Here is a 55,729-nt window from a genome sequence, read left to right on the forward strand (position 1 = left end):
CATCCAGGGATGAGGAAAAGAGAAGGCCGTGTCAGTAGTAAATGAGCGTGTGGGTAAACATTTCCGGCGGCACTAACTTCTGCAGCATTACTTATGGTGCGGGTGGTGCTGTCGATAAAAGCTGGACCGTGCAAGTAGGTTTGTAACCCTGGATTTAAAACCTAAACCGTAATTCACAAGAATTCATTGGAAGGATGTGTTTGCCTCTATGAGCAAATCCTCCATTTCCACCTGCGACTTTGCACGTCTCCCTCCGCCACAGTGTTAGGCCATGTTAAACGTCCGAACCAAAACCAGCTCTGCGTGTAAAACGCTCTGTAAAGAAACCAACCGCGCCACTGCGAACATGGTGTCAAAATGACAAGACTCTTCTGTAAACGTCCCAACAGTCACGAAGCCACGTCACTGCTGGGTAATTCGCCTCGAAAGGCCTACAAAGCTGGCGCGGCAGGAGCAACATCACGACAGAATGGCCGTGACCGGCACATGGCGGTTTTTTAACACGGGGGTTTACCTGAGTGTTGCAGAAGCACGCCACCGCTGTGTGTGTATGTATAAATATATAGATTTTTTTATAAATATATATATATATATATATTTTTTTTTTCGAGGGGTAAGTGCAACACAACCAAACATCTCGACCGGCCGCGTTCCGCGGATGAATTATCATTATTTTATTTTTTTCTTCTCCATTTCTTCTCCATTTTTATCCTCGCCGCTCATCGTCCACACCTGGGCGCCGCCGCCGCCCCTCCCCCGGGGCTCCGAACTTCCGACCCCCTCGAACCCGCTGCCGCCCGCCCGCGCGCACGAGGTGACGCGAAGCTTCGTGCTCGTAACTGTACTTCATGGCTGATTCGTGTACAATGCAGAAGGCCCTGAAGAAGTATTTCGTGAATATGGACGAGTATCTGGCCAGCATCGGCCTGTATCGGAAGATGGTGGCTCGGGACGCGTCCTGTCTGTTTCGCGCCGTTTCTGAACAGGTAATTTAAAAAAAATAAAAAGATTTATTTATTTTTTTGTGACGCGCTGCGCTACTTTGTTATGCTGAGGACTCCGGTGGGTTCCGTGCGTTTGGAGATGTTTGACAGGGTTTTTTTTTTTTTTTTATTAAACGTTTTAACCACCTCGGCAGCTTTACCACTCTCAGAGCTACCACCAGAACATCAGGAGAGCCTGCGTGGACTTCATGAGGAGGAACAAGTGCAACTTTGAGCCTGTGAGTGCGGCTCGGGGCTGTGGTGCGCGGTGCTGCGCGACATTTTCCCTGACACATGTTCTATGTTCTGTGGTGACAGTTTGTGGAGAGTTCTTTTGAAAAATACCTGGAACGCCTGGAGGACCCCAAGGTATGTCTTTGAAAAAAAGAAGAGAAAAAAAACCCCTCCTACTTTCATGTTTTTGTGAGGTGCCTGGGTTTTGATTTTCTTTTTTTTTTTTTAAACGTAAAACACATGTTTCTTCTCCTTCAGGAAACGGCAGGACAAGTGGTGATAAAAGCGCTGTCTTTACTGTATAGGTATGCCTTGTAGCCCAGACCATTTAATGGGGGAATGTGTGAGCGTGTTTAATTGAATTAAATGAAATTGTTCTGCAGGTGGGTGGAGCAGCGTGTGTGCGCCATGGTATAAATCTGCCTTGTGTTTTTGGTTTTAAGGGTAATTTGGCACTGTTTAGACTTTGCTTGATCTGTCTGTTTTTGAAGGACCGTAGCCATTTTCCTGTGGTTTCCAATGCAGTGCTTGTTGCATGTTGTCCCTGTAGGCAGCATTTTGTGATCTACAGATACCCAGGGAAGCCTCCAATGGAAATAATGGAAGGTGACTACTCTGAAAAGGTGAGGTCAAAGGTGTTTCGGTCAACCGGCACTTTGGGTGAGACTGAAAAGACTTCTACTAACCCTCACTGCTAAAACAGTCATCTGTTTTAATTAGTAGAGCTTGGTTTACTGCTGTCACAGGGTGGATACATAATTATTGATCTGAGCACTCGGTTCGCTTGTAACATCTTGGTAGGTTAGTAATCATCATAACACTGATTCATTCTGAGGTCAAAGTTTGCCTATGTAATTTGACAACTTGTATGGAATTCAGTATTTGGACACATCAGTAGATATTTATAAAACTGTGGAATTTATTGATGTTTGACAATAACAACTACCCCACGGATTTCCCGTTCAGATCATGCTATGCTGTTCCAACAATGGACACTATGATATTGTGTACCCCAGATGCTACCAGGTGGATGCTGCCATATGCCAATGTGAGTATAGTGTCTGATTTTTCATTTAAAATATCTATGTTTCATTTTATTTTAAAAATTGACAGGAAAATTATACCTAAATGCTAAAAACATTTCTGTAATATTTGCTTGTCCTAATATTTAAGATAGGTACTCCCATAACATGGAACATCATTTAATGTACACAGCTCAAAAAATAAGACATTCTAGATCTGGATGACTGAAATATTTTTATTAAATACTTACATAGCTGAATGTTGACAACAATCACACAAAAAATATCAATGAAAATAAAATTAGTCAACCCATGGAGGTCTGGATTTGCAGTCACACTCAAAATTAAAGTGCAAAAACTCACTACAGGCTGATCAGCTTTGGTGTAATGTTCTTAAAACTATTCAAAATGATGCTCAGTAGTGTATGTGGCCTCCATGTGCCTGTATGTCCTCTCTATAACACCTGTCTGTGGTGCAATGTGGTGTTGGTGGATGTAAGACATGATGTCCCAGATGTGCTCAGGCCAGTCCATTGCATCAATGCCTTAATCTTGCTGACACACTCCAGCCACATGAGGTCTAGCATTGTCTTAGATTAGGAAAAATTCAGGGCCAACCGCACCAGCATATGGTCTCACAAAGGGTCTGAGGATCTCATCTCGGCAGTCAGGATATCACTGACAAGCACATGGAGGGCTGTGCGGCCCCCCAAAGAAATGGCACCCCACCCCATTACCGACCTGCTGCCAAACTGGTTGTAGGCAGCAGAATGTTCTCCACAGCATCTCCAGACTCATGTCTGTGATGTGCTGAGTGTGAACCAGCTTCCATCTGTGATGAGCACAGGGCGCCAGTGGCAAAATTGCCAATCTTTGTGTTATCTGGCAAATGCCGAACGTGCTGCACAGTGTTGGGCTGTAAGCACAACCCCCACCTGTGGACGTCGGGCCCTCATACCACCATTATGTAGTCTTGTTTCCAAACCTTTGAGCAGACACATGCACATTTGTGGTCTGCTGGAGGTAATTTTACAGGGTTCTGGCCGAGCTTCTCCTGTTCCTCCTTGCACAAAGGTGGAGGTAGGTGTCCTGCTGCTGGGCTGTTGCCCTCCTAAGGCCACCTCCATGGCCTGTCTCCTGGTAGCACGTCCATGCTCTGGAAGCTACGCTGACAGACGCAGCAAACCTTCTTGCCACAGCTAGCATTGATGTGCTGTCCTGGATGAGCTGCACTACCTAAGCCACTTGTGTGGGTTGTAGACTCAGTCTCATGCTGCCACTAAAGTAAAAGCACCGCCAGCATTCAAAAGTGACCAAAACATCAGCCAGAAAGCATAGGAACTTGAGAAGTGGTCTGGGGTCCCCACCTCCAGAACCACGCCTTTATTGGGGACGTCTTGCTAATTGCCTATAATTTCCACCTGTTGTCTGCCATTTGCACCACTGCATGTGAAATTGTCAGTGTTGCTTCCTAAGTAGACAGTTTGATTTCACAGATGTGTGATTTGACTTGGAGTTGTGTAAGTGTACCCTTTATTTTTTATGAGTGGTGTATTAAAACACTGAAGGTTTTGCAATTCATACAGGGTGGTCGTAGCCTAGTGGGTAACACACTCGCCTATGAACCAGAAGATCCAGGTTCATATCCCACTTACTACCATTGTGTCCCTGAGCAATACTCTTAACCGTAAATTGCTCCAGGGGTGGATGTCCCTGTAACTACTGATTGTAAGTCGCTCTGGATAAGGGCGTCTGATAAATGCTGTAAATGTAAATCATACAATGCACCTCATTTTAACTATTTTTAAACTTAAAAGCACTGATGTAGCTTTTAGACCAGTGACGTTGATTCATCACATCCTGTGAATTACACTATCTTGTCATTTGAATTGCATATATTGGTATTGCATAAACATTATTTTATTGAAGTGTTGCACAATTGTGACATTATCCATTGAAATATTGGGTGCAATAGTTTTGTCTGGAAGTTGATTTTAACAAGTGAGACTAGTTTTCTGTGTACCATGCATCACATGGCAAGTTTTTAAACTGCATGTGTGGTTTTTGTAAACTTTATATTGAATGACCCAGTAGTAAGGCACGACAACTACTACATACATGTCACACTTGTTCATAGTTTTGACTTTCTCTGGTGAGAAAGTAACTTGCATTATAAAAATGTTCCATGAATCACATATTGGTATTCTGATGGTACAGATTCAAATTTAACATAAGAATGTTAATTTGTTTTTTTTTGTTGTTGTTGTTGTTTTTTTGCATACTTTTTATGTTTAGTATGCAATGTCCAAATGTTCCAAATAGTTGGAAGCATAAACTAAATTTGCCCTAAATATATTTGACCATTGTTACTAGCAGTGACATTTTTAATAATTTGGTTACCATCAGACCATGTTCCTCACATTAAGTGAAACTTTTGGTACCACTTGTCTTTTCTTGTTCATGACTAAAATATGCATTTGGTATTAATGCACTTCTCCTTAGCATTGCTGTATGATGTGCTGTATGTACGGGTGTTGGCCATTGAGGAGGACAAGCTCCAGAGTGCGATGGAGGTGTTCCGATGTGGAGGCAGACGCTACAGGAACAGCATATCCGCATGCAGTGAAGATGCTGGCTATGACACACCTGAGGAGAGAAGGTCAAGTTCTCCTCATCTGTTATTAAAATACACATGCATGATGAACTGAGAAAAGGAACTAATAATCATTGACTGATTTTATAATATTTTATATTAATTGTATTAAAATATTTTTTTATTTCAATTTTTCTAAAGGGAGGACTGGGACATGACTGAACAGAAGAGTGCGGAAGACAAAGTCAAGCAGGGAACAGAGGAGTCAAAGGTGCTCTACCGTACCTTAAGCCAGAAATATTTGCACCTTAATATATTTTATTACCATGCTCTGGGTTAATTCTGCATTCTATCTGAATGCTAATTCAAAGCAGGGAGAGCCCTGTTTTAAGTGTGTCCACTAACTACAGTTAACCTGTGACATCTGAGTAGACTAGAATATCAAACAATGTGTTATAATATGTTGTCTATTGAGATTTTTTCTCGTCCCTCATGCTCTTTTTATCTCTCTAGGCTCTGGAGGGACCAGTGAAGCTTACACTCCCCTATAAGGTGTTAAAAGCTCTGGACCCTGATGTCTATCGTAACGTGGAGTTTGACGTATGGCATGAGAGTCACAAAGGTGTGAATGCATGCCTGTGCTTGTTTTACATGCAGCTTTGTGTTTTTTGTTTTATTTATTTATTCCCCCCCCCCCTCCAGAGCTGCAGAAGACCGAATACATGGTGTTTGCTGGCAGGCAGTACTACTTGGGAGACAAATGTCAGGTGGGAGCTTCTGTTGATCTCACGTGATTTTCACCGTATGTTAATTTTTTCAGGTGAAAAGATTGAAGGGGTTTTGTTGGTGTCTTGTATTTATAATATGTGATTATCGATTAATACCAAATACCATAAGCTAATGCTTATTGAAATCAATGTATATTTAGGTGCGCCTGGATCCCAAGGGGAAGTATTACAATGCATTCATTCAGGAGGTGGGCACTCATGCTAGTGCTGTTACTGTGTTCATTGAAGAACTTGGAGAGAAGTGAGTTAAACACATGTGTATATTCCCATCACACCCGTTTCGTGGCACAGAACATGGAATAAAAATACTTAGAAATACATACATACATTAATGGGTATTAGTAAACCTAGTAGGTAACACACCCACCTATGAACCAAAGCACCACAAAGTCACAGGTTCAAAACTCATTAACACCCATTGTGTCCCTTTGCAAGACACTTGACCCGGAGATGTGCCAAGAGGACTGTGCGTGTAACCAATGTTGCCCTGGATAAGGGCATCTGATAAAATGCTCTAAATGTATACATGTGTTGGGGGTTTTATTAAATAAATTGAGGTATGCTGTGTGTAATTATCACCACATATAGGCACCTGGTGTCCCCCACTAACCTCAAACCGGTGAACCCTGTACCTGCATGGAACATTACACCAAACCACAAGGGTGGGACATATGGCCGATCAGAACAGTACCCTGGAGAGCTGGGTGAGTCATGTCTACGCTACCTATCCTTCTTGCTATGCTTTACTTTCACACTGTTTACAGACAGACTCCAGGGAACATGGCAAGAGTTTAGTAGTAGCATAGTGGTCAGTATCTGAGGTTTCTTTAACTTACTAAATGATTAATTATATGTCTCCCCAGATGTTGATGTTCGCGGACGTCGGCGTTTCTTTAAGAAAACTCGAGGAAAGGAGGTATTGATGACTGTTTCTTACAGTCGTCCCCAGCCTGGATTGCCCCCTCGCCTGCAACCTGGCCCTGGGAACCTGCCTTCCGGTCGGCCACCTGGCATTCACAGTCCTGCAGCGCCTCCTGGGGGGCTGGCATATGAGCATTACCGCCCCCACCCTGTACCCAGGCCTCCCCGCGGCTATGGACCTCCGAGGTCAGTGTCTTATTAAATGAAAGTACAGTGTTTCCATTTAGGTCTCCTACTGGTTTAAGGTATGTAGGCTCATTATCATTACAATTTAAGGAAAAGGTCATGTTCTCACATAATCTAAGTTGGAACAGGCAAAAACCATGAATATTCAAATAATATTCAAATTAGTTTTTCACTTTATTTAATTTTCATGTTATTTAATTATTTTTTTAAACAATTACTTAAATGTGGCTCTTTAAAAGCATATGTAACAGAAGGGATTTTTTTTTACATTTTTGTGACCAGTGTGTCAAGTCATTCAGGATGAAAGGGGGTCCTATTACCATTTTGTCTACACAACCTTGTGGCCTACTGTCATTATATCCCTCATCAGCTTCATAAGATTTTAACTTTAAATAGCAAGTGGCAGAATTGTAGGACGCAGACAATGTTTGAAGTCTGTCAATGAAGCCAAATGCTCTTATAATTTGCATACTAACTTTTTTGTAAGTTCTTACTTTTGACAATACACAAACACAACACACTAGTTGAAATAGCTAACATTTTACTTCCTCACCTGCCGCTGCATTGCCTCTGTCTGCCATCTTGCACAAAGTCTTTGGGGCTATGCTGTTGGTTTAAGAATATATACTCTTCATGTCTTCCAAATATTAACCAAAATAAGGAATTATCATTTTTGCATCTGGGCCAGTCATGAATATATAATTGAGACAAATTCTATTTTACTCCCACAAATCTTTTTCCTTATTTTTGTATACAGATTTATATATCTAACTGAGAAGACACTCATAACTAATGATTGAGGGGAGGGCATTTTATTTTAGTACTTTCCCAGGTGAATGTGTTTGTTACTTTTTCAGGGTACAGTGATAAGTCATGCTTAAAGTTCTATTATCATTCTTTGGGCTTTTTCTATCTCCCCCCCCCCCCCCCCCCCCCCCCCTTCCTTTTCCCCTTGGGATTTGTGTGTTGTCCTTTTTTTATGCACTGCCTGATTCTGGTCAGAAGCTCTGCCCGCTTCCTGAACCGCCATCATCTCATTGGGCCAGAGGTGGCATACTACCCCGGCCCTGGTAAACGCTGCTACCAGAGTTATGACAACTACACCTTCAGATCTCGGTAAACACCTATGCTGAACTTTATATTTGATCAGTGCAGATGATGCATTGGCAGGCCAGGTGGTTGTATTGTATGTTTTTTTTGTTTTTTTCCCCCTGATGTAACTTAATGACAGTTTAATTTAAGTGTGATTTTTGTGTATTGCCAAATTGGATCCAAAACCTCTTGTTAATTATTGACTAAAAATAAAATACATATTGTATATACATAATGACAAATATTCCTATGTGTTAATCAAATCTCAAGCTGGTCAAACATAGCATTTCTGTTCATTATAGATGTGACTTTAGACTTAGTGATCTGTGGTTAAAACAGTGCTATTTTTATACGAACCGCATAGTCACTTTTTTTTTAAAATAAACATTTAAACAGTGGGGCATCAGGTAAACCAAGACTTGCACTTTATAAAGGCATTTTATTAAGAACAGCTACTAAAAAAAAAAATCCATGTAGCAGCTGACACTATGTGCCAACACATTGACTGGTTTCGCTCTGTAATAAGTATAGAGTGTAGATCGTAGCTGGGCCTAATAATGTGCCGGATGATTGTGCTTGTGTTGGCTAGGGTATTCAGAGTTGAGTCACACTGTCTTGGTTGACTGTCATTCAGAGGCATGTGCCTTTGCAGCAGAAGCCGGCGCTCATTGAATAAGGAGTGTCAGTTCAGCTTTGTGCCGGATGGAGCTGAGGAGACTCAGGATACAGAGAGCACTATCACCTTTTACGAGATCGAAGAAGGGGATGAGAATGCCTTCCCCCCTCTTCCAGTAAGTGGTCCTGTCGCCGATCTTTTCCGGTCACATTTGAATTTTTTGCATTTAACCCTTATCCAGAGTGACTTACAATTAGTAGGTACAGGGATAGTCCCCCTGGAGCAACTAAGGGTTAAGTTCTAGTAAGTGGGGTTTGAACCTGAACCTGATTTTTGCTGACTTCTGGTTCGTACGGTGAATGTGTTACTAACTAGGATATTTCCATACCACACCAGGTCACACTTACACCAACTTGTACATTCCACACAATCATCTAACTAGCATCATGGGTCTTTATATTGTGAGATACATGGTCTCAGCTAGGTCTGTGTAAGCAAATTGTATGTCTATGTGTAGGGACAAGCAGTCAGTGGCCCCATGGTACGTGGAGAGCCTACATACTGGGTACCCAGTGGACCCAGCCCCATTCCCACCTCCAGGAAACCTGGCATGGCTTCTTCAGAGGATGATGTGGATGATTGCAGCACTGCGGGGGAGCAGGGTAGGGGTTTCTCACTCACTCTCTGTCTGCTACACCATTTATAATCATCTGTTCTGGCTTTAGTAATGTACAATAATCAAATATTGTAGGGAAATGAATAGCTTTTTAGACATGGCTAATGAAGGGCCTATGGCATGCTAATTGCAGTGTTTGCCCTGAGAACCTGCAGGATGGACAAATATAGACCCAACTAAATTGTCACTCATCAAAACCACATTTACCTGTAGGTGTCTATGGAATTTGATGGGTCGGAATTTGTATTTGCTGACTGGACAAATGTTAAGGTTTAAATAAAACAATGCTGAAATCTGCCATGTTTTTGTGTTTTGAAATTAGGTGAATATTCAGAAGAGTATATTTATTCTTCTACTGGTGAGTATACATTTTTTACTATCAATAGGAAATTTTGTGGTAGCCGCTCATAGAGACTTTATTCATTTGTACATGAATTAGGGCGACTGCATTTCCAGGGGTACCAGTACCATATGGGCTATTGATTATAAGCATTAACCAAATAGTATTTAAAAGAGTAGATAACTGTAAAATAACTGTTGTATATTAAGCATTTTACTGTGTTGTCTAGATGCTGGATTCCAGAACCCATCTGTATATGCTGCAGCAGAGTCCTCTGCCAACCTGGTATGCCTTTTTTATTTATATTTAAATAAAATAACCAGCTCTGGGATTACTCTTACTCTAACCCAATGATTCAGAGAGTTACTGTATAGATCTTTCATTGTTTCCTTGTTCTTGAGTTTTAATTGTGCTCTCCACCATAGACCATTCAGGAGGGAGGCTCACGTGCAGGTTCACCACAAGAGGGTGTTGCAACTTACAGTTACTCACAGCAGGTAGGCTTACTTTAGCAAAATGGCCACACTGAGTTGTGCAGTATGGATATACCTTGTTAGTAGTATACCTTTGTTGTGTTATTTTAACACAGTATTTTATGGAGCACTCTACTAGTACTGTGCGGTATAAACAGTATAAAATATACTTTTTGATTTATACTTGCCTACTGCAGAAATATCTGCTCCTCGTGAAAATGAGTCACATCATCTGCACAAAACCACTTGCAGCACAAGGCATCAGTTTTGGGCAAGAGCACGAAGCTCACGGCAGGGTTTCTGTGGGTCCAAAGTTTCCAAAAAACAAGGCCTTAAATATCATTAAAAATTACTAGTACTCCCTAAATCTACAGTTGAAATATCTTAAAAATACTGCAGCCCAATTAAATTAAATAAAACAAGCCTTCAATGCATGATAAAATATGAAGAAGAAGTAGTGTTATTGTTATTTAAAACAGAATAAACATAGTGTTGTTTATTTTTATTGCAATTACTCAGGTTATATGATCTGAATATTCCCACGACCTGAGCTTGTGTAATTCTCCTTCAGGTGGTGGTGAAGTCAGCAGTGATCTCTCCCTCTCAGCCTGTTAACTCCGCACCTGCAACCATCTTCACCTCTAACTCCTCCTCCTCCTCTGGCAGCTTCCAGACTCCACCCACATCTGGCCCTTCTCCCAGCATGCAAACACAGGGCCCAGTACCACCACCTAATATGATCTCCCGATCAAGTACACACATCCCCTGACTACACACACATTATGTAACTATAGACATGGTCCAATTCATGGTCTCATTCATGATTTTATTCTTGATTTAGGACTAAATATGAATACATTGGGTACATACTACAGAAATAACCATCTGTTAATCTGAATCTAATTTAAATTGCACATAAATAAGATCCTTTTTCTTTCATGGTGGCCTAGCGGTTAAGGAAGCGGCCTTGTAATCAGAAGGTTGCCAGTGCGAATCCCGATTTGTCAAGGTGCCACTGAGCAAAAGCACTGTCCTCACACACTGCTCCCCAGGCGCCTGTCATGGCTGCCCACTGCTCACCAAGGGTGATGGTTTAAGGACACATAGAGGACACATTTCGTTTGTGTCACAATGACAATCACTTCACTTTCACTTGTGGTAAAACTATGTACACCCGTATATTCACAGTGCAGCTCATGTTCTCCATGCATGGCTACAAACTGCACATCTGTATTTACAGATCACTGAACAAATTTCCCCGTTGCTATTTTAGTGTAGTAGTAATCAACCTTTTCACATCTCTGTTGGGAGGCGTTTGGTTATGGTACAGTGAATTCTTGCTGTCATGTTGTCTGCTTGAAAGGACTGTCCTGATGAGGTAAAAATCCGAATGCAGCAGGCTCTGTGTGGTAAAAACCTTCCTGACGTTTTTACACAATTTTTCACAAGTAACCAGTGTCCGTTCCTCCTTTGTAGTTGTGTCCACATCCTTTCCTCCTGCTCCATGGTTTGTGAATGAGTTGGGTGAGCCGGTTGCCATGGCACCGCCGCCACCATACTCTTATGACCCGAATGGCAGTGATCTTCCTCGAGGCAAGGATAGAGTATAGAGTATATATTGAGTATACAGTGCTATAAAAGATGTTTACATTGGTTGTAAGATTTCTCTTTCTCTGTTCTCTTTAGATTGCAAAGTGCTTCAGTATTACTTCAATTTAGGTGTTCAGGTGAGTGGGACACTTCAGTGATTAAAGTGTGAGGTGTGGTGTTTAAGCTGGATGTATGTGATGGTTTCCTGGTGGAAGGAAAATAGAAAATCTGCCCTACATCTGCCTTTCATAAGTTCATAAGCAAATTTCTGCGATGTGGAAAATGCAGATGGAATCGCGGAATCCAAAAAACTAAAACAGAAACCTCTATGAAATGCTTAATTGTGCACATCAACGCAATGTGAACACACGTTAAGCTATGGCGAAGAGGCTGTCCGTGCCTAATCTGTACGGTTTGCCCGATCGGTTTCATGCATAGGCTTGGCTTGCTGGAACACTGATGTCCTCATTATGGAATTTCACTCATAGTGATAAGTTTAGAGTGAAACAATACCCTTTACTTTACTTTACTTTATTTAGCAGACGCTTTTATCCAAAGCGACTTACAAGAGGAAGACACCAGCAATTCTCGTTTGATTTCTATAGAATATTGAGTTTACAAACTAAGAGCCCTGATAAGGCTCAGACTTGTCAATGAAGAGCATGCTCAGAGATTGTTAGGTGCTAGACGAAGAAAAGTTATAATGTATTTATACATTTTTGTATTGTTTGTGCAATGTGTACGCATGTGCGTGTGTAAGTGTTAGATTTGTCTGTAATACCCAAACTTTTTTTATGAATTGGAAGAACAACTCTTTTGTAAGAACATATGCAATGACCACTTACAGTCAGTAACTCAAATCAGAAACCACGAAAAGAAGCAAAAATAAAACTGATTTCATAGGGCCCTACTTGCTGTCCAAATGGGCACATTCAACTGGTCTTTTTTTTGAATAAGATTTTGAATTCTATGTTGATACTTAAATTGTGTATTTGCTGCAATACATCAGAAAATAGCATAGATAAATACATTTTAGAAACCAGATTATACCCACTACTACATAATTCAGCCTCGTAATCAGAAGGTTGAATCCTGATCCACCAAGGTGCCACTGATCAGCCACTGAGCAAAGCACCGTCCCCACACACTGCTCCCCAGGCGCCTGTCATGGCTGCCCACTGCTCACTCAGGGTGATGGGTTAAATGCAGAGGACAAATTTCACTATGTGCAACCCTGTGCTGTGCTGCTGTGTATCACAAGTGACAATCACTTCACTTTCACTAATATTATTAATATAAGGGTGGTATTAGCCTAGTGGGTAACACACTCGCCTATGAACCAGAAGCCCCAGGTTCAAATCCCATTTACTACCATTGTGTCCCTGAGCAAGACACTTAACCCTACATTGCTCCAGGGGGACTGTCCCTTGTAACTACCAATTGTAAGTCGCTCTGGATAAGGGCGTCTGATAAATGCTGTAAATGTAATATAAGACTTTAACTTGGGTACATTTCAATGGTGAATATGGAGGGTGATAGGTTATGTCCAGATCCTTGTTTGAAATTTTGTTGAGTCAGCAGCTCATGTTGAAGATAGTGTGTTTGTGTCTAAAATTTTATACACAATGACCCTGGGTTGGCTGTCAATATATTACCTGTTGCTGGAAATATATTTGGGTAAAAATATAATGTAAGTTCTCATTACTATAATATTTATGGTTTATTTAAATGGTTTATGGTTTCTTTTGTTTATTTATTTATTTTTAAATAAAAAACAGTGCTATCATCAGAGCTACTGGCACTCCATGGCCCAGATGCAACAAGTGTACAATCCACCAGGCAGTGATAGCCAGTACCCTCCATACCCTGGCACAGCTCCTGTCCCGGACCACACTGTGCCCCAGGTGTATCCAGAGCCTGGGAGATCTGCTCCTGACAACCAAGCAGAGGTGCCAGCCAACGGTCTGTACCATCTTCTGTATTCCTGCACCTCCTCCTCCTCTCTCACACTACAGCACTGAGCATGAGATGTGCACTCCAGCACTGGCCACCTGAGGTGCGGTTCACCACTCTTGATTACTGGCCACTTAAGCTTCTCCAAATACACCATCTCTCACAAAAAGACACACTGCCTATCTTAACCTGCAAGTAGTTTGCTGCAATGCAATTTTCCAAGCTATCCAAAAAAATTGGGGGTTAGTGTATGTAATGAAATTTACACTGGACATTGATCTATGAATGCATCTCTTCCCCACGTGGGAGTGATTATGGGTAATCAATAGGTGTCTTTTGATATTCATACATATTCCATACTTAGCTGGACATTGCCCATTTGTTTTTGTGGCAATGATTGTGGGATTTTCAATAATATCTGGCTGGAATTGACTCCTATGTAGCACAAAGTATGTGGTTTTGACCACTGTGCGGGGGATCTAATTACTCTTTTGATGGAATTTCCTTCCTCCTCACTCCCCTTCTCTCCTCCTCCAGGCAACACTCTGAGTATGGAGGCCACCCTCACGGCTCCCCCAGGCACTGTGTTCTACCCTGTGGTCCAGGAACCCTGTTCACAGCCCCTCCTCCACCCCACCTATGAGCAGTATGTACCCCTGCTGCCCACCACCTACCACTACCTCACGCCCTGGACACCAGGACAGCCTCGTGTGCACACTCCTTTCTGCCCCCCAACTGCCCATCATGTTGGCTACGTCACCACCCCCACCCACTATGTGCCTCCTAGCATGTAGGATCACGGTCTCCACCTCACATCGGTGTGGTAGGTCAGGTCCTACCCCAACACAGTCACCTCATGCACCAATGCACTTAACGTTCCTTTATTTTGTCTAATCTGTTCTCCCTTGGTTTTGGGGTTTTGTTTTTGTTGTTTATTTGGTCTGTGTGTGTTGTGTCTGCCGTGCTTTGTAGAAGAGGGAGTGGCCATCTTTTACCCTCCATCTTAACCCTCAGGCCAGTTCCTGTATGTCTCTACCCTGTGCCTGTTTGTTATTATTATTCTTTATTATTATTATTGTTATTTATGGGAGTTATTTGTGTTTGTATTGAAATAATCTTGTAATGCATCGTATTTTCACATTTGGATTTAATAAAAAGTTCATTTTCCCAAATTCCTTATCTATATTGCATAATATACTTTGTTCTAAGTATTCATGTTTTAAAGTGGTTGTACACAGTAGTCAAGTTGTAAAAATAAATCTTGGGGGGATTTTGACTTTCGTTGTTTATCAGACATATTTTGTGATACTCAGATTTACTCCCAATGCAGTGAGGTTTAAAATTTTCACTCAAACACTGTTGTGTGCGCTGCACTCTGATTTTAGTCTACTATCATAAGAAAGTGAAATTGAAAGAAAGTGAAGTGATTGTCTTTGTGAAACTGCAGCACAGCACATGGTGACACAACAAAATATGTCCTCTGCTTTTAACCATCAACCTTGGTGAGCAGTGGGCAGCCATGACAGGCGCCCGGGGAGCAGTGTGTGGGGACGGTGTTTTGCTCAGTGGCACCTTGGTGGAACGGGATTCGAACCGGCAACCTTCTAATTACAGGGCCGCTTCCTTAACCACTGCCCTCATCATGGCTACAGTCAAAGTGTTTCTGCTACAGTAGACAATCTGATTCCTCCTCAATGTGATTTAATGATGTTTTTACTGCACTTGGAACAGTCGAGAACCTGTCTGCTTGCTGTAGTGGAGTGGGAAGGGGAGGTGCGCTGCGGTGTCCTTATAGGATTATTATTATTATTGCTAGTACTACTTAATAGGCTTTGAAACAAGTAAATTCAAGTGGTCTTAAAACAAACTTGTTTTAAGAAACTTTTTTTTCTTCTTTCTTCATTTGTGTCGCCCTATGGATGGATGGCTCCCTTAACATTTGACTGTAGTGCCTATGCCCCTGGCCGGCCCTGATGTCACCTGCCGTCTTACTCATAGTATTTTAATCAATTGATCTATTTATTAATTGATAAAATATCAACGAGGTAATGTTTGTTTTAGAAGGGGATGATTTTGACACTTATTTCATTCCTCCTCAACTCCAGTACTAGTTGTGGATGTAAATTATTATTTTTGCTCAAGTTGGTTTGTGAACAACCTCAGTTTTAAGACTGAAATATACTAAAGCAATGAAACATTTTAATTAGAGAATGTGGTTTACTGTACAACCAAATTGATGGCCACTTGGCACCTCCTGGAAGAAGCTGCCCATTTCAGCCCAAATTGCTGGTGAATATTACCTTATCATGATGATCCTGTACTAAGATAAAAAGTGGAAGCCCACATGCAACCTCTGACTGGAATACTGTTTTATTGTTAGTTTATTGTTTTATACAAGTTGGTCACATTGACAACAAAAAATGGGTGCTATATAAAGTCACATTTCATCTTCCTCAAATTAAGGTATAAAATTTTCAAACTCATTTAAGCAGAATATCGTGCATCTCATAGTAACAAAAAAAAGATGTTCTGGAGAAACATAGAAAAATAAAATTTTATTACAAAAACATAAAAGGTAGTATTTCTTTGATAACCCCCTCCAACCCCCCCAAAAAAAAATAAAATGAGAGAGACCAATGTTCAAAATACCAACATAATTTGATCAACCTTAAATTAATTCAGAAGGACTTGTTTCTTCAAAAAATTCATTCATCCAAGACAGACAAACACAATGCGAGACAAAATTACACCGTCTACGGCTGATTTTCTAACAGTGTCCTCTAAATGGGTAGTCTAATGGTGTCCTGCATGGGCAAGCTGAGTTAATACAGCTGTCTTCCAGCAGCCATGCGCAGTCTACTTTTCCACCAGACCTGATTCAACTTATGAACTGGGTTATAAATAGTCAGGAAGTTTAATCAGGAATGGTGAAAAAAAAAACTGTGGATGGCCAAAGGACGAGGTTCATTAGGTGTTGTCTTCTACTGGCATATCTCTTTGTCTCCCTCTCATTATCTCCCACCCATGAAAAGTTGGGTGAACTGGTGAAATCAGAATTGTGAACACACATAGTTATGTTTTATGGATGAAGATGCAGCCATGTCGGCTCGTATGAAAGCCATGGTTTTGGGAACTTTGGTACTGTGAGTGATTTGGTGTGAACAGAGAGACACCCACCTTCTAGTGTAGGGTCTTCATATGATGCAAAGCCTAGATTATGCTAATAAGTGAAATACCTTCAAATGTTAAGTGTCCTATAAAATGCCCCAGGGTAAAAGACGTATGTTTGACGTGGGGCAGGTTTTGTACTATTGCAATAAAATAAATGTATTAGTCTTATTTGCCAGTGGTATATTGAAGACTGTTTAGTTCAGTTTTCTCAGTCTTTCTGATCATTCTGCACACAGGAATCTCTCTGCATCCCAGCTTAGGACAGACCAGCATGGGAACACTTCCAGGGCCTGTAATGTGCACTGAAAAGCAAGACTGGGAAGGTCCCATCTTGCCCTCAGAGCTGTGTAGTGATCGATTCCTCTTGCTCCGGCCCCCAGTAGGAGTCCAGGCTGTCACAAGGTCCAACCCACCCCTGACAGAAATCGTCACTAGAGCTTAGCAGGTGGGAGCTGGAGGCAGAAATGCCCATGGCGCGATGCAGGGGTGAGGAGGAGGATGAGGGCAGAGATGTGCTTGGAGGTCGCAATAGCAGGCCTTCCTGATTACAGTGTTGCTGAGATGATTCAGCTGCAATGTTCTGACTGTTTGACCCCAGGACCCTGAGCTGGTGCAGGTTTACTTCACTGTGTGTGACCAGTGGGTCAGGGGTCATGCAAAAGTCCACCCCATCTGAGATGCTGTAGGCAGGGCCTGGAGAAGGGGCAGGCTCTGGTACATGGCCGTTCATACGTGAGAAAATCATGCCAAGCCGCCGGATCGAGTTCTTCTTGGAGCGCGAGAACCGCTGCAGCCGGCCGCCACTGTTCCGCACAAATGCTGACGATGCCGCAAACTTGCGCAAACCGTTGCTCTTTGGTTTGTCATTGGCATGCAGAGAACCTTCCATCCCCGACATGGAGTGGAAGAGGGCGGAGACACCAAACGGAGAGTCATGTGTCCTCTTCCTCGATGACGTCAGGCCAAAGGAAACCCCCTTAGACTTGGTTTTGGCTTCTCCTGCAGGGTAGTCGTCCTCATTAGTCTCATCCTGCAGGGTAGCTTCACTGCTGGAGGAGTAGGTACGGCGTGGAGGCTTCCGGTTACCCAACAGGTCCAACACCTCATATCGGAAGCTGGAGATATCCTGTTTCAACTCCTGTAAGCCAATTCCAGTTGAACATGTCGTTCATCGGTGTACATTTGAAAACTGAAAGACACTGTACCTATGCTTGTGAATGATTAACTAATCACAAATCTCAGCTGTAGCTCAGCTATGTCAAAGTACATTTTAACACAACAATAATACTTAATATTTGACTCAAAGGGTAGCACTTGAGTCACTACTTTAAGTACCCTGCATTTAGTGAATGGACATTGATAATAATTGGATTTTGCTACCATTCAATATAGCTGAAGTGAACCCTCCATCAAATTGAATTCCTTTCACCCAGCATAAGGTCACTTGATACCAGTGACACGTGTTTTTAATATTAATACGGTTGAAGGAGTTCACTTACTTTGAAGTTCTCTTCTGTCAGGCCTTCATTAGTCTTAGCACTGCGGATCATTGCTGCCACATAGCGCTTCACCAGGTTCCGGATCACCTCCTGGATGCACAAACAATCTCTAAGTAAGAGGCTTATTTCAGCTCTGCAGCCAAGTTGTAGGAAAGGCACGACTGTTTTGTGAACAATTCTGTTCCTTTTCATTAAAGAGAAAGTGCCATGTTTAATGGTCTTCCACATTGGAAATTTTATACAACCACCACCACCACCACCACCAGGCATGTTTCTGTACTGGTTAAAACCTGTCAAGTAGACAGAATTAACATTTTAGGTTGCTGCTCTGCTTTTAGCATTGCAGTTTAACATTCACTTAATATTCAGCCTCCTTTCATGCTGAGGCATGCTGTCAACATTTTTATTTTATTCTCCAAGGCGGCATTGTGCAGACAAAAATTTTTGACTCATCACCGCACCTAGAGCTAAATGGTTCTAAACGGTAGTAGAGTTAATAAATAAGGGAAGTGTGCCACCACACCAAAAACAATACGGTAACTAATTTCATATCATATTGCTGTCATATTTTTCACGTAGATACTTAGTTTTTGTTCAAAATCATGCAAGGTAAAGCCAGTGCAACCATCCAACCATGTCTACAGGGGGAAATAATAATTTGATCCCCTGGCCACTAACAAAAAATCAGTGTATAATTTCAATGGTAAGATTGTTTGAACAGTGAACGACGGAAAAAAAATCGAAATAATGTATTTCTAAAAACGTATGAATTAATTAACATTATCATGAATGAAATATATATTTGATCAGCTAGGCCCCGCCTGCTCGAGAAGCATCTATACACATTTTCTGTGGCAGTCATGGTGGCTGCAGCTAAGTGTGTTTTGTTGTGTCTGTGTATGTGTTTTTAATTCCTATTCATTATCAGGCACTACTGTGGTTGCCGGTTTCGCGGCGGGGGCGGGGGTTTTGCGCATCATAAAGCACAGACAGAAGGAAAGGGGTGGGAGAAGATGCCAGCGAAGGCTGGCCAAGCTGCAATTACCGTGGCGGCTAAACCCTCCATCAGGCGGCACCATTTCTACAGTGGAAATAAGATTAGCCGTGCCTGCCTCTCTGACTGTCCCTGGGATTTGAAGAATGGGGGTTGTGTTGTAAGCGTTAGCGTGTCATACCTGATAGTGCTGGTTCTGGATGAGGTTGTCTGCGTGGCGCTCCTGCAACGACAGACGGCAGGAAGGAATGTCAGAAATAATGGCTGTTTGCTCTCGGAATCAGCCAGCCGTGATGGGCGGACTGCATAAACAGCTGAGAAGCTGCGTCTGACGCAGGCCACAGTTGGCTGGGAGCAGCTAATAAATGCAAATGCTAGCTTTGGAAATTCAGTCAGTTCTGATTCCTCATTTGTAGGTTTGCAAACAGGAGGAAATTTATACCGTTCAGTACACAGGCAATGTCCATATCACCTCGCAGCATTCTAACTCCAACCATCTAAAATCCCCATAATGCACCAGTCACATAGTTCAGAGAGACACGTGGGGGTGGGCTGTGTAGCACATTTTTGCAGCTTTCGTTTGCATTTCAGAAACAGTGTGTGGGGTGCCTTATGTAATTTCACTCATCCTAAAATCAGTGCAGTTGTGTGTGTGGGAGATCGTGGGAGACTGAGTTTACAGGAGAGCATAGTGAAACAGTCTCACTCCAACAGCAAAAGAGTTCATCTGACGGAAGAGTGTCATGGGACTCGGTGTGGATGAAGCGTAGGTTGCCTAGCAACATGCAGAGGATAGGGCAGCTCAGATCTGGTCAAACCATGAACGAGTCTCATGCCCTTCCAAACGTCCATTCTGTTAAACACCGCAGCCCCTGTGAGCCCCTGTTGCATTTTAAATCAAATAAGAAAACGTTAGAATGGGAGACAGTGACTGCTCTGCTAAAGAGCTGCTGAACTAGGATATAAAGTTATGCATAAATTAATACGATATAACCTGATATAACCAGACTTTCTGATTTGTGTGCAAAACTGATTTTTTTTTTATAGTTTTGTCAGATAATATTTAAGATCCAAGTATGAAATAAATAATATAACTGACTTACATAAAAATTATTTTGCTGGATTAATTATTTTGCTCATATGTGAATCATTCTGGAAGTGATTAGTTGTCACAAATGACACTCCACAGCACCCAGTGCACACAGTGACAGCTGTGACAGGTGCCCGAGGAGCAGTGTGTGGGGACAGTACTTAGCAGTACTGGTACCTTGGCGATTCGGGATTCGAACCAGCAACCTTCTGATTATGTGTACACTTCCTTAGCAGCTAGGCCAACACTGTAAGGCTTGGGTAAATATCACATTTAAATTTCTACGTATGAAATTAAATATATTAGCACGAATGGATCCATAGGAGATGTGGTCTAGGTTTGCTGTACAGAGCATTTTACCGTCAAGTCTTTGAAGTTCTCATGCTTCCTCTGTTCTTCTGGGTGGGGCTGACTGCTCTTACAAAGGCAACTGTGAAGCCATACACACAGGTACCACACTGACTTGGGACTGGGCACAATGTTAAAGGGTGGAGGCAGCGTGCCACCCTCATCAAAGTAGCTCATCCACAGCTTTGTTCGAGCAAACTTCCATTCGATATCAGCATGATCCTGGGGTGAAGCACAACAGTGGTAACGTTATTTTGGGGGCAAAAAACTTATTTAATGGTTGGCCGGTGAATTGTATTAATTTTCATTGATGAAACTCACAGCGATAAGCTGGTAAGAGTTGTTCATCATTGCAATCAACATGTTGAGCAAAACAACCAGAGAAATAACATTGTAGGTTCCGAACATGGTGGCACCCACAAACTCGGTGAACTCGTGACGCGCTTTCACATTAGTCACATACAGGTTGAGCAGGCCAAACACCGACCAGAAGAGAGACTGCAGAGTTTCAAACAACCTGGAGGGACACATAGAATGATTAAAAAAAAAGAAGAACATTTGTTCATTTGGATAATAGTATGCCAGTTTAGGATCCATAATGTGGCATTTATTTTCAGTAATTTCATTATATTTAGGAATCATATATCCCCCAGACATAAAGCAAAGCAAAGAAAGCCTGACCTCAGTGCAACCCAACAAATGTGTGAAAACACAGACAGAACACTCCATCTTGACTTATGCTAATGTTGTCCTATAAAAGGATGAATCAGAATGGGATGAGAGAAACAGAGAAATCACTTCACAATCATAATCAAACTGGAGTTGGTTTGAAAACCCTTGTGTGACAAGGAATGCAATCAACACCGAAGCCTATAAAACCCTTTCACTCAATCAATAACATATATTATAATAATAACATATAACATCAGCTTGTCATTATCTTAACATCAATTAAGTTTCAGAAGAGCTGACACGAGTGCATAGTTCCTCTAGTAATAGAAAAACAAAAAAAAGACCAGGATGTGCTGGGCTTTAGAACCCTGTTACATATATTTTGGAGTCCCACAAGGCTCAGCCTTCTATCCACTACTAATCTGCAAGCTGAAGCCGTGACTTCTGACATTAACACCATGAAGTTGGTGACTCCACAGAGCCTCCAGATGCTGGGAAGAATGAATGCTTCTTGACCTCACCACTCCACTGATCCCTGAATTGCTCTCAACCATGTGATTGATGTATGATTTTATGGATGAAGGATTTTATGGATGAAGGATGAAGGATTTTATGGATGAAGCAGAATTTTTTCTATTGACCCGCTCAGCGAACAGCACTTACGTGGAGAATGCATTGTTCTGCTTCTCGCATCGAATTCCTTTGCAGTTGTTGGGCTCGTCAGATGCCTGTGTCTCGTAATAGAAGTACAGCTGATTGAGACCATTGGCAAAGGCCAGCAGCACCAGGCAGTAGATGAAGAGGAACTTGAGGATGTCGAGCAGCATGCGCCCCAGTGAGATCTGCAGTGGCCCCAGGTGGGAGTTGGCAGTGAAGAGAGAGATTAGGCGCAGAGAGCTGAAAATGTTGGCAATGGCGAACAGGGCTTCGGCAATCAGTGTAGGATGCCACATCTCCCATTCCTCACGAGGTCGAGAGCTGTTATACTGTTGGTTTGAAACGGTTGAGAGAATAATCAAAACCTTCAGAAAGGTACAATTGTATCATGTCACGTTAATATATTGTTTGGGGAATATTGTATGGATGTTATGTTATGAATACTTATCCATTTTAATCTATTATCATTAACTCACTGCTCTAATTTTCATTTCAAGACCCAGTTTTTTATGGTTCATAGGACCTCAGTGAAATTGAACCTCAGTGAAATTGTGTTCATTACAATTATGGCTGCTCTACTAATTTGCAGGAAAAGCCATAAAGATTGATTTTGGTGCTCAGTCTTCTTTATTATCTCGTGACTATGGCTGAAAGAAACCATCCGTTAATCAATGTGCAAAACCCTGAAAACTTCATTCAGATCTTTATATCCTGAGCAACAAGTAATTGTTGTACAGTGAAATATACACCAACTATGTAAGAACAGCCAAATGCACAGCTGACCTTAAAGTAAGCAACCATTTTGAGTGATATGGTGGCCAGGTAAAGGGAATTCATAGCAAAGTCCATCAGGTTCCACCAGTCATGGACATACTCATTGAACCCTCCATCCCACATCTCCTTGATCTCAGCCCATATGAAGCCTGGGTGACATAACATTGTTAGTATTTTTAAATTGTACACACACCTTGAAAGATATAAAACATATGTACCATTAAATGTCTAAAAAAACAAGTATTTGCATGTTATTGGTTTGCTGTACTTATAAGAACAGTCAGAAATACAATTAATTATAGAAGCTTATGCCTACATTTATGGTCCAGAACAACTTAAATACATTAGGCCAGCAATAAAGTGATTCAGTCGCTGTGTTGTATAACTATATTTAATATAATACCTTACACGGCACAGCAGTAAATCACAGACCGGAATGACACGCCGGTAGCATGATCTGATACATCTATTAAACAAGCCGTGGACTTCTGAAGTAGGAGGTTCTCTTACCCAACACCCATGGCAGTATCATCCACTCCACTATGGTGGGTGGGGGTCCCTGCACGTGCAGGTCAGTGCGGACAATATGCTGAGAAGCCAGCAGCAGGAGGAAGAGGAAGGTGAGGTAGGAGGCAGTGTGGCAGATAAACTTAATGAAGGGTTTCTTGATGAAGAGCCCCAGTGCACTCTTGGGTGCCAGCAAGTAGACGATGGAGAAAACAGGGAACAGCAGGCCAATGATGAAGCACGTCAGCAGCTTTACCACCCAGTGACGCCGGCGCCAGCCTGGAAACCCATCATACCACAAGGTGGCAAGAAGCTGCTGGCAGTTGGGTTGGGCCACAAACTGAAACAAAACATTACAGAGGAAAAGCAATTTTTCATTCACCCTTCTTAAACCACACTGCAATAATGACATGCCAAACCAAATAACTGTTGTGCCACTGATAAAGAATTTGTTCAGTTCACACACATGAACACCAGCTAGTTCATGTTCATGTTCATTTGGCATCGGTTTTTCTGTCAATGATTCATTCAGTACAGCATTCAATCAACAGGTTCCTGAACACTACATACAGCCCTTGTTCTCAAACTGGTGACACTCATGCTCTCTTCAGTGATATGCCAAGAAACTATGGTTATTTTTCACAGATTCTGTGTGTATAAATTCACACACTCACTCTCCATAACTGCTTCGTCGTACTCAAGGGTCATGGTGTCGGAGCCCATCCCAGGTATGGTGGAGCATCAGCCTACCGCTGGGCGCACATACCCACACCCAAGGAAAATTCAGGGCCGCCAATCTCCTAAGGCGTGTGCATTCCCTTAGGAGGGCGAGAGGAAAACCGGAGGAAAACTCCTCGTACACATGATCCAAGCTGGGATTCAAACTCACAACCATGGATGCATGATGCCAGGTCACTTCGTCACCGTCAACCCTGTTTATATTCCGAGTGCTCATTATTATTAGTATAACATGCTGTGCTTTTGCAGTATGGACAGTGGATTCATATTTGGACTTAAATTGCCTGTGCTGCTGTCATCGTGGCACTACCTTCAGAGCCACTTGCCGTACTTGTCGTAAAAAGTTTGAGAACAACTGGCCAACATGCCAGTTTAAAGCTTTGGGACTTTCAGTCAGGCCAGTGTGTCTTCAACTGTAATTGGATCATTTTTAAGTAACAAGATCAATCAGCCATGTGATAAAGGCTGACTGGAGATCAGCGCTGTTTGTGATTAACAATATCAGCATTTTTTTTTTACTTCCATGTGAATGGTGTCATCTGGAGTTTTGTATGATTCTTTTGACATAAACAGAAATAAACAATACAGTAGCATAAATTATTTAGAGGAGCCGATTCATTAACATTCAAATTCGCAATACATCTTAACTCCTTCAAGCTAAAATGCAGAATTTTGCTACAAAGCCTCTTATCCAGACAAGGGAAAGATAAGCTGGCAGGGATGAAGCAGTCATGATCTGATTTTGCCTTTTGTTTCGTGTGTATAGGGTGTAAAAAAAAAAAACATGATTTGCTGTGTGAAGCGAACAAGTCTGTCAAAATTGAAATGCAAGGGTCCATTCCAAGACAAAAGTGTCCCGCGTGGCCAACAAGTCTGTCCTAAAAGTGAGGTGTGAATGCAGACTGTGTCCTGCTGGGGATGTGCTGGTAAACATGATGTTTTTTTAAATCTTTCTCCCCAGATGATGAAGTGCCAGCGCCAGCAACACTGCTGTTCCTGTATAAGGATATTTCCGATAGCAACACTCCCACAATCGACCTCAAGAGGCTTTCGCACCCCTGATGCAACATTACAAAGAGCCTCGCACCGAACAAGAGGAGGAAGGGAAGCGCGCAGACACGTGAAGCTATACGGCTCGATGTGGGCAGCGCTGAGGTGCCCTTGAGTTCACTTTAGAAACAAATGCAGCATTTGAGCACTTGCGTAATTAAGGTATGTGTGAACATTTTGAACAATCTTATGTGAGGTACAGTCACAGATATTGGACATGCGTGGCATAACGCATACACGCATTTAAATGTGCCCCTGGTAGGAGAGCCGGTGTGTGATATTATTTATGGATTAGCTGTTTCAGAATCACGTAGGGCTCTGATGAAGCGGCTCGTTGCACTCGTTCAGCACTGTGGAGATGTCTCACCGGCACCAGAAATTAGGAAGAGCACATATCAGTCGACCTCTGTCCTGGCAAATGTGTCACAAAATATTAATCTGATGATGCGCATTAAACAAAGGTTGACACAGTAATCCTTCTTGGAGCCTCCTGAGTCACTAAGCAGTGTCAGGAGGAAGGCATCTGAAAAGGAGGGGAGAACAGACAGCATGCACTCATTCTCATTACTGCTCTTTTTCTCCAAAAATAAACAGAGCACGTCATGCATGTAAATGTCTGCGGGATTATGCATGCATATGGATGAGCAGCCAACAGGCTTTTAAATACTTCAGAAGCCGCGGTGATCCATTAGCCAACAATCCCCGGTTGTGCAGTTCAACCCGGGAAAGCCCAAACAGCCAGATCCCTTCGGTTTCAATATTTAACACGCTGCTGTATTGGTTTTAGCCTGCTCCCCTCTACATCTCTTTCTAAAACGTTGCAGTAACGATCATGCTTCTAACTGACTACTCCCATGTGAAGGTATTGTACGCACACTCACATTTCAGAATGGGATATGGTGAGTGCTGAGGAAGAACATTTCCTTTCCAATGCTAGCGATAGAGGATGAAATTGGCAAACTGAGAGTGGAAATTATTTAGCAATATGCAATTGAGTGTAAAAGCTCTCATAAGGACTACAAAATACAAATGTGTAAATTATTACTGACGTATTACAGAACTTGGCCATGGCTCCCATGTACCAGGCTGGGACATTGGACACAGAGAATGGGGACTCACTCAGGGTAGGACACCAGCACAGTGCTGGGTGCACACACCATTTATTCACTCAATCACTCAAACCCTGGACGGAGCTCACATTGCACTACATCTGTGACCTGACATGAACGATCCTGGGTAACCCAGTGCTGACCAGAGGTGGATGGGTTCCTCTTTCTGAGCCTTGGTTCCATTTCCCGGGACTTTTTTCCTTATCACTGTTGTCTTTGACTTGCTTACTAGGGGCCCTGACCACTGTTGTGAAGCGCTTTGTGCCTTTTTTTATTGTAAAATGCTTAGCAATGGTCTTGTAACCCATTCAAGCCTTGTGTAGGTCCCTGCCATGGTGCAGAGTTAGGAATATTGATAGATTGATTACTTCTATGTCTTTTATACAGGTAACGAGTTCAGCAGCCACCAATGTCAGGACATTACCTGTATAAAATACAACTGGAAGCCAGAATTCTGGTTGATAGAGGAGCTAATACTTGCTCATTTATCATTTTGGAATGCATTATTTTGGATTTTTTTGTAATTTATAATTTCTTTGCTACAAAATCAGTTTACTTATCATATCAACAGGGGCTCAAATAATTTTTTCCCTGACTGTATGACACTGAATACAAATCAAATATAGAGTAAGAATCTGTCTGTTTACTTACAACTACACACCCATTCAAATGCTTAGGGTTGTAAATGTCCTTCCATTGTACTTCATCTACCCCATTTGAGTGTGACACTAGATGGTCCTATTAGGCTCTTTCAAGGAAAACACACAGAGGAGTGAAGTCACACAGAGCAGACACATGGTAGCCACCATCCCTGCCTTCAACCAGGTGAGCTAAATGCTACAGCAGAGTTCCGTTCCAGCTCAGAAGAAAGATGAAAGGCAGAACAGAATATTCCTGTGAGCTTTATTGCATAACTCAGCTCAGAAGCCGTTATTGCAAAAATCAGCCCCAATAACATATTCAGAGCAACACTCCACCTGCACCTCAGCACAGATAAACCAGCACAAAAGGCAATAAAAAAAAAGGTTTGTTTGTTAAGTGCAGTGTTTAATGAACGGCAATGCCATTAACGGTGGGGTACATCAGTGAAAGTAACCAGAGAGGGGGCTAATCTGTGTGTCATTAGACAACTGACGGGCTCCCTGCCTACCCTTCGCTCACAGTTCAGAGTCATGGCACCCGCCAGACAACACTTCTCAGCTTTTTCTGAGGGAAGTTTTCACAGTGAGAGTGAGAGGAAAATTCCAGCAGGATCCTGACAACTAATGTCTTTCCACGCTTGGCCACTACTGAAGGCTTTGAGACATCAAAGTTTGCCAATGCTGGGGCCTGTAGATAAGGAATGTGTCACGGTTCCCGCACCCCTGCCACACCCCCCAGGTGGACCGCTCCCAGAAGCCGCTACCCAAAAGTAGAGGAAGCGAGGGTCAGGGAGGGTTATAAAAGCTGGCCGCCATCTTGAATCCAACACCTGCTCATCACTCATGGTTTGTTTCCCAATCTTGCTACTTGCCCTTTTGCTTCTTCGAGCCTGTTTGCTGAACCTCTTTTTGTACTGTCACTGCCGTACCCCTTCGTTAATGGCATCGTTCTTCATTAAACACTGCACTTAACAAACAAACCATTTTTATTGGGGGCAGTGCTGACCTAGAGGTTGAGAGCGACACTGGCCAACACCCAGAACCCTAACAGTATGAGCGGTCTATCATAGGGTGCAGCAGACAATAGTTCGGTCATGGATGCTATCATGTTGTGGCTCTCCACCTAGAACGAGCAGCAAAACTCTCTCCAGCAGCTTGGAACAGTGGTGACCTCTCTCACCACGCAGCTGCACCAGCTCCAGCTTCCAGCTGCGCACCAGCCTAGCATCCACTACTACACACCCCGCTTCACCTCAGCACTGATCCTGGTCCACCATGACAACAAACTACACTACACTACATCTTCACCTGCTGAACACAACTACAACATGGACAATCAGGAGCTCCTGGTCATCAAGCTGGCACTAGCGGAACATACATTTCTCACACGCTTTCAACATACATTTTCTCACACGCTCTCATTCCGGCCAGGGTCCCAAAACAAATAAAAAAAACGGCGCCCTCTCCTACCTGAACGCCCCAGAAGACGGCACAGAGCCCCTGGAATCTATCATCCTGGAGGCCTACATCCTCGCCCCCGTTCAGTGGAATCTTCTCAGAAATGTCATCGCTGACCACACCCAAGAGCCCCCGCCACCAAACGCCCCACCGGCATGCACTTATGTGCCAAACGGCACTCGATTGCGGGTCATCGGATGGCGCCATGACCGCGCCCTGGCTGGTCACTTCGGCCACAACCGAACAGTGGAGCTGATCCAACGCTAGCAACATGCCTGACCTGCGCCGCACAAAAGCCCTCTAACTAGTGACCACAGGGTCTCCTCATGCCTCTGCCCCACATCTCAATGCATTAACCACCATCCTGGTCCTGGTCAACCGCTTCACCAAAGTGTCCCACTTCATTGCACTGCTGGACCAATCCCGGAAACTGTGACCTGAAAGTAGAGGAGGTCGGGGTCCACGAGGGTTATAAAGGCCGGCCGCCATCTTGGATCCAACGGCCACTAATTTTTTGTGCTTTATTTCCCAGTCTAGCCGCTTGCCCATTTGTTTCTTGGAGCTCTTTTTGCCTGTTTTTGACCTCCTTTTCCTCCTTTTTCCCCTGCCTGTACCATCGCCCGTGTTTCCTTGTGTATGACCCATGCTTGGATTCTGACCAACCGTCCTGAATGTCCACCTTTGCTTAACCTGAACTCTGACCTGAACCCTCCCCCAAAAAGAAACAACGCTGGCCGGGTCATCACCGCGAAGCACTCACCTCTCGAAGCCCACAACGTTCCTCTCCCGGCCCGTCACGGTAAAGGCGCCGCAACTCTCGCCTCCGTGGCCACTGCACGTTCTCAAACGCGGCACGGCCGCTTCTCCACGCTCTCCCCCCTCACACGCCGGCGCCAGCACACACATTTCCTCAGCTCGCCCCATCAAACGGCACAGCCCCATCTATGTCTCCCAGCCTCCTCTGCCGCCTAAGACTGTTCTTATGTCTGCTTCTGTGCCCAATGCCCAGAACAGAATGTCTTCCAGAAGTAGAAGATTTTTTTTTTTTTTTTTCAGGTAAATTTTCTCTTCTGTTGAGGAGCATCAACAGATTCATTCTAGGGTTTAAACACGCAGACACACCCACCTCCTTTTGGTGATACTTGATGGCGAGCTTGAGCTTGGCGAGGTCCCGACACTCACGTGGGTCCAGCTCTTCGCTGTGGTCATCGCGGTGATTGAGGATGATCTCCAGCTCGCGTGAACTGCGTGCCTGGTCCAGCAGGTCCTTGGCGAAGAGTTTACATTGCTGCGACAGCTCCTCGTACTCCTGCCGAAACTCGTTCTCCACCTTGCTGAGCTCCTTCAGCTCCCAGCCCAGGCGGAAGGCTGTGAGGATGGGGTCCTCGCTGGACAGAGCAATAAGCGAAGGCGAGGCCAAGGTCTTGTAGATGTTGAGGCGGGATCTGGAATGGCGAAGGCTGTCCACTTCCGAGCTGGAGACACACTCCACGCAGTCGCAGCGGATCTGGTGTGGCCGCGGGATGGTGACCTTCCGCTGCACCAGCAGCTTGATGATCTCATAGTTGTTGGTGTGGGCTGCCAACATTATGGGCGTGATATCAGGGGTGAACTCAGAGAACTGCGTGTCCATCATCAGAGATGGAACCTGAAAGAGGGATTGAGAAGAGAAAAAAGAAAGAAAGAGAATAAATGAAATACAATGTATCCAAAAAAGGTAGAATTCCTTATTGTCAAATGTGGGATTAAATACTGTGTTAAATATCTAATGCGGTATAATTACCCAATAACAATATGTGCTGAGAAATTTTTGAGGGTGAGACATCCAATTTGTTCTTGATTATTGATATTTGTTATTTCAAAACCGTATTTCTGACTGGAGGTTATAAGACACATTCAGTAAGACTGCAGCAGAATGGCCTACCCCTCTCACTCTGCCACTTCAATGCAGAAAAAGTATGTTTTTAAACATTTGTTCTGAGTCCAGCGTCTGCAACCTCACAAAAGAAATGAATTCTCAGCTGATCTGCCAGAAAAAAAGGATGATAAGAAAAGCCAATTGATTTGTCCAGACCCTCACATTCTGAGTGCCCGGTACCACTGTCATTTATTTATGGGTCCAAAACTGCACAGGCCACGGGGACACTGGTATAAAATAAGAACTTGGAAAGTAGTACGGTAAACTTAAGACCAGATTTCTTTTTACAAATAAATGCGTGGCATCATGGTCAAATATTATCACAATAGTGAAGATCTATGAATTATTTTTGATCATGGACAGGATTTTGGCTGCACATCAGGACTGAATTGTTGCTGTGTTTCCATTGGTCATTGGGCCAACAAAATAATGTAATAATGATAATCAGGAGTCATCGGTTTGTCCCCAATTTGTTTTCCTAGAAGAACTAAACAAATCCACACACCAGGCATGCACCCATTCATCTATGGATGGACACTCTAGTAAAAGACACATGTGCGAAATGCAGGCTGGTGTTGTACCTGTTTTTCACCACTAGGGCGGCGGTATGAGAGCAGGAGCTCCACAGCCCCGACGACCTCCTTTCGTATGGCATAGAGTAGAGCATCGCCCACATGGACACCATGGCTGAGGAGCAGCTCCATCACCTCCAGGTTCTCGTTCTCGATGGCGATCAGCAGCGCACTGCGCCCCAGTGGGTCCAGGCAATTCACATTAATGTTGTAGTAGATCTCCGCCTCTTCCAGCGCCAGCTTCACTCCAGCATAATCGCCCTTCTCCACTGCTATCAGATACGCCCGCTCCTCAGCCGAGAGCTCGGCCTCCGCCCGAACGATCTGCAGGGGGATGCGGTCGCGGTACGGAGAGTAGCTGGCTTTCTTATAGTACAGCTGCGCCATGGGATTCATGAGTGTTGCAGACAGAGCTGAGGCAGCAGAGAGAGGGGCACAACTGGAGAAAATAGGGAAGGTAGATAGAGGGAGAGATGAGAGCCCTTCCACAAAACATCAACATCTTATTTAAATAATAAGCCTCCCGAATGGTCAAACAGTTCAACAGACCTCCCTTTTTATCTTGCATTAATTACAAAGACATTTTACAACACACCGTGACCCGTGACCTTCTGTTCAGAATTATCATGTCGCATACAGTGGGCTGCATAAGAATCAGTTGAATTGGGGACTGAGCGGATGAGAAATATCCTCATCTGACTTCCTGTTTTGCACTCCAGCTAATGTTTTCTGACTAAAACGACAATGTTTTCTGTAAGCTTCTGGCAACCCTCATGTCATGAACGTGACTACTCCGCTCGCCAGAAGGCTGCATTAAACACACATGAATGTTTCATTCTCTTGGTTCGTATAAGACAGTGGCAGCGTTCCCACGTTCTCTCGCTCGCCCCAGGAATGTGAAAGAGGAATGAAAGGAGGCTATGGGTGGCACATCTGGCCCTGTCCCCTTACCTCATTACCAAGCCTCCCGAGGGGACACGGTTTTGCTCTGTAGGGGCATCTCCTGTCTTCTAAGCTTACTTCAGAAAAAGCAGAGGGAGCCCATTCATATTCAAAGATCTGCACTGGCATCAAATGGGTGCCTGAGGGGCAGCGCTCCCCACCTCCACCAAGCAACTTTTCCTATCGAGGTGAAGAAAGTGAAGGATCAATAAGGTCACAGTTGGCTGCAGCTGTCAGACTCTTTTGCATGCAGAAATTTATCCAGGTTTGACCCCTGACTGGCCAATGTCTGGCTCAATCCGGAGAGCTCCAGGGTAGGACATCAGCTGGTGTTGTTGTATTACAGGACAGGTGGTACCACTGCTAACCTGGTTAACATTCTAACTATTTCTGCGGTTAAATCTTTAATCTTTTTAAGGTCACAGCCAAACTCAGAGGATAATTCTAGTCTGTTTTTGAAAGCACATTGTACCGTTAATAGCAAAAAGATGCTGGTAGCATTAGCAAACAAAGGTTTAGTACTAACATGTTAATTCCATTATAGTAGCCTATACGAAAAGGAAAATTAAGTGATTGACATTGTGAAAAAGCACGGTGCACAGCGCACGGTGACACAACGAAATGTTTCCTCTGCTTCTAACCATCACCCTTAGTGAGCAGTGGGCAGCCATGACAGGCGCCCCCCGGTGGCATTTGTGTGCCAGTGTGTGGGGACGGTGCTTTGCTTAGTGGCACCTCAGTGGCACCTTGGTGGATCGGGATTCGAACAGACAACCTTCTGATTACGGGGCCACTTGGCCAACACTTACCACCAACATACCTTCGTTTTTTATGCTTTTTAAGATGTACACAAATTATTAAGCAATACCCAGGAAACATTAGGAGATTTAGCAGAATTTCTGTAGCGTTTAGTAAGTAATACTGCTGCAGCAACATGAATATGAATTGAAAGATAACATAAACATGCTGTCAGGAATTCAACATGCAGACCTAATATATCAGAGCCAAACGCCCAATCGACTGCGTCTGGCTCTCCCATCATGAGCTGTCTGGGTGACCACACCGCAATCTTTCCACCTTGCTTTTTTTGCAACAGACAGGTAATTACAGAACGGATATTGTCATACGCAGTCACTGCCTCTTCAAACGCTGCCGTATTGTCTCAATGGGGAACAAGTGGGGAACACATACAGGAGTCAAGTGTCCATGACTGGAAGACACGTTTTGCCAGGTCGCCATCATCATCTTCTAATATTTGTGTTGACTGATACTGCACAGTCCCTCCGGTTTCAATAGGGGAACAACAGCAGGGTGATGACTACACTCATTTGCATTTAGTGCCATCACTCACTGAGTCAGTGATATACTCTTGTGTGTCATTAAACTAGATAGGCTCTAAATTATTCACTAAGAAGCCGCAAATCTGCAGGCAGTTCTGTCCCTCCCGACCAGCAGATATGGGCAAATTGTGATGAATGTGGCCATTCACACTTCCTGGCATCTCTTGCACAAGGGTGGTAGAGGGTGCCAAAAATTCAAAGGGTTGGACACTTTTATTGTTCTCACCATTATTCTTGTTATTCTTACTCAAGTCTTGTTTTATGTGTTGTATATGTCTTAGCGCTGGCAGGAAAATGCTTCTGCTGCCACACTGGCTCACTGGCTGTAGAGAAATCCGCGCAACCTTTTTTTAATGCGATTGTTGTCTTGGAGTGATGCCTGGGTTTGTCTGAGTGATTTGGGAACAAAGGAACGCACCCATACACACACTGGCACACACACACACACACACACGCACACACAAAAAAAACATTTCACACGTATGAACACACATAAATGTGGTCTCCCGTACGCACGGAACCAGATGCGACATTCAAGAGTCCACTGCTGATTTGTTCGCGTTTGTCAGGCCCGTGCCTTGTTCCAGAGGACTGACACAGCCGATTAAATGTGCAGTGTAATTGTTAGTGATGCTTTAGCCTCCGGCATCGAGGTATTTATTGATTGGCCCTGTGTTTGTGTACAGCATGCTATTATGCTCCCCCGAAAGCATCACTGCCCCTGACAGACAAAAATTGGACGGGCCGAATGAAATTCACTTGGACGGGATTGCTTTTCAGTGCTGTTCCTTTAAAATGGAGTTTTTGGAGATAAACTACAAGGCAGACTGCAGGAACATGGTGACGTTTAATAACTTGTGCCATAAGTGAAGTAATTTTATACAAAGGAGCTTTTCATTTGAAAGCGAAAGTGCCTTTTCTCACTGTTCCGGTGAGACCCAGGGAATAATACTGATTTAGAACACATCGACTGGCTAGTCCTGGAGAGCGTTGGCTGGAAGGATTAACATCAGCCAATCACTCACGCAGCTCTTCTCTGGGATGAAACGGGTGGAATGTGCACTCGGGGCACCGTGGGTGGGTACAGATAGCGTTTCAACAGGCCACGAGGAAACAATAGAAAAAGACGTGCGGATGCTGCAGAAGATCTGAGTTTGGGGAGCATCCATCACTCCGCTCGGGGGTGAAAGATGAGGGGAAAAAAAGAAAGAAGGTGAGAGAGACAAAGAGGAGGGGGTGGAGGGAGACGGTGGTTGACATCATCACTTCTGCAGCCTTCTTCTAGGGGCAAAACGGTTGCCAATTGATTACGTTGTGTAAGAGTCCCTTGGTGTTTGGTGGGAGCTCACACTCGGCCCCTTTTCAGCTTTACTATTCCCATAACTCACCCCCTCCTTGTCCGTGGATCACAGGATGCCAGCAGCAGCGTATCAGTAATGTAGAGCTGCAGTGGTTCTGCTGGCAAACATTCAGGGCCATCGTTGTAGCCGCTGCATCCCCTCCAATAAATAAAAGCCACATCACCGTGAGACGTGTGCACAGGGGACAGAAAGATGTGATTGGAAGTGCTTTAGGTTTAATTTGATGTTGTGCTGTTACGACTGGGAGGAGAGAGAGTGCCAGCAGCATTCACCTGCATTCGCCGACTTCCCGCTGTGGTGAGGCGGAGGCAAAAATGGCCTCAATTAGGAGAGGAAAGGGACACGGATGCAGCTGCTGTTTTTTTTTTTTTTGCTTACTGTGAAGCTACCGAGACGCTACAGGGGTGTGAGAAGAACCCTCCAACATGTGCAAAAATCCCTCTTAGCTTGCAAGTGAAGCTGCCTGTCAGGAACGTCAGTGGAGGGTAGTTGTACGTTGGGAAAACGCGGAACGTGTAAGTTGGAGGCTCCGAGTACGGTGAGGCGTCCTGGTCTCAGTTCAGCTCGAGTGAACAATTACGAGGCCCTTCTAGATGTATCCGCAAACGACAGATGCACCCATTCAAGTGGGTGACAACAGTGTTGTTTTTTTTGCAACTGGAAGACCTCCCTCTGGCCTGCCGCTGCCTCGGCTTGTCCTGAGCATGAGACGGAGGGTGTTTACGCTGCCTCCATCAGCGTGACTCACTGTGATGGAGAACATGCTGCTCTCTGGAGGGGAGAGGCATGTTGTCACAATCATGCCATTTAGGCTCGTAACAATTCCCATCAGGTACTGTATATCAGCCATGGCGTGCACTAACGAAACAAATGTCAACGAATGTTGGTCAAAATCTCCAGAAATTGGTTAGGAATCTATATGAGGCGGAAAAAATGGCTGCATCCCCCGCGAGCCTTTTAGCACTTCACGGTCCCACAATTTTTTCACTCATCACACACCGGTTTGCTAAATATCAGCACACACCATTACCCTCAGATGCACCCCTTTTATCAGGAGAGTTAATGTTCGACCCGAGTCCCAGGCATCGACGCAGTACCTGACGGGAAAAATAAGCCTCCCGCAAAATTAAAGTCAAGCATGCACAAAATAATATTTTTGGGTTTGCATCTTGAACTGAATTCATTGAATGAAGTGTAATTTTGTTAGTGTTGGGATCAGTATAGAAAATCTTGACCCTTGGGGGGGTGTTCATTTTAATATTTCCGGAAAGTGCACGGCTGATGAAATCTGCACATGTGCTGAGGGGGGGTTGTAGTAGCCTATGAACCAGAAGACCACAACGTCACAGTGTTCAAATACCACGTACTACCATTGGGTCCCTGAGCAAGACTCTTCACACCGAGTGTCTCCAGGGGGGACTGTCCCTGTAACTACTAATACGCTCTAGATAAGGGCGTCTCATAAATGCTGCAAATGTAAATAAAACGTGTCTCGGGTGCAAATGCCACAGGTGTCACTTCAAAGCCCACCCAAATTTGGCATGGAAGACAGCACCCTCCTCAATCACCACAGCCCATATTTTTTACACCATTTATTTAAACCATCCTTACCTCACCGGTTCCCCCTCAAGAGTCATCTCACCCATCTCCACCAACCCCTCCCCTGACGTTCATGCCCGAACGCTCCTATTTGCCTGTGTGAGGGGCAGAGGTAGCACGCTGTGTACGTTGATTGATCAGGTCTGGTGTAAACAGATGAGTGTGGCCCCACCAGCACCGCACCGCTCCATAAATCTATATAGCGAGTCTCTCCGCCGAATCCCTGTCATTTGGCAGCCCCAGCCTGGGCCAACCCATCCGGACGCGTAGAAAACAGTGAAGGTTCCGTCTCACCAGGACGATGCGCTGCTATAATCACGCTTCCCCCGCCCGCGTCACCATGGGTTAAGGACAAGTGGTGCTCCCGGGTGCACCCTGGTCCTCGTAGGTGCCTGAATGTGCCTACAGCCACAACGTCACAGAAGGAGGGGGGCCTGGACTCTTCCTTTTCCTTGTCTATTTGCAAATGAGGTTCTTGTCTTTGTCTTTTGCGTTTATTCATGCAGGTCACGCTGTGAACAATTTTGCATGCAGTTTCATCACCTTTTAAAATGAAACCTCAGGTTATTGCACTTTTCAACACATGGTCACCTTTCCGCTGTGCAGATGGAGAACTCTACTTTCCGGCGCCCAGTAAGCTCCCACATGTAGAACAATCCGACTCACCAGTGCAGGCGCTTTCACATGGTCTGATTCGGCCAGCGCGGGAGATGATGCTGCTTCCCCAGGTGAGCAGGTCCAGCGTGGCGCTCAGAGGGTCTCAGGCAGATGTGGTGGAGCCGGAGCCGCACGGCTCCGTGGTCTCATGTTCTCCACATCCCCGTGGAGCACCCTGAGAGCGGGAGAGAGGCAGCGGACCTCCTGTCTTCTCCAGCATCATTTCTACCTCACACACTCCTCTCCACTGCCAAATACGACCAGCCCAAAATAATAAAACGCACACAATCACACACACACACACACACAATTCTACAGATCAAGAACAATCCACTGGTGGTCAGGATGTATCCTGGTTCTGTGATGAAGACTAATATGTTCTCCTCCTCGTTTTTTTTTTTTGGTTTGCTCCCTCTCCTCCAAAATGCACACAGACACACACCTACACACACAGAGAGCTCACATCCCCTTGATCAGCAGAGGGTTGCCGGCTCGCAGAGCGCTTGCTTCTGTTGTCATGGAGCCGGACAGAGAACGGTTGCCGAGTGGCTGTGCCGTCTGCGCTCCTGCTTGTGCGCTTTCATTCCCTCTCTCCCTCTATCGCTCGCTTTTCTCCCCCAGCTTCTTCTCTCCGCTCTCTCCATCAACCACCACCCCCCCTCCTTTCTCTTCCTCCTCCTCCTCCTCCTCTTACGCAAGCCCCCCAATCCATGTCTCCTCCATCTACAACATCAGCTTTATTTTTTTCCTCTCTGCTGCTTTCCCTCTCTCTCTCTCTGTGTGTGTGTGTGTGTGTGTTCTCCATCTCGCTGGTACAACATGACAGCCTGGTGAATTGTTGGCTTTGGGGAGACCCTGCGCCTCTCTACCTGCTCCTCCTGTGCCTCGGGCAGCTGCGGTGCCTCACCATCTGTTTGGCTGGTGGGATGAGAGCGCTCCCTGGTCCAGCCATTTCAGGGGAAGTTCTGCTGCGGTTCTGAGCTGCAGGTGTGTGTCAGTGACGGGCGTGTGTGACTGGTGGCGACTGGGGAGCCTCGGCTCAGTCTGCTGCTCATTTCTTCTGCTGGAGAGTCCAGACGTCAGGGAGCAGAGCGAGGAAATGGACGAACAGGGAATGTGCACACAAGGCTTAGATGCAGGGAGCACTGACTTACAAACACTTTACCAACCCGTATTATGTGATGTGGAAACAGACGTTTAAAAAGCTAAACTCTGCAGGACAGAAAGTGTAGATATGAAGAGAATGGGAGTACAAAGCTGACGAGGGGCATCAACTGTAGGATGAAGATAGAAGTCTGGAACCTTCTACCAGGTACATGTGTTTGGTGAAGCAAGTAAACACACTCTGACTGACCAGTGAAGACCAGGCGACACCACACCATTTTCACACCTTGATCTTTTCTTATTATTTTCCATTATTATGCGCCGAATTCACCCACCAACTGGATTTCCCATGTATCAAACCAATGCAGAAAACCCCAGGAAGAATAGATAAGGAAACCTTAATTTGTACTAACAGTATGTAACTCATCAGAATTTAAATTATGGTGCTCCATTTTAATTCGTTTTTCTGAAACGTTCAAACTTCATTTAAATTTAATTAATTTTAATTCTGCCTCCTGTGTACAATTATTGCCAGATTTCTGGTTATTGTAGTTTACAGAACATATTTTAAAATGAGCAACTAAAAATACATTCCTGCCTCTGAAGAAAATGGAGTGTTTGTGTTTTTTTAAACCATATATTGAAAGTAAATGGGTGCATACACAGATGATTGCGTGACTGGGCACATTTAATTAGAGTTTTAATCACTTTAATTACACCATTGGATCTTAAGATGAGTTCTCCCTGGGGTCCTTCTCTGTACGTGATGATGGGCCTGCTGCAGCATGGAACATTTGGGATCGGAATCGTCTGCTGAATCACCATGTTTCAACAGGGATCAGTGCACTCAGTCCCACACACAGTATATAAAATGCATCACTCAATGAGACACTGGTATAGCAGATAATTCAGCAATACCTCTCTGAAGTGAAAGCGAAGCGATTGTCATTGTGAAACACTGCAGCACAGCACACGGTGACTCAACAAAATGCCCCACTGCCCCACTGCATCTAAAGTGAGCAAAGAGGGACATTTGTGTGGAACGAAATCAGATCAGAATCAGATCAGAAGAAGCAAGCACACTTTGTGATGCCTTCATGTCAATGTGCTGTATTTCTGATTTGATTGTTGATCTAAGTTTATTAATGTATTTTTATGACTGTACATACTGGACTCTTCAAATTGTTCTGTGTATCTGCTTCATTCAAACATGGCGTACCTGCCATCAGATTGAGTGTTAATTGATTGAAAGCCGTACTTTCTGTATCTGCCACTCCACTGGGTTGGGGTGTGGTTAATAAATCACTCAATGCCAGTCACTGCTATATTGCCTCATCCTCATCTCCCTTTTATAAAATTCAACTCTAATTTGTCAGCCAACACACTTGCTTACACAATGATTAACTTTTTGAGAAAATAAATTTCATTTTAGGTAGAACAGAGATGTTTAATGTTGATATTTGTGGCAGATAGCTCATCTAGTATCACAATTTATTAGTATCTAGTATCTCAAACAGTATAAATACCACAGATCTTTTTGTCTAGTTCAGTACATGCAACCACAATCATCAGCAAGATATGACAGTTTAAAGGATCAGAATGAACTAAAATATGACTGACAGTATGACTAAAAGTTCATTTTAAATAATTAGAAAAAAATAATATGCACTGAGGAGGATGTCAGTGATAATCTTTTGGACAACATAAACAAGAACAAAGACATTTTCATTTACAGCACAAAACACCATACAAACATGGTAGCAGCATCCATCAAAAAAACTGCCTACAGGACCTCATCTGTATTCTGCAGTGTTGCCTCTGGTCCTGGTTTGGGAAATTGGTGATAAACAAGTTGCTTCACACTGTTTTTTTCACTGCTAGTATTGTAGAATCCAGCAAAAACATGTGTAGTATGAGCAAGCTGACAAAAAACTCATATATAAGCCAATAAAAGTAGACTATTAATTATAAAAATGAAACTGTGCTTCTCAGACGTAGTTTAATTGAATTGGGGATTGATGCATTTTTAACATTTGAATATGTTATGAATTTTTTGTCATTTCAGAGTTATATCCACTGCAAGCCAGATTCATGAAAAAAGTCTGTGCCGATTTAAACAACACCAAGGCAAAACATAGCAGAACATAATCGAAAGGTTGCAGGTTTAAATCTTGAACCGTCAAGGTGCCTCTGAGGTCCCCTTGAGCAAGGTACCATCCCCAGGCACTGTTCCCCAAGGACCTTTCATGGCTGCCCACATGTCCCCCACAGGGAGACATCTCACCATGTGCACTGGGAGCTGTGCAGTGGTGTGTAACATGTGACAATTAAACACTTTCACTGCACAGTCGTACAACATTTTTTCCAACCAGTCCTTGCTTATGCATTTTAAAACCATCTCTCTGTTAGCACTGTGACTCCTCCTCAGTGACTCATTCAGTTATATTTCCAGACGGCTGTGATGCTGCACTGGAGATCAGTGGCTGTGGAGAAAAAATGCAAGAAATAATGACTATAAAACTGAGAAAAACGTCAGTTACTAAAACGACAGTGGAGATCTGGAGGTTCCTTAATTTTACCTGTCACCTATCCAGAGTTGTAATTTCATCACAGCATACGGACCAAAATGGAGGGACAATGTGGATGCGATTTGGTAATGCAATTTGTCTACATTCTCTATCAGGCCTGCTGCCAGAACAATGCAATGTGTGAAGGGCTTGTAATTGGCACGAATCGTTCATTATTTATTCTCCACAGCTATCTCCGGCTCCATTCCATTACACAGAGGAGTGACATTTCTGTTGGTCAAAAAACACACTCCAAGAAATGGAGAGTTCATTATATATTCCAAACCCAAAAACATGACTAAATGTAATTTACGCTACAAATCATTGGTGGCTCAAGACTGCATTGTCATGAAAAATTTAATACGTTGCTGTGTCACGGTCTAAACCATTGGTCACATAGACTTATGTCTGCCTTGCTTCATGCATGCATGGTTTGACCTGCATGAGCATCACTGTTCTGTTATTTTAGGGGGATTTTAATCCCACCTGTGCTGTGTGTTGTGGAAATTTAGTTTTTTATAGTAAACTATGAACTCATCTGTTAGTTCAGGCAAAAAGACAGAAAGGCATGCATATTTTATATTGCACTACCACAAGGACTGAAAAAAAGAGAACGGCATTACATAATGGAAAAAACTGGCATCGCGCAAAACATGGATAGATGATCAACCTCTGACATCTGGAATGGTTCTAAAATGTAAATTTTGAATGCAGATGGACGGCCATGACCAGTCCTGCTGGAAGCTGAGAAAATGCAAAGACCAAGAGAAATGATACCTAGACCCAAAAGATAAATTTCACATCGTCATCCACAATAATCAGTGCTTCTTTTTCATTATATTACGTGTTTTGTTTATCTATTTACACCTTTTTTAAAAATCTGTATCAGACAGGCGCAATACAGGGAAATCTATGCTTTGAGATCTGATGTGTCTCTTACTAAACATCTGAGCTTTCGTGCAACTGAGTGTTACATACATCAAAGACAAAAAGCTGACTTGAAAAAAAATCAGCACATGGGAAATGAATGAGGCATGCAGCTGCAGCATATTTTTTTTAGTGAAGTGATTGTCATTGTGAAACACAATTCACACAAAACACAGCACATGGTGACAACGAAATGTGTCCTCTGCTTTTATCCCATCATCCTTAGTGAGCAGTGGGCAGTCGTGACAGGTGCCCGGGGAGCAGGGTGTTGGGATGGTGCTTTGCTCAGTGGCACCTCAGTGGCAGCTTGGAGGATCGGGATTAGAACCGGCAACCTTCTGATTATGGGGTCACTTCCTTAACCACTAGGCCACCACTGCCCCATTTCTGCATGCATAGTTACTAAAATGCAGTGAGTGATAATAGAAGACAGAGACATGAATACAGTGCATTGCACAACTTTGGGTCTCACATTAAGGGATTACTGAAAGAGGCAGTGCTTGTAAACAGTGGGGGGTTGATGGGTCGAATATACAGAAGAGCAAAGTGGCCACAGTTCACCTCTTACGATGTGGGTTTTTTAAAATGGTGGTGTAAAATATGTCATTTTTCTTTTTATTAAATGCCATATGTGCCAGAACACTGCTGTTGTGTGAAAAAAATCCACTAGCACAATCAGGTGTGTAGGAAGCCTATGACATGATAAATAATAACCTCAGACAACCTATAAACTGTCTGGATGCCCCTCAAAGAAGATGACACTCAAAAAGGTTGGTTAATACTAAGTATTTGGCAGATGATTAAACTTGCTATTAATTGTTATTATTTTGTGGGCAAATGGAATGAATAAAGAAAAAACACACAGTATTAATTAAATATAATTCATATATTTATTAATCGGAATTATGTTTGGGGGGGTTATATTGGCTGGATCAGATTTTTTCACAAATTACACCTGTACTACATTGAATGCAAACCACACAGTGCTCTCTAAAGCCAGCTACACTAAAGAAAGGGGCGTTTTTGTGGCTCATATTTCTTTGCATTGGGCAGTGGCGATGGGCCTGTCATTTTTTGAAGTGATCTATATGAGAATGCTGAATAAAACTGAATTAGTATCTGTAGAAAGGAATCATTAAAAATAATAACAACAAGGTGAGTAAAACTTTTACTAGGCTAAAAGCCAGACTAATTCATTAGTATATCAGACCTATCTGTACTTCACATTAAACACAAAACTAGAGTGATTATCTCTTTCTCTGTGCACTAAGACTGGATTGTGACAATTGTGGGGACTCTGAATTGTGACATATATGCACATGCATACACGTTTAAGTGCACGGCACCTAATTAACATCTTACCGCATCTCTGGGGAGACTTTCAAAGCAAATGTACACAAATCTAGACAATCATTCTTTAAAGTAGAGTAGGTCTTCTGACGTAGCTGAAACTGAGCGACAGATGAACCAGGCACAGCATTCATCAGCTAAAGTTCAGTTAAGAATCGGCTGAGTTGTGACTTGTAGCTCAAAGTCAATGTCATTAAAAGACTATTGTTTGATTCCTCAAGTAATGTCAATTGTAAGAAGCATGAAAAAGATCAAATTTGTGCCCATAATGTCAGGTTAAATTTCAAATTACAAAGGATTATGTAGATGAAAGCTCATTAAAAATGCATTTGCTCTATGCAAGAGATAAATTGTCATTTAATAAAACAAACTTTGGGATTTGACTCAGCAAAGTCACTCTGTTTTTTTAACCCCATATCAACGCATTCAAGGCCTGGAGCAGCCGTGGCAAAAAAAGGTTCTGTCTTAATCTGACCTTCCAGCATCTGTACCGGTAAAGCCTGTTTAGACTCTATTTAGCAAATTAATTAGTTACACTTTTCTTCCTAATTTGCCGACAGCTTGCTGTCTCACTGTGTGTGAGGTCACAGAGATGATGAAGCTGCCAAATGAGTCTGTGGGACACATCAATTCGACATAGTTAGTTTAGGTTCAGGGTTTGCCGTTCAGTTCATCAGCACCGACATGCTCATTAGCTCTGTGGTAGTGGGCACACTGGAGGAAGGGTGTGTAACAATGCGATCAGATGAGTTGTTTAAGAGATGCATTTTCATATGCCAGTTACACCAAGCCATCAAAATCAGATGTGGACAAATTTACAAGCAGTGAACGCAAAAACACAATGATCAGACACCAACCACCTAATAATGAGTAGGTCCCCTAGCAGGCTACCAAAACTCATTTGAGGCTACCCATTTGAGGCACAACTGAAGGTTTTCTGTGGTACCAGGCACCAATGTGTGAGCAGATGATTTGAACCCTAGACACTTTTCATAGATGAAAATGACATTACTCAAAAGCATATATCTCAGACCTATGCTAGGTCTATGACTATAATTTTGGGATCATAATAAAGGCGACAAATATGTTACTGGGTCAGAGTAAATTAAAATGATTGTCTAAATTGAGTGATTTTCATCTGAAATAAGTTGCAAACCTCAGACAATCCATAGTACAACATCTTGTTCCATGGAGGAGAGCGTGATGGACCCAGTGTCCTGGATTCTGATGAAGCAAGGTTGGACCATAGACTGAAACCAGAGGAGAGAGGGTCCAAGGAGCTGTGTATCCACTTGGACTAATCGGAGGCGAGCACGTACCCGTCAGAGGAGACCCCAGGGATGTTGTGGCTGACACCTTACAGGCCACTTTGGGCTTAAATTTGGATTTATTTTGTTTACTTTCACTGTCTCTTCCTGTGACCTCACCCATATCTTCTCAAAGTTCTGCACATGTGCTACCAGCCATAACACTGACACCAACCACCTAATATTGAGTAGGTCCCCTTCCAAGCTACCAAAACAGCTTGGACCTGATGAAGGCACAGACTCCTGGAGATAATTAAATGTTATAAGTCTTATTAAATGTATGGTTGTCATATGTGATAGCCTTCAATTACCAGACCCTTCTGAAGGTTTATGGAAGGTTTTGGGTTGATATCTTAAAAAACTCTACAGCATCAAAATGGAAGCTGCCCTGAAGCTACTGTAGAGCCCCAATGCCTCTCTAGACAGGAGCGCAGAAGTGAAGAAAGGCATTCAGTGCCGATGATGTGCGGTGTTCAGGGTGCAGAGATCGATGATAAAGTCATTTCATACTGTGAGCATGAGAGTGCAGAGACCAGCAGTTTGTACTCAGTTAAAAGCCATCTGGTCTCATCCACTGAACGAGATAATCAGAGGATTGGCGTATTTTTATAAACTTACCAGTTTGTACCAGTGTGCAAACCACATACACAAAGAGACCTGAGAATGATGGAAGGGCTACGATAGGAAATAAGAATTTTCTGATCTTACCTTGAGTACTAGGCATGGTTTCATTATTTGTGGTCACTGAAAATTAAGGAGAATCTGTGCATCTGACTCCTCAAATCCCAAACTGCCAAGGTGCCACTGAGCAACACCCTGGGCACTGAGCACACCCTGGGCACCTTTCATGGCTGCCCGCAGCTCTCTAAAGTGATGGCTTAAATGCAGAGGACACATTTCATTGTGTGCACTGTGTGCTGTACTGCAGTGTTTCACAATCACAATCACATTCATCTGTACATGGTGCTCATGTGCAGCAATTCTATCTTTACAGCTTTTTCAGAGTCTCTGGTTCACAGACATGGTCCTATTCTTCATTCCTCATACCCTCTTTAATGCCCCTTTTCTAGATGATTAATTAAAAGAACAAATCTGATAACTGATAAGGAACCAAGCCAAATATTAATATTAAATAATAACAGTAGTAAAGAAAATTCATCAAAAGAAAATGGCAAAAGTTACAAAACTGTGCACCACTGTAACCATAACGTGCTCTATCCCATTATAGTGGGACTTGGAATGGTCTGGGTTGATTTACACAGGGCATGTAGCCACATTCAAACCAGACCTCAAGAGATCCATTTTTTCACCCTCTCCAACCTCAGTCAACTGCAGAATGTAATTAAGGGTTCCCTTCTCCTATGAGATTCATACAAATGGCCCACAGTCACTGGAAATTGGGCGGGCAGGGCAATTCTTTAATAAGGCAGCGAATGAAATACAGGGATTGTGAGTACTGGAATATTGTATCTCATTTTTCTCTTAACTGAGCTGAGCATGTCTGAACCTTGCCTGATGCTCATGCTGCAAAATCACAATAACAAGCTGCTTTAACATGCTGGCTGAAAGCATGGGCTTTGTGTGGAGTAAACAGACTTCTGCTGGGAGCCTGAGGACAAGAAGCACCTTGCTGAACGGCTGTGCAGCTGATGTGCTCCAGCTTGTCAGCGTTTTAGACATTAAAAATCCAATAACAGCACCTTACACCTCATCGCAAACGCACTTTACGCTACAATCACGGTGCGCTTGATATCACCACATGCAAAATAGATAATTACTTAAAATAATTTTACACCTCTGGTAAATTTTAAGTAATTCATTCCACAGAACATGAAGAAGAGCATAGGGCAGGACTGGGTAAGCATGTGATGTCACCACGCAGGCTGAGATTTAGCTCAAATCCAAACTGAGAGTGTGGAGTGTAGGTGAATGAAGAATAAGGTCAAATCCAGCCTTCTTCTGCTCATTCCAATCCAACACATTTGTTGTTGTCAATGAGGGGTTACATCCGGAAGGTCCTAACCGATGTGGAAAGTGGACAACATTGTTAATTGTGTTTTGCTCGGCTGCTACCTGGCGAGCCAAATGAGCGGGTGATGAATAGGCCGATTTTAATGTGCTGTTTAACATGCGGCTTTAAGTGAATTGTGGAAAATTCTGGCAAAAGATCAAACTAAATTTAGACCATACTACAAGAAATACAGACACCGGAGTAGAATATGTGTGTTTTGGGTGTCCTTATAAAAATGATTGTAGTAGAGCAGTTTAGGTACAGGAATGTAGACAGATTCAAATGAAAAACCAGCCATAACAACAGAGGGAAATGGCATGAATGTTTAGTGATTTTATTTTAGAATGAACAAACCCTCCCGCTTCAACAAAGGAGGCTCCTGTAATAGACTCCTCCCAGTCGTGATAGTAGGGATCCTCCTTCATCAACAGAACACACGCACAAAACAGGGAGAACACAGACTGCAGCGCCACCCGCCACAACATAACAACGTATTCGTGGACTGCTCTGTTGGTTTTGGGTCCTTCGCAGGGCACAACGGACACAATGCTCTGGAGCCTTTCAGTAAACCACTCAAATACACGCAAAATTGGCTTTGGGTTTTAATAGATCTGCTTAATAGGAAGTAGTGACTTTAATTCATGGTCAGTGGCCTGAGAGCCCGGTCGTTCCATGTCCTCTTGCAACTGGCAAAACTCCACGCTAAGTGAGACTGCTGAGATAATAGCTCATCTGGATTGTGCTTTAAGGTGATTAAGTGCAACTGGATGGAGAGGGATGCAGAGATGATGTTGCTGTGGCACATTAAAGGTGATGCAGAATGTTAATTACATTTTCCCTTGGCCTTTGCCAGTGTCTATGTCATATGAAAGGCTTTGGGAGCTACAGGGTGTCTATTTGACAAATAAAAAGGCCATTTCTTTCCATTTTGCCATCTTTGCCATATGTTAAATGTTGTAATAAACATTATGGTAAGATGAACGATAAAGTGGGTAACACACTCGCCTATGAACCAGAAGACCCAGGTTCAAATCCCGCTTACTACTATTGTGTCCCTGAGCAAGACACTTAACCCTAAGTTGCTCCAGGGGGACTGTACCCTGTAACTACTGATTGTAAGTCGTTCTGGATAAGGGCGTCTGATAAATGCCGTAAATGTGAATGTAAATGTAGATAACTTTGTCATTTCATTTATGGCTTTCAGCAAATCCAGAGCGACTTGCAATCAGTAGTTATAGGGACAGCCTCCCTGGAGACACTCAGGGTTAGGTGTCTTGATATTCATTGGGGACATGAGGCATCAAAAAATCCATCTCCATCAGTTTAATGATATTGGATGTTTTTTTTATTCTTTCTTCATTTTCCTTTACTGTGTCTCAGCTCTTCTCCCCTCCCACTGTCCTTCAGCTTTGACAAGAACAAGGAACATCTTTTCAGACAATGCCCTCCTCCTCTTCCGAGAGAGGCGACGTTTCCTGCCCACTGCATGACGCCATTAACTCCGGGTCATCAGGAATCAGTCTGACATCCTGCTTTTCCAGAACGTCCTCAATAATTCAATGAGGTTATAGGGTGGGTAGCGCACCACTGTGTTCCCGAGGCTCTTGCCTGTCCGGCAAGCACACAGCTCAGAGCACAAAAGCACCCCAACCCGCGACCCAGGGCATATTACCGTGCTTTCTCTCCCAGATGTAATCCAGCCTGACCTCCTGATGTGATCCTGACCATTTCACTCCCGCTTTCTGCAGCTGACCACTGCATCAGAGGTCACATCATATATCTGAATTATTCACCACCCTGGATTCAGCAACAGCTTTAAAAGTCACTTTGCAGAATGCTCAGGAGGGTGGAATTAAGAGCGGATTCCTTTTGTAAGCAATAGTAGTCTCATCTCACTTAACGCAGGCCGAGATTACACAAGGATTACTCCAGCAGAGCTCAACTTTATGCTAATCAATCGGTCTGCCGCATTGCGCTTAGTCAGTCAGGTAAGATCTGGCTCTATTCAACACAATAAACACTTGGACAGACAAGTGTTGTTGGCATTGATATGAATAGTCTTCTAATTGTTGGAAAATACAACACTGATGCACAGTCAAATGAATATGTTGTGTGAACTTAGCACTTGGGAGTTCTTTGATTATTTAGTCTTAAAACATTCACTTCTGTTCTCACAACCAGATTGTTCACTCACTCATTCACTATCCACAACTGCTTTGTCCTTCTGATGCCGGAGTCCATGCCAGGACACCGGGGGCTGGGTAGGGTCTCACCCAGGGCGTGGCACCAGTCCACTGCAGGGTGCACACACACACACACACACATACACCATTTACTCACATGCTCACATCTACAGCCAATCCACATAGTTTTTATGCCTTTGAATAGCAAGAGGAAACTGGAGGACCTGGAGGAAACCTGTGCCAAACCAGGGCCAAGCCAAGATTTGGACTCAGAACCTTGGAGCTAAACGCCATGCCGCAACAACAGTGTGTGGCCCCCAAATTATTTATTAAAATGTTCATTAATGTACATTATCTCTAAGAACAAAGAAAATAATTACTGACAACTAATTTATGTAAAAGTAACCTTAATGGCCTGACAACACATTATTGCATGATAATGCTTGATATGATGAGCCCTTCATGAACTTTCATTTCACACCTACATACATTCTTGTACATTAGGAGTACCACAAAACAGCCACAAAACAAATAGAAATATAACACCACATGTTACTCTGGTTTATGTGAGAATATGAGAACTATTTCAAGGATTTAAAAAAAGAAAGAAACAGCAATAAAATAAATAATGTCATGAAATTTTCTTAAAGTGCACTTAAGACATATCAGTTGCTCAGTTTTTCCCGAAGGCTCTTCAGTTGTAATGGCGTAATTCTCACGGGTTATTAGGCACGTTTTTCATAATCTTCACAGGCCAAGAGCTTCTCGATCGTTGCAGAGCTGATGAGCTGGGATACCGTGAATCGCCTCCCTTTTTGTGCCCCCCAGAGATGTTCCACAGATACGTTCCTGCACATTTACAACTGCAGATGTAAAAGGCCTCAGCAGACCTGAATTGGAAAAGTTCTGCTTGAGAAGCAGTGAAAACATCTGCCTGAAAGATTGGGTCAATCGCAGTCCCGAACAGTGTGTTAAGCTGACAGCAGGATAAGAATTCTCCCGGGCTGCTGCAATGCTCTACTGCTTCCCTCAGCTCGGTAATGCAGGTTTTAGATCACAGAAGCACAGAGACTGGTGATTGACACTGTTCTGTTACACTCTAATGACTCACTTTACTAATATTCATATTCATGGGACAGATGTTACATAACACACACACACACACACACAGAGGTAGATTCATTATAAATTAAGGAGGTGATTGATTTGACAAAAGGAGTGAGAAAGAATGATTGGTTGCCACTCCTGTGTGCCCTGTGCAGCAGACATGTGATGCACATGTGTGGACATGCATTAACATGCAAATTAATCGCCGCAATTAAGGCATTAATGACATCCCTAACAATAACACAGAAAAACTACAGGTTCTCTCATTAACATAAATAATTTTATTGAGATATGTTATGTGAAGACTCAAACCTTATCATCCATGTCATCATATCAAGTGTGTCTTCTTTATTTATGCAAGGAAATGCTGTATCTTTATTAGCCTTAAATTACATTAAAGCAGAATGTGTACGGTTTGTATAAAGTTACACTCATTCATCTTTGAGCTACATATCCTGACTCTCTGACTCAATGGAGCAGTGTGTGGGGACGGTGCCTCGCCAAGGTGCCACTGAGGTGCCACTGAGCAAAGCACCGTCCCCATACACTGCTCCCCGGGCGCCTGTCATGGCTGCCCACTGCTCACTCAGGGTGATGGGTTAAACGTAGAGGACAAATTTCACTGTGTGCACCGTGTGCTGTGCTGTGACAATTACGTCACATTATCACTTTATCAATGTCCAATGAGTCCACAGGTTACAGACCCTCTGCTATGAACGAACCAGGAAATAAAGATACTGTACATTACTGTCCTCTACTGGCCTGTTCTAGAATGTTAAAAATAAACTAAAAGAACAAAAAGTAAGACAGAGAGCAAGAAGGGGATTTTGAACATCAGATGGCAAAGAGGGTTTGAAAAGCAAACTGAGGAGAGGGAGACAGACACAAAGCTGGAAGACGTAAGGCTGGAAGGGAACAGTAAATTTAAAAAAAGGTTACAGGACATAATGCAAAGCATGAAAAGGTTCTTATGTGGTGCACCATTTCAGAAAGACACATAATAACACAGTCATTTTCCAGTTTCTCTCTCATCGAGTCTGACAGGTCAATAATTTATGAAAAACAGGACATCTGTGTTTCTCAACACATCTTATCAGTTGACCAATATGCCCAAGGGACCATGTCTCAAACTTCAGGTATTTATCTGCTCTGCAAATATCCAACATCTGCCAGTAGAACACAAGGATACATAAGGACAACGCAATCGTTTTTTCCTTAAAATAAACATGAAAGTCCATTTTTATTTCCAAAAATAAATACAGTACAACACATGGTGAACCTATAAGTACACGAATTAGCAATCTACTTAAGCAGCGTTCACACAAGCCTTTGCGAAGCTTTGTTTAAGTGAGTGATGTAGGAGTGTTTGTTCAGCCTACAGCCTCAGTGTGTGGAGGTCTGTCCAGTGAGGACCTGTTTGGTCAGTTCATAGGCCAGGAAAAGCGCACCGTTTGAAGGAAAAGCTCGTAGAACGGTGGGGGTGAGGCCACAGTAGAGGGCAGGGACTCCTAAGAAAAAAAAAAGAAAGTGACCCATAACCATTCAGCTCAGACAAAGCAAAGACATTAAACCACTGGCATTTAAACCAAAAAATAAGCAATTATGGGTACTAACAAAATCATGTACTCATGGTTTGGTTTGTCTAGTACCACAATAAGGTTCTCTATGGATTCATATTTGAAAATGGTGGATTGAAATCGTACCTTCTCTGCGGACAATGTTTACAAGCGTTATAAAAAACCCTGCCTGCTTGCCAGACATGGAGAGGACCTGGATGCGGGATTTCACTGAGTCAATGGGGTATACAGCCAGCCAGAAAAAGGCCCCCCCAAACCCGCCACTGACCAAAAGGCGAGTGGCATCTGCAAAGGAAAACAGAAATCGGTTCAAACTAAATGACAGCATTTTTACTGTCTCGTTTAGTTCAAATCCCATCAAATGAGGTCCATGTGGTTTGTACATGTTAGAATTTGCAAAAATACTGCAAAAAAATGGTCCTGATCCTTCTTACAATCAAGTAGTCATTTAAATTACAGCAAATATCAGGACTCGAATCTCACCCATCTCGTCCTTGGACTGGCCAGCTGGGGTGAGCAGAGTCCTACAGATCTCGTAACCTCCGAAGAAGAAGAAATAGCCGGGCACCTCCCTGAGCCAAGTGCTGGTCATTCCCTGGAAAAGGCCTGCCAACCCGTCCTGCTGCACAATACTCTTCACCACAGACCAGGTGGACCTTAAAATATGCATGAAAAAAAGTCACACTGGTTCACACATGAGGGAAACTTTGACCTGTACGAGTGGAACATGGCGAAACACTCACACACGGCAAGCCAGGGACGTCTTCCCTAGTGCTCTCATCTCGTGAAGGGCCTGCATCCTGCATTTAACCAGCTCTGTGGGACACAGGACCATGGAGGAGAAGACGGAGGCCAGGGAGCCTGCGGCTGCGTTCTGAAGGTCACTGTGGTGGAACAGACATTCGGGGTTTCTCCACACCCCAGCCATGTGAACAGGACCGTTTCCTCTCTGTCGTGCATTTATACTGTTACGAGCTGTTACCAACATAATAGTATTTGTTATGCACTTATTACATCCACTACCCCACCCTGATAGTATGTTGGCCTGTAGACCCCTATTTTTGCATTAAACCATTAAAATAATGTATGTGGGCCACGCATTTAACTAATTAACCACTAAATCCAGAGTTGTGTCGTGAAGCCCAGGGCAGGGATCCACCAGCCCACCGCAGACACACAGCTCTTTGTGACCTGAGCTTGGAGACGCCGTCCAGTGCGAAAATGCTGCAGATGATCTGTTGGCAGGAACCATAGCAGGCGAACAGCACCGCGTTCTCGGTGGCGTTGGCCAGCAGAGCAGGCGTGGTTCCCTGGTACAGACCCCAGAGCCCGTCCTGCCGGTAGGTCTTCAGGGAGCAGTCCAGAAAGCCCCGGTACAGGTGTGGGAAGGTCTGGAGCTTGACCTTCACCGTGTCAAAGGGCTGTCCACTCACAACACATGCAACACCCCCTACAAATGGGAATATTATACACTAACAATGAAAAGGATTTTCATGTCTCTAATGTCACCATTGGCAAACCAATCTTTTAATGTAATGGCATTAATCAATCTGACTCAAGAGTCTAACATTGAAAGCAAACAGTTATCATTAGGCAGAACATCCTGGCCATGAAATGACATGATATTTGATTTGGAATGTGTTTGTAACTTAGTTTCTGGTTCGCATTTAGTACTTTACAGTATGGACACAGAAACGGACCACATCAGATTTATTACAACAGTATTATATTTCATTCAGGATTGCTCCTCATTAGTATAAAATGACTACAGGTTTCGCATAATTGACTCTGCACGTTCGCCTAATGCTTATTAGAAGCATTAATACTTATTATAATACTTATAATAAGTATGAAGTGATCAGAATAAGTATAGAAATGGAGTTGCATGTCGGAACCTCCAGAATCGCGCTTCGGGGGACTTGCCTGCGGCGCCGGCGGTCAGGTCTATGAGGGCGCTGGCGAGGGACCCCAGGGCGCTCCTCTCGGCCGTGGCCTCGCCCAGGTCCGCGGGACCACCGCGCTGTCGAGGGACAGGATAGAAACCAGACGGGCTTTTTCTTTCTTTTCTTTTTCTTGTCTTCCTTTTAACGTTGCTTGAGGCTGAATGAAAAGACTTACCGCGGACGGACTGCACATGAGTGGCGGACGCGTCGGGAACGGACGGAGCGAAGAGATGCATCGACATTTCTGCACATGTAAGCTGCCTCTATAGATCGGAGGTCGATAATTATAAATCATTGCCGCGAATCGCTAAACTTCAGAGAGGGCTCTTTGTCTGCAAGTCTTCGAACGATATGCATCTCCTTTCAAGAGCCGGAATTAAATCACGCTCATCCAACGACGAGCGAAATAAAAAGCCTCGTTTAAAAGCACAGCGTTGGGTATCGTCTTAGAACGTACCTTGCAGACTAAAGCAACACAGCACGGACCAGCAAGTATGATGCGTTTCGAACGCAAAAGCTCAAACAGTGAGTGCATGTGTTGTACAGCAATACACCCATTCGCCCGCGATGCGAATACAATGTTTTTTGATTGTCCTGTAATAAAACATCTCACAGCCGTCTGACGTCAGTGAATGTCGAACGTGTTTTATTAAAACGATCATAAATCTACGACAGCTACACATGCAGTCGTTTTTGAAACGAGTCCAGCGGGGGGCAGTATATCACCCCGTACAGTATTTAAAGTGCATCAATTTTACCATATTTTGTTGAAGGAAAAGGATTAAATCCACCCCCCCACCCCCCCTTCAGAATTCTAAACATAAACACCCCATAATGACAACGTGAAAAAAGGTTTTACTTGATGTTTTGTTTTGGCAAATTTATTAAAAATAAAAGTACAGAGAAAGCACGTGTACATAAGTATTCACAGCCTTTGGCCTGTAGCTCAAATTTAGCTCAGGTGCCTCCTGGTTCCCCTGATCATCCTTCAGATGTTTCTGCAGCTTAATCGGAGTCCAGCTGTGGAAAAAAAAAAAAAAAACGGTTCATTGGACATGATTTGGAAAGGCACACGCCATCTATATACGGTCCCACAGTTGAACGCTCATGTCAGAGCACAAACCAAGCGTGAAGCCAAAGGAAATGTCCAGAGACCTCTGAGACAGGATCCCCACAAATCTGGGCAAAATTACAGAAAACATTTCCAGGACTGTTCCTAGAGCTGGCTGGCTGGAGCTGGCTGGCTAAACCGAGCAGGTCCTCTGTGGACAGAGGAGACCCTTCTCCGCAGCAACCCACTAATCAGGCCTGTATGGTAGAGTGGCCAAAAAGCACCTGAAGGTCTCTCAGACAATGAGAAACAAAATTCTCTGGTCCGATGAGTAGATTGAACATTCTGGTGTAAATGACAGGTGTCATGTTTAGAGGAAACCAGGAACCGCTCATCACCAGGTCAATACCATCCCTACAGTGAAGCATGGTGGTGGCAGCATCATGCTGTGGAGATGTTTTTCAGCCGCACTCAGTCTAGAGGGAAAGATGACTGCAGCAATATACAGGGAGTGCAGAATTATTAGGCAAATGAGTGTTTTGTCCACATCATCCTCTTCATGCATGTTGTCTTACTCCAAGCTGTATAGGCTCGAAAGCCTACTACCAATTAAGCATATTGGGTGATGTGCATCTCTGTAATGAGAAGGGGTGTGGTCTAATGACATCAACACCCTATATCAGGTGTGCATAATTATTAGGCAACTTCATTTCCTTTGGCAAAATGGGTCAAAAGAAGGACTTGACAGGCTCAGAAAATTAAAAAATAGTGAGATATATTGCAGAGGGATGCAGCACTCTTAAAATTGCAAAGCTTCTGAAGCGTGATCATCAAACAATCAAGCGTTTCATTCAAAATAGTCAACAGGGTCGCAAGAAGCGTGTGGAAAAACCAAGGTGCAAAATAACTGCCCATGAACTGAGAAAAGTCAAGCGTGCAGCTGCCAAGATGCCACTTGCCACCAGTTTGGCCATATTTCAGAGCTGCAACATCACTGGAGTGCCCAAAAGCACAAGGTGTGCAATACTCAGAGACATGGCCAAGGTAAGAAAGGCTGAAAGACGACCACCACTGAACATGACACACAAGCTGAAACGTCAAGACTGGGCCAAGAAATATCTCAAGACTGATTTTTCTAAGGTTTTATGGACTGATGAAATGAGAGTGAGTCTTGATGGGCCAGATGGATGGGCCCGTGGCTGGATTGGTAAAGTGCAGAGAGCTCCAGTCCGACTCAGACGCCAGCAAGGTGGAGGTGGAGTACTGGTTTGGGCTACTATCATCAAAGATGAGCTTGTGGGGCCTTTTCGGGTTGAGAATGGAGTCAAGCTCGACTCCCAGTCCTACTGCCAGTTTCTGGAAGACACCTTCAAGCAGTGGTCTGCATCCTTCAAGAAAAACATGATTTTCATGCAGGACAATGCTCCATCACACGCGTCCAAGTACTCCACAGCGTGGCTGGCAAGAAAGGGTATAAAAGAAGAAAAACTAATGACATGACCTCCTTGTTCACCTGATCTGAACCCCATTGAGAACCTGTGGTCCATCATCAAATGTGAGATTTACAAGGAGGGAAAACAGTACACCTCTCTGAACAGTGTCTGGGAGGCTGTGGTTGCTGCTGCTCGCAATGTTGATGGTGAACAGATCAAAACACTGACAGAATCCATGGACTGCAGGCTTTTGAGTGTCCTTGCAAAGAAAGGTGGCTAAATTGGTCGCTGATTTGTTTTTGTTTTGTTTTTGAATGTCAGAAATGTATATTTGTGAATGTGGAGATGTTATATTGGTTTCACTGGTAAAAATAAATAATTGAAATGGGTATATATTTGTTTTTTAAGTTGCCTAATAATTATGCACAGTAATAGTCACCTGCACACACAGATATCCCCCTAAAATAGCTAAAAATAAAAACAAACTAAAAACTACTTCCAAAAACATTCAGCTTTGAAATTAATGAGTTTTTTGGGTTCATTGAGAACATGGTTGTTGTTCAATAATAAAATTATTCCTCAAAAATACAACTTGCCTAATAATT

The 55,729-nt window shown here is 43.5% G+C and overlaps 3 protein-coding genes across 5 annotated transcripts; 1 reads left to right on the top strand and 2 right to left on the bottom strand.

Annotated features, from left to right (window-relative positions):
- Positions 1-866: 866 nt before the first annotated feature.
- On the top strand, positions 867-14,261 carry alg13 (ALG13 UDP-N-acetylglucosaminyltransferase subunit). The gene is made up of 24 exons (XM_028984148.1): positions 867-986; positions 1,139-1,222; positions 1,302-1,352; positions 1,476-1,522; positions 1,768-1,840; positions 2,184-2,265; positions 4,742-4,898; positions 5,034-5,103; positions 5,346-5,454; positions 5,535-5,599; positions 5,761-5,861; positions 6,209-6,324; positions 6,484-6,727; positions 7,730-7,843; positions 8,472-8,610; positions 8,953-9,097; positions 9,434-9,469; positions 9,681-9,736; positions 9,877-9,948; positions 10,496-10,676; positions 11,401-11,517; positions 11,611-11,651; positions 13,293-13,476; positions 14,005-14,261. Exons 1-24 carry the CDS (start codon positions 867-869, stop codon positions 14,259-14,261), a joined length of 2,661 nt encoding a protein of 886 aa, XP_028839981.1.
- Positions 14,262-15,821: 1,560 nt separating this feature from the next.
- On the bottom strand, positions 15,822-37,529 carry trpc5b (transient receptor potential cation channel, subfamily C, member 5b). 3 transcript variants are annotated; one of them, XM_028984146.1, is made up of 12 exons: positions 37,434-37,529; positions 36,574-36,739; positions 30,675-31,104; positions 29,302-29,823; positions 23,183-23,519; positions 22,682-22,821; positions 21,905-22,227; positions 20,891-21,086; positions 20,582-20,791; positions 19,313-19,354; positions 18,138-18,227; positions 15,822-17,776 (listed from the first exon to the last, which is right to left on the bottom strand). In XM_028984146.1, the coding sequence occupies exons 3-12, from the start codon at positions 31,059-31,061 to the stop codon at positions 16,976-16,978; spliced, it is 3,048 nt and encodes a 1,015-aa protein (XP_028839979.1). In that variant the 5' UTR covers positions 31,062-31,104; positions 36,574-36,739; positions 37,434-37,529; the 3' UTR covers positions 15,822-16,975. The 3 variants fall into 3 exon arrangements, with proteins under 3 accessions (XP_028839979.1, XP_028839978.1, XP_028839977.1); XM_028984145.1 differs by lacking the exon at positions 37,434-37,529 and adding an exon at positions 37,007-37,174; XM_028984144.1 differs by lacking the exon at positions 37,434-37,529 and adding an exon at positions 37,007-37,174 and having other exon boundaries at positions 36,574-36,811.
- Positions 37,530-50,545: 13,016 nt separating this feature from the next.
- Positions 50,546-53,331, bottom strand: LOC114792790 (mitochondrial ornithine transporter 1-like). Its single transcript, XM_028984231.1, has 6 exons — positions 52,816-53,331; positions 52,621-52,717; positions 51,889-52,147; positions 51,441-51,581; positions 51,181-51,353; positions 50,546-50,982 (listed from the first exon to the last, which is right to left on the bottom strand). The coding sequence occupies exons 1-6, from the start codon at positions 52,933-52,935 to the stop codon at positions 50,792-50,794; spliced, it is 981 nt and encodes a 326-aa protein (XP_028840064.1). The 5' UTR covers positions 52,936-53,331; the 3' UTR covers positions 50,546-50,791.
- Between the last annotated feature and the right edge of the window lie 2,398 nt (positions 53,332-55,729).

Source organism: Denticeps clupeoides, chromosome 6 (assembly GCF_900700375.1).
Source record: "Denticeps clupeoides chromosome 6, fDenClu1.1, whole genome shotgun sequence".
Classification (NCBI taxonomy): Eukaryota; Metazoa; Chordata; class Actinopteri; order Clupeiformes; family Denticipitidae; genus Denticeps; species Denticeps clupeoides.

Bases quoted from the DNA above. Each gene is read 5' to 3' on its own strand.
- alg13 (XM_028984148.1), top strand. From the start codon at position 867: ATGCAGAAGGCCCTGAAGAAGTATTTCGTGAATATGGACGAGTATCTG. The intron at 5,104-5,345 runs GTGCTCTACCGT...TTATCTCTCTAG, and splicing joins AGGGAACAGAGGAGTCAAAG to GCTCTGGAGGGACCAGTGAA. The intron at 11,518-11,610 runs GCAAGGATAGAG...TGTTCTCTTTAG, and splicing joins TGGCAGTGATCTTCCTCGAG to ATTGCAAAGTGCTTCAGTAT.
- trpc5b (XM_028984146.1), bottom strand. From the start codon at position 31,061: ATGAATCCCATGGCGCAGCTGTACTATAAGAAAGCCAGCTACTCTCCG. The intron at 22,822-23,182 runs GTAAGAGAACCT...TATGTCACCCAG, and splicing joins GATACTGCCATGGGTGTTGG to GCTTCATATGGGCTGAGATC. The intron at 17,777-18,137 runs GTAAGTGAACTC...ATTGGCTTACAG, and splicing joins TGACAGAAGAGAACTTCAAA to GAGTTGAAACAGGATATCTC.
- LOC114792790 (XM_028984231.1), bottom strand. From the start codon at position 52,935: ATGATTTATAATTATCGACCTCCGATCTATAGAGGCAGCTTACATGTG. The intron at 52,148-52,620 runs GCAAGTCCCCCG...TCCCATTTGTAG, and splicing joins CCTGACCGCCGGCGCCGCAG to GGGGTGTTGCATGTGTTGTG. The intron at 51,354-51,440 runs GTGAGTGTTTCG...GCATATTTTAAG, and splicing joins ACGTCCCTGGCTTGCCGTGT to GTCCACCTGGTCTGTGGTGA.